At 37.7% G+C, this 70,884-nt stretch overlaps 9 protein-coding genes across 9 annotated transcripts in view; 7 read left to right on the forward strand and 2 right to left on the reverse strand.

The window, feature by feature from the left end:
• The first annotated feature begins 3,666 nt into the window (after nt 1-3,666).
• LOC128733726 (probable cytochrome P450 9f2) lies at nt 3,667-5,788 on the forward strand. The gene is made up of 2 exons (XM_053827493.1): nt 3,667-4,101; nt 4,156-5,788. Exons 1-2 carry the CDS (start codon nt 3,887-3,889, stop codon nt 5,552-5,554), a joined length of 1,614 nt encoding a protein of 537 aa, XP_053683468.1. The 5' UTR covers nt 3,667-3,886; the 3' UTR covers nt 5,555-5,788.
• Nucleotides 5,789-15,484: 9,696 nt separating this feature from the next.
• LOC128733720 (probable cytochrome P450 9f2) lies at nt 15,485-17,684 on the forward strand. Its single transcript, XM_053827488.1, has 3 exons — nt 15,485-15,596; nt 15,675-15,905; nt 15,970-17,684. Exons 2-3 carry the CDS (start codon nt 15,694-15,696, stop codon nt 17,384-17,386), a joined length of 1,629 nt encoding a protein of 542 aa, XP_053683463.1. The 5' UTR covers nt 15,485-15,596; nt 15,675-15,693; the 3' UTR covers nt 17,387-17,684.
• A 2,562-nt stretch (nt 17,685-20,246) lies between these two features.
• Nucleotides 20,247-22,254, reverse strand: LOC128733719 (probable cytochrome P450 9f2). The gene is made up of 2 exons (XM_053827487.1): nt 21,927-22,254; nt 20,247-21,871 (listed from the first exon to the last, which is right to left on the reverse strand). Exons 1-2 carry the CDS (start codon nt 22,136-22,138, stop codon nt 20,455-20,457), a joined length of 1,629 nt encoding a protein of 542 aa, XP_053683462.1. The 5' UTR covers nt 22,139-22,254; the 3' UTR covers nt 20,247-20,454.
• A 213-nt stretch (nt 22,255-22,467) lies between these two features.
• On the forward strand, nt 22,468-24,408 carry LOC128733597 (cytochrome P450 9e2-like). Its single transcript, XM_053827306.1, has 2 exons — nt 22,468-22,773; nt 22,843-24,408. The coding sequence occupies exons 1-2, from the start codon at nt 22,562-22,564 to the stop codon at nt 24,236-24,238; spliced, it is 1,608 nt and encodes a 535-aa protein (XP_053683281.1). The 5' UTR covers nt 22,468-22,561; the 3' UTR covers nt 24,239-24,408.
• A 4,164-nt stretch (nt 24,409-28,572) lies between these two features.
• On the forward strand, nt 28,573-30,811 carry LOC128735389 (probable cytochrome P450 9f2). The gene is made up of 3 exons (XM_053829875.1): nt 28,573-28,666; nt 28,739-29,009; nt 29,065-30,811. The coding sequence occupies exons 1-3, from the start codon at nt 28,573-28,575 to the stop codon at nt 30,479-30,481; spliced, it is 1,782 nt and encodes a 593-aa protein (XP_053685850.1). The 3' UTR covers nt 30,482-30,811.
• Nucleotides 30,812-42,086: 11,275 nt separating this feature from the next.
• LOC128733954 (probable cytochrome P450 9f2) lies at nt 42,087-43,920 on the forward strand. The gene is made up of 2 exons (XM_053827865.1): nt 42,087-42,301; nt 42,370-43,920. The coding sequence occupies exons 1-2, from the start codon at nt 42,087-42,089 to the stop codon at nt 43,784-43,786; spliced, it is 1,632 nt and encodes a 543-aa protein (XP_053683840.1). The 3' UTR covers nt 43,787-43,920.
• An 8,920-nt stretch (nt 43,921-52,840) lies between these two features.
• LOC128735390 (probable cytochrome P450 9f2) lies at nt 52,841-54,578 on the forward strand. The gene is made up of 2 exons (XM_053829876.1): nt 52,841-53,052; nt 53,120-54,578. Exons 1-2 carry the CDS (start codon nt 52,841-52,843, stop codon nt 54,576-54,578), a joined length of 1,671 nt encoding a protein of 556 aa, XP_053685851.1.
• Nucleotides 54,579-58,437: 3,859 nt separating this feature from the next.
• Nucleotides 58,438-60,393, forward strand: LOC128733951 (probable cytochrome P450 9f2). Its single transcript, XM_053827859.1, has 2 exons — nt 58,438-58,649; nt 58,705-60,393. The coding sequence occupies exons 1-2, from the start codon at nt 58,438-58,440 to the stop codon at nt 60,122-60,124; spliced, it is 1,632 nt and encodes a 543-aa protein (XP_053683834.1). The 3' UTR covers nt 60,125-60,393.
• A 10,460-nt stretch (nt 60,394-70,853) lies between these two features.
• LOC128733436 (probable cytochrome P450 9f2) overlaps nt 70,854-70,884 on the reverse strand; it is a 1,727-nt gene continuing 1,696 nt past the window's right edge. The window contains exon 2 of the mRNA XM_053827017.1: nt 70,854-70,884. This exon is cut by the window's right edge and continues 1,419 nt beyond it. The gene's annotated coding sequence lies outside the window, so the exon portion shown is untranslated.

Genomic DNA, 70,884 nt, shown 5'->3' on the forward strand with positions numbered 1-70,884 from the left:
AGAGCTATTGGTGTTAATCGATTGGAAATTTTACTAAGAATCCATTACAATACAGTAAATGATATGTTTCCCTAACAAACTTTTAAATAATTGAAAAATGTTAGGCATTGTCTATCTAAAAAATCACGCTCTGTGATTGGTCGGAATAAGTAGCGCTGATTTGCCGTAGCGATAATGTTGTTTCCATGCCACAAGCAGTACAGTCGTATGCAACCGTACTTAAATTTATTCATTCCTGTTTTTACACTTCCAATTAATCGTTCTCGTTACATTTTTCCTTTATTTTTATAAAAAAAGTGACAAAGTCCCCTCGTCCCAACAGGTCGAAGATTCATTACGATGTTCATACTTATACTAATTTGATATCTGTGCCTGGAAAGTACGCCAGAAAAGTGATGAAATTTGCACGTCCTGACAAAACGTCTTAGAACCGCTATAAATCTAGAGCTATTTGATGTCTGTGTTAGGGAAGTACACCAGAAAAAGTGATAATCCTAGCAAGATTTCTTAGGACCGTGATAAATGCATAAATCTAGTCCAATTAGATGTCCTGAAAGTGAACAGTTTTAAAAAATCAGATGGGTTGTATACAAGACACGACCGCATATATAGGTGACGCAGGACTACGTAGGTCTCTTTGTAGTGATAGTAAGCATGTATTCATGCTTGTAATCATTCGATTCTTCATGTATACATGCTATATGCAACATATATACATACATGCGTTGTATGTAATATTTATCAAAGTAGTAACATTGCATACGTTCAATTCTCAAAAGATTGTGCATTTGAAAACAATTTAACAAAATCACGAACACAAACTATTGCTTTCCTGATACCTTACTGAAATTAAAGATTGTTTTTATTATCCATGGTTTCCCACGTTGAAGGGATTTTACCAATTCAATCCTATTTTATCAACAGCACATCTTTTCACTACACTTCTAATGAAACGGCAAGCATGCGTATTCATACAGAGCCGTATTATAACCGAACACTACAGCTGTAGCACATTTTTCCAACTCAGATATCAAGTTCGCCGAGGTTTAATCGTGTCGCAGTGAAGAATTTGCAATCTGTTGGGACAACGAACTTGTGTCATTTTTTCTGGCACACTTTCCTAACACAGACATCAAATTGGACTAGGTTTAATCGCGTTCGTAAGAAATCTGTTGGCACGAGGGGGCTTTGTTACTCTCTCTGGCGTACTTCCCAAGCAAGGACATCAAAATGGTCTAGGTTGAACCGCGGTGTTAAGAAATCTTGTTGAAATGAGGAAACTTGGTCCCTTGTTTTGGCTTACTTCCCAAGCACAGATATCGAATTGGTATAGGTTTAGATCATCGTAAAGAATCTTCCAACCAATCACGAAACGAGAATTCTGGTAAAACATAGGTTCATTATTTTCAATTTTTCAATAGTTCAACATCAAGAATCCATACTTTTCTTCATTTGGGTCAATTCTTAGAACATTTTCCGATCGATTGGTGTAAGAATGTTGAAAATCGATCGGAAAACCGCTGAGCTATTAGCGCTCAAAACCTTTCATTTTTCGTGACGCTCGCATTTTTCGATTTTTTGGAATGACACCCTATCTCAAAACTTGCCGTAAGACGTAGTCCTACGTCAAAAAATGAGCGACCAACCCTATCCATCGCCCGATTGGATCCCCGATTGTAAAAATTGATTCAAAACTTTTGTCTCATATGAAAAAGGGGTTGACAGAATATTCATGCATGAGACATAATGAAGCAATTTTCGGAGTGATGAAGAATTACCGGCTATCTGTCCCGAAAATAGGTTTTTGGCGTCAGCGCCAATCAGTGCCGTAGCGTGCAGTTGGCCGGACTGTCCCCCGCCAAGGGCGCTAGCTCTAGACGGCGCTAAAACAGGGCCTGAATCTTAGGTAAGGCACTCTTGAGTGTGCGGAAGCTGTACAAATCAGGTATGACATTCTAATTTTAAGAAATAATAAATTTCAAAGGAACATTGATTTAAGAAACAAGAGACCGCCACACTGGTTGGTTAGTTTAAAGTCTGATCAAAAATGTGGTTCAAAATCTGGTTTGTAATCGGCCCAGTTTAATCTAGTCCAAAATTTAATTAAAAATCTAGACCAAAATCTGACAAAAATGTGCACTAGAATCTGGTCCAGGCTCAAAATCTGATCTTGTTCGTGCATGTAATCTGGTCTAAAAGCTGGTCCCACAACTGATCTAAAATCTGATCAAAAATGTAGTATTATTCAAAATCTGGCGCTAACTTGATAAAAATGTGGTACAAATTCTGGCCCAGAATCTAATAGAGGTTCTGCATTTGAATCTGGTCCAATATTGCCAAAATCTAAGCTAGTTCAAATCTGTTACAAAATCTGGAACATAAATGTGGTCCTCAATCTAGTCCCTCTAGTCCCAGAATCTGGTTGGTGGTTTAAAACCTGATCATAAATGTGGGCCAAAATCTGGTTGATATATCGGTCTGTTTCCAGAATAAAGACGTAAATTTGATAAAAAATGTGGTCCAAAATGTTATTCAAAATCGGGTCCAAATATTATAAAAATTAACTTCAGAAAATCAGGCGAAACCTGATCAAAAATCTGATCAAAATGTGGTTAAAAATTTGGTTTAGAATTTCGTCCAAATATGCTACAAAATTTGAAACAAAAATTGATAAAAATGCGGTTCGCACTCTACTTCAGGTCCAAAATATGGTCCAGGCCTGATTCAAAACCTGATCCAAAATCTGGTTGGCGGTATAAAAAGTGTCCAAAAATGTGACCCAAGATCTGATCAAAAATGTGATCCAGAATCTAGTCCAAATCTGTTAGAAAATTTGGAATAAAATCTGATAAAAAATGTGGTTCAGAATCTGGTTGGTGGTTCAAAGTCTTATCAAAACTAATAAACTTGGAAGGAACACGTATTTGAGAAATGAGGGGGAGTGCTACATCGTTTAATATGTTGCTTTAATTGATGATATTTTAACTGACATAATTTTAACTCGTTGTTCGTATGAAAGGCAATTATATTTCAAATCCACCTGTCACAATAAATGCTGCTTTCTACCAACCATTTGCAAGGAAATTGACAAAACTGAACCAGTGCCAGTGATAAATGATAATCCAGATTATTTATTTATTTTTTCCGTTCAACCATAAGTTGTGCGTCTAATGAAAAATATTTTGTGTTTTGATGAGCGAGATCCTTAAACCAAATTAACATTCGTTTCAATTCAATCGCCTCTATACTACCGCAATCCGGGGTGACATTGGACCACGGGAGTGAGATTGTGCCAAAAATCAACAACGTTTTTTATTAGGTGAGATGCAAAAATTAATTGAAAGAATTTCTTTTCACATGAATATGCAAAATAAATCAACAATATATCCCTTGCAGTAAACAACCATCTCGTTAAACGCCATACGCTAATTTTTGTTTATGTGCGTCTACTCAACACCATGAACCTGACCAGACAACACAGCTCGGCTAAAAATCTCGCGACTAACACTTTGCAATGGTAGTGTATGGTTCGCACTCTCGCGTGTAGTAAATTTGGTAGAAATACATATTTTTGAGTGTACGCGCAAAAATGACGTAATCACAAAGCTCCGGTCATTCTGCAATGGGGGGAAATGTTTACGGAAAGGACAGAGAAACAGTCTGCGAGTGATTCTCGGTGTGGTCGGACACTTAACACTAAACGTAATAATCCTATATTTACTATAGCGTCTAGTAGAGGAGAGAAAAAAACAACGCTTGTTTTACTAGATAAGCATATGTAAACATCCACCGTATCTCCCGTAAAAGTAGACTAACTGTAGACACGGGCATCGCGTCGTGTTGTGACACTTGAGTGAAGTAAGGTGAATCAGGCGGAACTGTCAACATGGTTGCAATCGATTTGTTTACAGCGATCGCCATCGGTGCTATCATTTTGCTGTGCTACCATTACATAGCTCGAAACTATCTCTATTTCCTATCAAAACCGGTACCATGTCCAAAACCAACGTTCCTGCCGGGAAATTTTGTCTACGCAATGTTTCGACCAAAGGATATTGTATCCAATCTGGATACTTTGTACAACGCGTTCCCCGATGCTAAGTAATAAAAATCAAATTAGACCGATTCAATTACATTTTCACTTTTTTCACGCAGAATTTCAGGATTCCACAACTTCGTTGGTCCGGTGTACCTTTTACGCGATCCGGAGATGATAGGGAAAATATTTGTACAGGATTTTGAATTTTTTACCGATCGAACTCCGGTGCTACCGATTGATCAAAACAACGATTACAGTTTATTCGTTAATTCGCTGTTCGCGATGCGTGGTCAAAAGTGGCGCGATATGCGTGCCACGCTAAGTCCGGCCTTTACCGGAAGTAAGATGAGACAGATGTTCAAGCTGGTGACTGCGACGGCACAATCGTTGACTGCATTTTTAGCTGCAGAAGCTCGTAAAGGGGTAAAGCTAGAGTACGAAATGAAGGACATGTTTTCCCGATTTGCGAATGATGTCATCGCTACGGTTGCTTTCGGAATCGAAATGGACTCTGTGAAGAATCGTGATAACGAGTTCTATCTGGCTGGTAGAAAGTTGGTCGATATCTTTTCGTTTTCGGTTATAATCAAATTATTTATCGTACATTTGCTACCCTCACTGGCTAACAAGTTGAAAATTGATTTGTTTGATACAAAACTAACGGAATATTTCAAGTCCATCATCGAGGACAACATGAGGCAAAGGAAGGCTCAGGGAATTGTGCGTAACGATATGATTCACATGCTAATGGAAGTTCGTCGTGGTACTTTGAAACACCTACAGGAAGAGATGGACTCAAAGGATGCCGGTTTTGCAACGGTTCAAGAATCCAGTGTAGGAAAATCTTCACACTCTCGGGTCTGGTCGGAGAATGAGCTGATCGCTCAGTGTTTCCTGTTTTTCTTCGCTGGCTTTGAAACAATCTCTACTTGTATGACATTTTTATCCTATGAGATATTGGCAAATCCAGAGGTTCAACAGCGTTTGTTCGAGGGAATTTCTAAAACGGATAAATCGCTTAGCGGGACACCATTGACGTACGAAGCATTGCAGAAAATGACGTACATGGACATGGTGGTTTCGGAGGCACTTCGCAAGTGGCCTGCGAATTTGCACATTGAACGATACTGCAATAAGGATTATCTGTACGACGACGGAGCTGGCATGCGATTCGTTATTGAGAAAGGACGATCCATTCTCGTTCCAGCTGTTTCAATTCAGCGGGATCCAAAGTATTATCCGAACCCGGAACGGTTTGATCCGGAGCGTTTTAGTGAGGAAAACCGGTCCAGTATTAATCCTGCTACGTATCTGCCTTTCGGCGTAGGTCCACGAAACTGCATTGGATCACGATTGGCCTTGATGGAGGTCAAAGTGATGATGTATTACCTTCTGAAGGATTTCAGTTTGCAGCCGACCGAGAAAACACAGATACCGATTCAGCTTTCTAGAAAGGGATTTAGCTTGCAATCGGAAAAGGGCGTTTGGTTGGAGATGCAACCAAGAGGTCATTGAATATTTCTAGTTCCAGCTTGTTTGGGAATAAAATACAAAACGCTATTTTATGTCTTGCTGGCTTGTGTTAATCTAGTCGAGTAAATGTTTAAAGGTCTGTTCATAAGCGAGCTTCATGGGAAAATTGCAATACATGTTTCGAGCACTCTTCAAGTTCAAACCTACGCAATCAATAAAAGCGTAACGGTAAACACTTCAAAATCCAAAGTTTGGATTATAGTTATCGACCTGGTTATCTAGCGTAATAAATACAATATAAAACAGTGTTGGTTATCATATTCTTGTCATATAAAAATGCATCATCACTTCCTGTCTGATTCTGATATCAATACTAACTTCTAAGTATGTAGCGTTTTATTTCCACACTATTCAATTGGATTTTTTTCAGCATTCACACATTTTCAGTCTGCCGGCTTCATTCTAGATTTGAAAAATGATTTTGATGAACACATTTTTTTCATATAAGTCTCACATACTGATCATTTAACAGATAGTTGGCAAACAATAAAAAAAATAATAGGTTGTATCCGAAATAATCGTTTAAACGTTACTGGTTTATTCACGCGGGGAGCTTGCCTAGGATGAGGCTAGCCACGTTGCCAGAGAAGGTGGTCCGGGCCCCTATTTCGACTCCAATTGCTTCATATGCATATTACGCCGCTTAGAACTACAATATATTACAATACATTTAATGTATTGTATTTTTAAACGAAAAAATATCGGACAGTGGGCTCTGCCGAATTAATCACAGCCCACAGCTTGCCTTCAAATTTTCATACATTCTGCATTTAGCAACAAAGAAGCCTCTTTTTAGGGCCAGGGTTTATAAAGGTGGTACTGGCTCGAGGTGCGTAATAAAGTCGTCACCTTCATCCTCTTCTTCCACTGATATAATGAATATTGCCGCCGCCTAGCGGGAATAGTTGCTATAATTTTTTGATGTATATATGTATGAAAGTAACGCTTCTGTTTGTATGTGATCAGGATATAATAATACTTAACTATTGAAAAATTAACCATTGTTTATTTGAACATCTCAGTAGAATACCTGAAAAGATAAGAAAGAAAACAAAAGTTAATGCTATCCTTTAATTTTAACATTTTTGGATTTTGAGATAATTCATCTTGCGATACATCAAATCACATCAGTTTGATAAAATAAGAATAGTGGAAGTACAATGTGGACGTTTCCGAGCGAAATAACCACTTCAACGTCAGTTGCATCAAATCCGGTACCCGAGTTTTAATTTATTTCTCAGTAATTCAACTGACAATTCTGACGCGCATTTATCTGATTTTTGTCTTAGCGAAATAAATTAAAACAATCCATTCTTCTAATTCTTTTGGTAGATTGAGATGAAGCCTTGCCAAACTCGAGTGCATTATAGATCGCTGTCGTAATGTTCCTCCTGGTACACGGAAATCAAGCAGGGATAAACGCCATGGATAATCGGTGTTGTCGGCTGGCAGTTTTACAACAAAAGTAACTTGCTGTACCTTTCGTCTTCGAGCAAGCGTGTCGTGACTAAGAAATTGGCATCTATCCGGAAGATTCGAAGGATCACGCCAGGGTAGATTCCTGAGAGCGAGCCCTTAGAATCTTTTTTGGACTCGCTCAATCCGTAAGTTTCAGGTTAAATCGTTCGGTGCAATATGGGCATTCTCGAGGATTTGCCCAACGAGGGAGCAGTACAATGCCTTCAGGCAGTGCGTCCGTAAAGTCTTTCGCCTTAGATATAATCGAGTAATGGGCATGGAAGGTAAACTTTGGGTCCAATACAATACCCAGATCCGTTACTTGCTCCAATCCGTAGAAGATAATCGGTTCTACGGAACGATGGAAAGTCATCACGCTACATTTTGCGATACTGACAACGAGCTTATTCGTTTGACACCAACTAACAAACACATTCAGCAACATTTACAAGTGGAGACAGTCCTCAATACAGCGTACCACTACGGTAGATCTTCAAATCATCGGCATTTTTAGCCAACCGAAAATTCAACATCGTTCAAGAAGATGATGAAAAAAGTGGTCCCAAATTACTGCCTTGTGGAACGCCAGAGGTGAAGAAACGTATGAACCATTTGAATGCCGCTTTCAAATCCGTATGGATGTCATCAACTGATTTGTTTTTGAGACATATGAGGTTATATGAGGACAAAGATGTTTCATATTCCATTACTGACCCCCAAACCCGGGTATCGAATTTTATGCGACTGATGCTAAAATGGTTATTTGGCTCCAAAATGTCCCCATTGTAGAGTCTCATTTTATCAAAGCGATGGGATTTGATGTGCCGCATGATGAATTATCCTAAATGGTACACTTGAATTTGTAAAATCGGTGCACAAAGAGCAGGACAGCCGTGCGTACTCTACATTCGGAATTGTGCTGTCGTGAAGGTCAATAAAATTAAAATCGTCATTAAAATTCGGTTGGACTGAAAAACACGAACAACTGCTGCAAAGGTTTGTCGTTTGTTCGGTGTTCTGTATTTTCTGAGTCCGTAAAAAAATGGAGTGATGTTGCTTTTGAGTACCAACCAGAACTGAAAGTTACAAAAATGACTATCTCATAAGCTAAAGGTGCAAAATTAGTATAATAATATTTTCACAGTTCTGTTCCTAACGATGAATTTAATGTCCATTATATTAGGAAAAAATATTGCCTTGGCACTACATTCCAATGGAATGTGACTTGCTGCTTTTTTCTTTGAAAGACTTCGCAGGCAACGTCCGTGTATATGACAATCATGGGATTCAAACATACAATGACCGGATTGTTAATCCAGTGTCGTACTGCGAGGGACCAACTGGGAGGCTCTGAGAGAAAATAAATTATTGCTCACGATAATTTAAAAGTACTTTTTCTATAAAAAATGGAAAATCAGAAGGGTTGTTTTACAAACACGACTGGATGGTTCAAGTAGAAGTACGCTTGGAAGGTTTTTGCTAAAGCCTTGATTAAGCACTTTTTTTTCGCGACTTTGATTCAATATAATGTTAAAAAAAACAAGCAAACAAGAGTATGAAAACAATATTGTATTTTTTCTTAAACAATCAAGACTATTATCTATATGTTCCGTTCCATTACACAAATAGGATGGACCAAAAAAAGTCTATAAAATTAAAATCTTGAAAATTAAGCATTAATGGCAATAATAAAGTAGTTTAGTCCTTAACTTGTCAAACTGCATTGCACTCTGTTCTGATAAAGCAATAAAACCGATAATGCTTTTCGCTACTTGACAGCAACCATCATTATTTGATGAAGCTTTTCGCTGTGAAGCATACAGCTTGCTATGGTAAAAAGTTAAATCAGTCAGTCAGCTTTGTTAACTTGAAAACACAAGTTAAAATTTTACTGTCAGATCATCTTGTTCGAGTTGGTTTATAGCGACTATAATAAAATATCCGAAAGCATATATAATAGATTTTCAACAGTTTCCGTAGCTGTGCAGCATATGCGCATTAAATTTTATCGTGCATATTAGTATAATAATCAAAGCGCTGACAGAATTTTGCAATTTTTGTGAACAGCAATAAATCTGTTTGGTCAGGGTGTTATCGTATTAATAGCTCTTTAAAACTAACAGGTTTATTGCGTTTTGGCAAGCAACCGTAATAAGATCAATTTTGATTGGTGCACCATATTGTATTGTTACGCCACACTTATGGTAAGTTTATAAGACACGTGGTGCAAGCAACTAGTTTTATCGTGGTAATATAAGCAACCACAATAAATTTGCTTTAATAACCGTTTAATTATGGTTTCATAGCTAAGTATAAGTGTGTTTTGACTCGTAGAAGTGGCTTTAGAATTGTTACTTGGGTTCTGAATTCTGCAATAAAGCTAAGCAAACTTTTTCCGATCAGCTGTCCATTTATTTATGACATTTATGACCGAGTAAGCCACGAGAATTAAAATCTGCATTCGGCATTGTGTTGCCGTGAAGGGACGTTAGCTCGTCAGAATTTATTCGTTCCGTTTTAATTAGGCCATTGCAAATCATTTTAAAAGTTTTTGTCAACCCCCCCTTGGAAATTGGCTTGAAAAATCGGGGGGCAAAAAAATAATTTGTAGGATATGAGTTAAATTTTTTTATAAAATCAATTGTCTGTGGGCTCTACAGCCTGAAAAACTTGAAAAATGAGTGTACGAGTTGAGTTAAGGCTTCTAGCATGACATAGAAATGGAAATTCAAACAGCGGAATTTTCAAAAATCGGCCAAAAAAATTTTCTTTCGTTTTTGTCGTTATTTCGTAGTCAATGACACTGGAAATTAACAACGTATATATTAAAATGCGCACCTCCCACGGACGGTAACCGTTGACGGCGACGAACTAAAAGTGGTAGAGGAGTTCATGTATTTGGGATCGCTGGTGACCGCGGACAACAACACTAGTAAGGAGATCCAGCGGCGCATCCAAGCGGGAAATCGGGCCTACTTTGCCTTTCGTAAAACGCTACGATCAGGAAGCATACGCCGCCGCACGAAGTTAACAATGTACAAAACCATTATTAGACCGGTAGTTCTTTATGGATTTGAAGCCGTGACGCTGCTTACGGAGGACATACGCGCCCTTGCCGTGTTCGAACGGAAAGTGCTGCGGACGATATTTGGCGGAGTACAAACTGAAAGCGGAGAGTGGCGTAGGCGTATGAATCACGAGCTACAGGCACTGCTTGGGGAGACTCCCATCGTACATCTAGCGAAAGTTAGCGGGCTACGGTGGGCCGGACACGTCGTAAGGATGCCGGACGACAGTGCGACGAAAATAGTCCTCTTCAACAACCCCGCCGGCACCAGGAACAGGGAGGCCCAACGTGCACGATGGCTCGACCAGGTCGAAAGCGATTTGCGACTTCTGAGACGACTAGGAAATTGGCGACGAGTGGCCCAAGACCGAGTTGAATGGAGACGAGTGATTGAAACAGCACGAGCCACCCCGGCTCTATGCTGCTGAAGAAGAAGATATGTTAAAAGTAAGAATAGATATGGTTTTCACGTTTAATCTTAAAATAAAAATGCCTAAAATCCATATTTTTTTGCTCTATTAAAAAATTCTCTTTGTTTTTTTTCGCCCCCCCCCCCTTCAGTGGCCCAACACCGGAACATGCCTAATTTGGTTCCATTTGCTTGATTAGTTCTCTAGTTATGAGGATATTTGTATTTCATTTGTTTAGGAGCCCCCCCCCACTATTGAAAGGGAAGGGGATATAATTCCCCTCCTAAAGAGGGGAGGGGTCTCAATTCTCCATAGAAAAAAATGCCTATAAAACACCCACTAGCTAAATTTAGTTCCATTTGCTTGATTGGTTCTGAAGTTATGAGGAAGTTTGTATTTCCTTTGTATGGGACCCCCCCGCCTCTTTAAAAGGTAAGGGGTCCTAATTCATTATAGAAAAAATTCATGCCTCCAAAACACCCACATGCCAAATATGGTTCCATTTGATTAATTAGTTCTCGAGTTATGACGAAATTTATATTTCATTTGTACAGGAGCCCCTCCTCCTAACGAGGGGAGGGGTCTCAATGCACCATAGAAAAAAATATTGTCTCCTAAAACACCCACATGTCAAATTTTGTTCCATTTGTTTGACTAGTTCTCTTGACTAGAGTTGACTAGAGTTATGCAGAAATTTGTGTTTCATTTGTATGGGAGCCCCCCTCTTAATGGGGGGAGGGATCTCTAACCATCATAAGTACCTTACCTGGCCCCAAAAACCGCTATATGCAAATTTTCACGCCGATCGGTACAGTAGTTTTCGATTCTATAAGGAACATACGGGCAGACAGACAGAAATCCATTTTTATAGGTATAGATTTGTATGGGAGCCCCCCTCGTAGTGGGGTGAGGGATCTCTAACCATCATAAGAACCTTCCCTGGCACCAAAAACCCCTATATGCAAATTTTCACTCCGATCGGTTCAGTAGTTTTCGATTCTATAAGGAACATACGGGCAGACAGACAGACAGAAATCCATTTTATAGCAGCCATCCTAACTTAGAAAGAGGCACCTTTTTGCATGGAATTGCTGAGTATGAGTAAGCACAAGTCTGGCTTTAGTTTTCAAAAGCTCACATAATCAATCCTTTTGCATGCATTATACGACTTTCTGGAAAACTAAAGCCAGAAGTAAGTTATTGTTGAGTTGAGGATGTGTAAGTGAAAGTATGTTGGATAGAAATGTAAATGGAAATGGGAAAGAAAACGGGACGTGAAGAGAGACAAAAGTGGTTGAATAAATCGGAAGAAAAAAGAGAAAACTGAGCACAAAAGAGCGGACTGGATACGAAAAGAAGGAGAACGGAAAAGAGGGGAAAACAATGAAGAAAACGAAAAAGAAAAGGAGGACAAACTAGAGAGAGGAAAAGAAAAAACGGAGCAAAAAAAAAAAGAAAAAGGAGAAAATACAGGAGCAAGAAATTCAGGTCTGAAAAAAACGACCAAAACGAGAGGAAAATCAGGTCTGAAAAAAGCTAGCAACGGGACCGGAAAAGGAATGCAGGCAGAAAATAGAGGGGCAAATAGAGGAGAGACGAGACTGAAAAAGAAAAAAAACATGACAGAAAATATAAGAAAACTGGATAGAAAAAGAGGGAAAACGAGACAAAAAAGGGAAACAGAATATAAAACAAAAGAAACTAAAAGGGAAATGGAGAATAGCGAAACCAAGAGAAAAAAACTGATAGAGGAAACTAGGAAAACGGGGAAAAGAGGTTGTGCGGGATATAAAAGGAGAAAGATCGGATAGAAAAAAAAAATGGATAGAAAAAAAAGAAAAAACAGATAAAACGGGTTTAAAAACAAGACCAAACCGAGAGAGAGAGAAATCCAGAAACCGGACAAAATAAACGTGACAGAAAAGAAGAAAAACGGTGCATCTGAAAGAGTTATCTTCTATATAAAAATGGATTTCTGTCTGTCTGTCTGTCTGCCTGTCGGGATGTTCTTTATAGAATCAACAACTACTGAACCAATCGGCATGAAAATTTGCATGTAGAGGTTTTTGGGGCCAGGAAAGGTTTTAGTGATGGTTGGAGACCCCTCCCCCCTAAGAGGAGGGGCTCCCATACAAATGAAACACAAATTTCTGCATAACTCGAGAACTAATCAAGCAAATAGAACAAAATTTGGCATGTGGGTGTTTTTGGTGACAAAAATTTATTCTGTGGTAAATCGGGACTCCTCCCCTCTTTAGAAGTAGAATTATGACTCCTCTCCCCTTTAAGAGGGGGGGCTTCCATACAAATGAAATACAAATTTCCTCATAACTCGAGAACTAATCAAGCAAATGGAACCGAATTTGGCATGTGGGTGTTTTTGGAGATAACATTTTTTTCTATGATGAATTGGGACCCCTCCCCACTTTAGGAGGGGGGGTGGCTCCTATACAAATGAAATACAAATTTCCTCATAACTCGAGAACTAATCAAGCAAATGGAACAAAATTTGGCAAGTGAGTGTTTTCGAGGGCAAGAATATTTTGTATGGTGAATTAAGACCCCTCCCCACTTTAAGAAGTGGGGGCTTCTACACAAATGAAATACAAATTTCCTCATAATTCGAGAACTAATCAAGCAAATGGAACCATATTTGGCATGTGGGTGTTTTTGGAGGCATCCATTTTTTCTATGATGAATTAGGACCCTTTACCTTTTAGGAGGGGGGGGCTCCCATACAAACGAAATACAAATTACCTCATAACTCGAGAACTAATCAAGCAAATAGAACCAAATTTAGCATGTGGGTGTTTTTGTAGGCAAGAATATTTTCTATGGTGAATTAGGATCCCTCCCCACTTTAGGAGGGGGGCTCCTATACAAATAAAATTCAAATTTCCTTATAATTTGAGAACTAATCAAGCAAATGGAACCAAATTTGGCATGTGGGAGATTTTTGAGTCTTGAATTTATTTTATGATAGTTGGAGACATCTCACCCCTGTGGTAGGGGGATATGGATTCTCATACAAATAAAACAGAAATTTTTGCGAAACTCAAAAACTAATCGAACACGAGAAATTCGAGACTCTTCCATAAAACATTAGTCAATAACAAGACCACAAAAGCTATCTATAGTAACACTAGATCATTCAGGACGAGACGGCCGCGAGTGTTGCCGGTGACTCGCCGTCGGAAGCGCCAGTCACTGGGGGGAGGCAACTCCCCGCAGAAATCACTACTGTCTAGATTTATTTGTTTTCCTAGGTCTACCTGGGTTTCCTGGAACGAGCGACAGCGAGTAAGGAGAGGATCGCGAAATGGTACTTTCCACAAAAAAGTTTTCCGTGAAATGGTACATTCCGCTTAAGGTTTTTCGCAAAATGATATTCGGCGAAATGTTGTACAATCATGGCGAATATTACTATCCGCATTCCGGTTATGCAATGAGGGGACAGGGGAGTTGTTTTCTACTTTATTGTGAGGAAAAATTGTAAATTTGTATATTAAACTACCCATTCCTGGTAACTAATAAGCATTAACATAAGCAGCAAATCAGCGTATCTGGCATTTTATACTGCACGTTGTTGTATATTAGCTTTTTGACTGCATAGGTGTTGTAAATTGGCATCCAAAATTGTATTCAAATTATTCGTGTCGGTAATTAGCTGTAAATTAGCATTGTCAGCACTATAAGAAGGTTATCAGTAAAGTAGGTGTATATTTTGCCAAAATAGCATTTAAGTAGCATTTAAGGCGGCTTAAATGCTTATTGGCCTACATTTGAATAGCATTGGTGATGCTTATTGACAAAGATCATCCGAGATTCATGATTTATGTACAACACAGGTTAATTTGTGGCAATACGAAGTTTGTCGGGTCAGCTAGTATAGCATAAAAACAAAAACAGAAAACGTAAAAAGGGAAGAGAAAAGATGATAGACAGGAATGAAAATTACAAAAAATGTGACGAAGAAATGAAGAAAAACAGAAAACACGGGGCTAAAAAGAGAAACGAAAGAAGTATGTAAGAAAGAAAACTTCGTGTCTAATTTTGTGTTTATCTCCAAATGCAAATCTAATTCAAGTTCATTTTCAAATCTAACTGCAAGTCCCATTTTAAGCCCAATTTCAAGTCAAATTTAATTCCGATTTTGAGTTATTTTTAAACGCTGATTTCATGGCCAATTTCTAGTAACATCATCAGTTTAGTCTAATTTCAAATGTAATTCCAAATCTAGATTAAAATCCAATTTACGTCTAACTGTTACAGAGTAACAGTTTGAATTGAAGCGCAAGTCCAAAATAATCCAAATTCAACTTTAATTTAATACCGTATGTAAAAAAAATTCAACTCTAATTTCTAATCCAGCACTATTTTCAATTTAAACTTTGATTTTGAATCCAACTGCACCTAACAAGTCCGGAGTTTACAACATAATCGGCCGGTATTTTCGTGACAAGTAATAATAGATCCGCCATCCTCGGATTACACGATTTTACGAGCCCACCTTTTGTCTATGTTTGGGCATGCTAGTGTATCGTGGAGAAAATTATTTCAATTTCATTTAAATTTCATCAGCCGGTTTACTACTGTGCTGGATTTCAAGTTCATGGCGATTGAAAATTCCAGATGGCAAATATTAAACTCTGTACAAACTCTCCAACCAATACCAGTTCGCTCAGAGAAGAAACGAAAAACCAACTTGGCTCATATGAGAAGATTCGCAGTGTGTTTTTGTTTTGATTAAACCCAACCACAATATGTACAACTGAAATAAAACACCGACCGGTCGGTCTCCCTAAGGGTGTTAGTGTTCCACCAAGCAAATGCGTAGTTAAATTTGCGTCTGCTTCTTGTTAGCTGCTCCACCACCAGGAAAAATTCACACCCACAGTGCCGGCCATATTGATTGAGGACCAGACCGGGTCGATCGAGCTACAATACACATTCATTCATACGGTGTCCGGCAGGCGGATCAGTCGCAAAGTGCAAAGTTATTTCACGGTGCTGATAACGGAGTGATAGGTATCCTACAGTGACATTAATCTGTTTGGAGTTATAAATGTCGTGTTATCTCTTGGAATAGGTGTGAACGGTGCAAACGCAATTAATCTTGCGCAACTTGAAATCATTTAATTAACTTCAATTATGTTTTATGTTTTAGGTACAAACTCGAGGCGAAAATGCAAATAGATTTGATCACAGTGGCAGCCATCGGCGCCATAATTCTTCTAGTGGTTCACTATATATCGAAGAAATACCAATATTTTCTGTCAAAGCCAATACCTTGTCTCAAACCGACGTTCTTTTTCGGAAATAATGCCCCTCTGCTGTTTCGCAAGCTGGATATGGTGACACATATTAACAGGATGTACCGCACATTTCCCGATTCTAAGTAAGTGTCTAATCAAACAGTGTGAACTTCACTATTGTTCAAAATTTATTGAAAATAATTCTAGATTTGTTGGATTTTACGACTTCATGAAACCAACATACATGTTACGTGACCCCGCGGTGATCAAACAGATCGGTGTGAAAGACTTCGACTATTTCACCGATCACACGGCTATATTTAACACTTCGGAGGACGACGATAGCCTGTTCGGAAATTCACTGTTTGCGCTGCGAGGTCAAAAATGGCGCGATATGAGGGCTACCCTGAGTCCGGCCTTCACCGGAAGTAAAATGCGGCACATGTTCGAACTGGTGGCCCATTGTGCCCAAACCATGAACGAATTCTTCCGAGCGGAAACGGAAGCCGGAAAGCCGCTGGAGTACGAAATGAAGGAGACTTTCTCGAGAATCGGGAACGATGTTATCGCTACGGTTGCATTTGGTATTCAGGTAGATTCGCTGAAGGAGCGCGAAAATGAGTTTTATACGAAGGGAAAACGATTGGTCGACTTTCAATCTGTTAAGGCAGTAACGAAATTCTTGATGATGAGGGCTACACCTGGATTGGCGCGAAAGATGGGAATTGAATTTATTGATTCGGATTTAACAAACTATTTTAAACGAATGATCGTTGACAATATGAAACAGAGAGAAAGTCACGGAATTGTACGTAATGACATGATTCACATACTGATGGAAGTTCGGAAAGGTGCCTTAAAGCATTCGAAAGATGAGCACGATCAGAAGGATGCAGGTTTTGCGACAGCTCAAGAGTCCACTGTTGGAAAGGCAACCCACTCTCGGGAGTGGACGGAGAACGAATTGGTTTCGCAGTGTTTTCTGTTCTTCCTAGCAGGATTTGAAACCGTCTCAACGTGCATGATGTTCACGACGTATGAACTGGCGGTTAATCCTGACATTCAAAATCGTCTTTACGAAGAGATTAAGGCCACCGAGCAATCACTCAACAACGAACCGTTGAATTATGAAGTGCTGCAAAAAATGACGTACATGGATAAGGTCGTTTCGGAATCCCTTCGTAGGTGGCCTCCGGCCGTGGTTTCGGATCGAATATGTGTTAAAGATTATCGGTACGACGACGGCGCTGGAACAGTATTCACAATAGAAAAGGGACACTCCATTTGGATGCCAGCGATAGCTATTCAGAATGATCCGAAATACTACCCGAACCCGGAAAAGTTTGATCCGGAGCGCTTCGATCAGCAAAACCTATCGAAAATCGATACCGGAACGTATATTCCCTTTGGGATTGGTCCCCGTAATTGCATCGGATCCCGTTTAGCGCTAATGGAGGTGAAATTGATGTTGTACTACCTGTTGAAGGATTTTGTGATGGAACCGACCGAAAGGACGGATATTCCGTTGCGAATTAAGAAGAATGCAATTACCCTCCAGGCGGAGAATGGTGTGTGGGTGAAGTTGAGAGCAAGAAATGAAATTAATGGGGAGACCATAAATTAGTTACGGAAAACTGAGTTGTTCAGGCCGAAGATGTCTTGTAACTTTGTTGAGTAAATTGTTGTAAGTTGTGCCTCTTGAATATTTGTTACTGTGATTTGAAAATTTGTATTATGGAAAAAGCTGTCAATTTCCAAAGTGTTAATAACATTTTGCCACATTATACTGCTTCTGTAATCAATGTAGTCGGTAATATAAGTGTTCAAGAATTTAAAGTGTCTTAGAATTTTAGGTAACAATAATATTTGTTAGTTTTTAACCAAAATGGAACTGTAAACCTGGAGACTAGTCTAAAGTTCATGTTATTATAATATTATTGTCGCTTCAAAGTATATGATGAATAAAACATCTAACGCAATGGAGTTCTGGGTCCTGAAAGAAATTGTGGCATTTGACTTTTAGGTTCGCTATCTTTACATACACAAACAGATATATGATTGATTCTCATCATAAACGGATTTGCTGTAAAAGAATTATACCGTGTGACTTAAGGGGGCATAGTGCTTTTTACACCATATTTTTTGCCTTATTTCAAATATTTTTTTCTCGATAACGCGAAAAGCGAATCGATTCGGGTTTATTGCTTGCTAAACATTGCACTTTATACTAATATTTGCAGTTTTGTTTGCATATGTGAACCTCTTCCCCTCTCCTCTACGGCTCCTTGAACATGATCATTCGAAAAAAACATGATTTGCGGTACCATGGATTGGCGCTGGGGGGCTTATCCGAATTGAAAAATTCCAAAACGACATGAAAGAATATTAAATTATCTCGTGTTTGACCCATCCTTTTTTTAAAATTCGAACGCATAACAAAATGGCAGACATTCAAACATAAAAGTAAGGTTTTTAGCCGAAAAAATTGACTTTAAACATTTCTAAAAAATACAAAAATTGTAATATCGAAAAAAGGATGGGTCAAACACTAGATAATTTTGTTAGCTTCGAAACAAAAAAAGAATCATGAGAATTGCTTCAGCCGTTCTTGAGATATTTATGGTACCGATTTTCAAAATCTGGTTTCGAGAAAAGCGACGTTGAAGTTTTTATTCGCTGTGTAATCGCTCCAGACATGCGCGGTACAAATAGCTGTAACTTTGTCAATTTTTGGAATTCATCGAAATGACTTGAAACACATATGGTCAAAATGTTAATCTTTCGATATAATCAATAAAAAAAATTTCGATTTTTTTAAATTGAAAAAGTACTATGCCCCCTTAATTTTCAAACTTTTTCCAATACGTAGCGATAATGGAGTAGCACTAGAATGTCTTTTACGTCCATTCATTTTACGTTATTTCTTTTTAGCGTTGTTAGCTTTGACAACGTGCTTGTACTCCAGGTTAGGAGCCGCTCACAATAGCGTCTGATCCGAGGCGGGTGGCTGAATTAGGAAACACCCTAGTAAGGCTACCTACCTCAACCTACCTTACTACGAAAAGTCAAGGTTCCTGAGGTCTGTCGATCAGAAGCACTTTCTTTTCCCGCAAAGATATCCACAGAGCCACCAGAATGTCACCTGACCAGCGAACACTGAAGCGACTATATTCTCATTGATGGCCGGTTTTTCTTGAGCACCGCTAAAATAAGCTCCCTGCAGGGTGCGGATATCTACTCGAATCATTTTCACAGTTTCACATAGTTTCATAGTTTGTAAAACTTTTAAAAACAAGCAACTTTGCTGAAGAAATAAAATTTCTATCTTTATCGAGCGCTGGACTATAGGGTATATTCTTTAAAACTTGAAAATTGGTTTTTCATTCTTAGTTTTTCTTAGTTGTATTTTACAAGAATACAATGTTCTAGGCAATTATCGAAGCTCTCAAAATACACGTTTTTGCAGAAGACCGCAAATCTCTTGGACCTTTACTTGCTGATTTATCGCATATTCAAGCTTTAAATTTCCATAGCTTCACGAGACCATGGGGTAAACTGGGGCAAGTGGATTTATGAAACCAGTGCTTCATCTTAAAGCTTAAGTCGAGTACTATAAACTTGTATGAGTTCCGCTTGTCCCCAAGCACCCAAACGGGAGTACGGCAAGCATACGTTTTATGTGTTTCGCGTTCGCTAAAGGCTCGATACACGTCAATTTTTTTGTGTTAGTAGATAGACACATGGTTTCTTCGACAAAGTTATATAAAATATAAAGGCAAGCAATTTTGCTAAAGAAATGACATTTATATCTCTATCGAGTGCAGAGCTATAGAGCATTTTCTTCGGAAATTCTTTAAAACTAAGTTTTTCATATTTAGCGTATGTTGGTTGCATTTTATAAGAGTATATGGTTCTAGACCATTATTGAAAGACTCAAAACACATGTTTTTGCAGAAGATTGTAAATCTCTAGGACATGGGGGGAGGGGACTTTCGAGAGAATCTTCCGTAGCCCCAAAAACCCCTACATACAAACTTTCACGCCGATCGGTTCAGTAGTTTTCGATTCTATAAGGAACATACGAACAGACAGACAGACAGAAATCCTTTTTTATAGGTATAGATTTGTATGGGAGCCCCCCTTCTTAGTGGGGGGAAGGGGTCTTTTGTCATCGAGAGAACCTTCCCTGGCCCCAAAAACCCCGATATACAAATTTTCACGCCGATCGGTTCAGTAGTTTTCGATTCTATAAGGAACATACGGGCAGACAGACAGAAATCCATTTTTATAGGCATAGATTTGTATGGGAGCCCCCCCTCTTAGTGGGGGGAGAGATCTCTAACCATCATAAGAACCTTCCCTGGCACAAAAAATCCCTATATGCAAATTTTCACGCCGATCGGTTCAGTAGTTTTCGATTCTATAAGGAACATAGGGACAGACTGACAGACAGAAATCCTTTTTTATAGGTATAGATTTACGCTTTTATCGGTTGATTATTTTGAAGTTTTTTGCAACAATAAATATCTGATGTGATCAGCTGAAAATTTTTCGCAATAATTACAGGATTATTCTTTGATTCGAGCTATGCTCACTTTGCAAATCCACTGCATAGAAGAGTTTTTGGTGAAGGGACAGACACTTTCTTATGAGTTTCCTTTTGAAATCATGATTCATTTGTATCGAAAATATTTACGATTCGCTTCTTGGTTTCACCTCCAGCCAAACTCCATTCTCCGGTATCATAGTAAACAATCCCTTCTTCAACCGGAGCGGAATCTCCGACTTCTCCGTTGGCTCCAAGGAAAAATCTCTCAGCAAATAGTAAACAACCAATTTAACCTCCATCAGTGCCAACCGGGATCCGATGCAGTTACGTGGTCCAATTCCGAACGGAATATAAGCTGCTGGATTAATTTTCGATCGATTCTCTTCGCTAAATCGTTCCGGATCGAACTGATCCGGTCTTTCCCAGTACTTCGAGTCCCTGTGAATGGCGAAACTGGGGATCAAAAGCGATCGTCCTTTCTCGATGGTAAACCGCGTCCCAGCTCCGTCGTCGTAAAGATAATTTTTGCTACAAGAACGTTCCGACAACACGGCTGGTGGCCACAGCCGAAGAGCCTCCGATACGACCATATCCATGTATGGCATCCTCAGCAGTACTTCATAGCTGAGAGGTTCTCCGTTCAGAGATTGTTCAGTTTCTAGGATTTCCCGATGCAGTCGATCTTGAACATCACGATTGGCCAGTAGTTCATATGTAAGGAAGGTCATACACGTTGAAACGGTTTCGAATCCGGCAAGGAAAAACAGTAAACATTGTGCGATCAATTCATTCTCCGTCCAAACTCGTGAATTGGTAGACTTTCCTACGGTAGACTCTTCAACCGTTGCGAATCCGGCGTCTTTGGTTTCTTTTTCATTTGTCTGATGTTCCAATACACCTTTCTGTACTTGTATGAGGATGTCTATCATATCGTTCCGGACAATGCCGTGAACATTGCGTTGTTTCATGTTATCCAGAATCATTTCTTTGAAATACTTCTTTAGTTTAGAACTTAAGAAGTCGATTTTTAACTTCTTCATCAGCCGAGGAGCGAAAGTCATCAACATAAATTTCATTAAAGTAGTGAACGATTGAAAATTTACCATTTCTTTGCCTGCCGTGTAGAACTCGTTGTCTCGTTCCTTCAGCGAGTTCACCTGTATTCCGAACGCAACCGTAGCGATAACATCGTTGCTGAATCGCGAAAAAGTATCCTTCATTTCGCACTCCAACCGTTTTCCAGTCTTAGCCTCCGCAGCGAAGAAACCGTTCATAGACCGGGCACATTCGGCGACCAGCTGGAACATGTGCCGCATTTTACTGCCGGTAAAAGCCGGACTAAGGGTGGCACGCATATCGCGCCACTTTTGACCGCGAAGGGCAAAAAGCGTGTTCAGAAATAGACTTTCCTCTCCGACTTCACCGGTAGCCGTTTCATCAGCCGGCACTAGCGGCGTATGGTCGGTGAAAAAATCAAAATCTTTTACGCCGATTTTTTTAACCACTTCCGGGTCACGCACCAGGTAGGATGGACTGGTGAAGTCGTAAACCCCGATTAGCCTAAAAATGATATGATTATTACACGATTGCTCCAAGAAAGTGGTCCAAAACTTACTTCGAATCCGGGTGTGTGTTGTACATCAGCCGTAAATGTGTCGCTATGTCCCGTTTGCGGAAGAGGGCCGGCCCGCTGCTGCCGAGCAGGAATGTTGGCTTCAGGCATGGTATTGGTTTCGCGAGGAAGTAGTGATATTTTTGTGAAATATAATGATAGATAAGCAGAACTATGGCGCCGATTGCAAGCACCACGAATAAATCCACATCCATCGTAGTTACAAGTGTGAGCAACACTGTCGATTACAATAATCTAGATTGCACCACAAATGGACGCAAGTAATTGACCTTCACGAACGCCTTCCAAATAAACTAAATTCAATCAACAACGTTTATTTTTAGGTCTGTTCGCTTGGAGCGGAGCTTCGTTACTGACACACGTTACTTTCATGAAACGATACAGCTGGAAGTCGCCACTTGTGTTGTGATACGAATTTAATGAACAATCTCACACCAACACGTCTCCTACTTTAGTGATCAATGGTCAGTCAGTTAACCGCACCACGTCGCTACTCATTCGAGCAGTATCCAGGAACGAGAACAGTCCCACATTGTTATCGTTATCAGTCCAGCAGAAAATCTTGCCAGACGACTGATGAGTTGCAAATTCCTCTGATTCGGTTGTCTAGTGCGAAAATGGAGATAGACTTGTTGACGGCAGCGGCCATCTGCAGCATAATTCTATTGATTTATCGTTACGTTTCGAAAAAATATGAATATTTTCTGGTGAAACCGATACCATGCGTGAAACCGACTTTCTTCTTCGGGAGTACCGGAGCGGTGTTTTTCCTAAGGCGGGATAACGTATCGCATATGAATATGCTCTACTACACGTTTCCGGATGCCAAGTGAGTAACAAAAAATCAAAAAGCTATTCCTTTTACTGCTGAATTAAACTAATTCCGAATTTGTCACAGATTAATTGGCCTGTATGACTTCATGCAACCGATCGTGTTGCTTCGCGACCCAGAGGTAATCAAAAAGCTAATAGTTAAGGATTTCGATCATTTTTCCGACCATCCGGCCGTGATGACCAATGCGGACGACGGGGAAAGTTTGTTCGGCAATTCGCTGATTGCACTGCGGGGTCAAAAATGGCGCGATATGAGAGCTACCCTGAGTCCGGCTTTTACCGGCAGTAAGATGAGACACATGTTCGAACTGGTGTCGAGCTGTGCCCGAGCTATGAACGGATTTTTCCTCGCGGAAATGAAAGCCGGAAAGAGGCTGGAGTGTGAAATGAAGGACATTTTCTCGCGTATAGGGAATGATGTCATCGCTACGGTAGCCTTTGGAATCCAGGAAGATTCACTGAAGAATCGGGAAAATGAATTTTACATTAAGGGTAAAGAGATGCTCAACTTTCAATCGGTTATGATACTGGTTAAGATATTGCTATTTAGATGTGCACCACGCTTGGCACAAAAGCTGGGAATTGATTTTGTTGACCCCCAACTTACGAACTACTTTAAAGGAATGATCGTCGATAACATGAAGCAGAGAGAAACCCATGGAATAATACGCAATGACATGATACAGATGCTACTGGAAGTACGAAAAGGTGCGTTGAAACATTCGAACAACGAGCAAGATCAAAAGGATGCTGGTTTTGCTACGGTTGAGGAATCCAGCATTGGACGAGCAGCACATTCCCGCGTGTGGACCGAAAACGAATTGATTGCACAGTGCTTTATATTTTTCCTAGCAGGATTTGACACCGTTTCCACGTGTATGTCATTCCTGACCTACGAACTAGCGGTCAATCCCGACGTTCAGAAGCGTCTTTCCGAAGAAATCAAGGAGACTGAGCAGTCACTCGGCAACGAATCGCTGAGCTATGAAGTGCTGCAAAAGATGGCGTACATGGATATGGTTGTTTCGGAAGCACTTCGTGTGTGGCCCCCGGTTGTCGCTACCGACCGACAATGCGTGAAAGAGTATCAATTCGACGATGGCTTCGGAACAAAATTTGTGATTGAAAAGGATCAAACTATTTGGATTCCCAATTACGCCATTCATCATGATCCGAAGTTTTATCCGAACCCGCAGAAGTTCGATCCGGAACGATTTAACGAAAGCAACCGCGCTAAGATTAATCCCTCTACGTATCTTCCATTCGGTGTTGGTCCACGTAACTGCATCGGATCACGTTTGGCACTGATGGAAGTAAAACTGATGTTGTATTACCTTCTGAAAGACTTTACCCTACAGCCGACGGAGAAAACGCAAATTCCACTACAACTTGCAAAAAATGCGTTCACCCTCCAGGCTGAAAAGGGAATCTGGGTTGAGATCAAAGGTAGACAGTTGTGAAACGTAAATTTAGTTTAGTTCTTCCAAACTGCATGCGCGGGACACAATCACCTCGGAAACGATTCTGATCCAATGAAGCAAGTTTGAACTAATTTGCAGACGGTGTTTTGAACTCTGATGGGAATAATCTAGAATTATGGTGAAATATACTAGTGTTCGAATAAACTAAACTGACCGAATTGGTTTGATTTTGATTAAAACTTTGTCTTGATCCATACAAAATAAGAATTTTCAAGTAGGTTTGAGATTTTCTATCATTATGGAAAATTCTGCACATTTTTTTCAGTATAATAGTGGTTCCAAATTGCTAAGAAAATGTGCTTACATTGTTATATGAAGGTTGTTCTTCGACATAACTTTGGTTGGTCAATGCACAGTGGTCCAGAAACGAAAGTTAAGTGGAAACTTACTTTTGCGGCTAAGCATTTTATAATAGCTCCCTACAATACTCAGCAAAGTTGTTCAACTCTAAAAGACAATTAATGCGAAATCAACGACTAAGTTCCAGTTTGGCTTGTAAACACGTAATCCATAATAACTTTTTATAAAAAAGAGATAGAAGGATAATTTCTTCGACAAAGTTGTTGCTAAAGATTATATAAATAACTTTGCCAAAGACACAGTAGGCGTATTTTTAGGCGTTTCCAACTTACAGGGTGTTTTACAACAAGACCTCTCAAAAATCACTTTTTCGCTGATTTATTCAAATCTTATCTTATCAAAAGACATATTTTTGTAGAACATTGTATGTTGAAAACTCATACGTATAACGAGTTCTAACGTTTTTTTTGTGTTTTTTTAGTCTTTTTTGGAATAGAATATCTCAAAAAGGGGCAAACGAAAAAAATCAAACTTGGCCGTTTCTGAAAGCTTGGAGTTTTATCTCAAGCATATGTGAAAATAAAAAACTGGTTTTTTCTCTAACTCGAGTAATTTCAATTTAATTATTTCATGTTTGACCATTCTCTACTATGCAGTATTTTCCAATATCTTCTTGAAGACGATTAAAGTCAACATGTCAATAGTAAAAAAGAAATTTGTCGTATCTTGACACAATTTCTTCTGATTGTCACGTAAAATAGTCTTCGAAAATGAAATCTAAAAGAAATCTATAACGATTGTGAAACAAGTCTAAAAAGAATCAAAATTAACTAAATAAGAACTCTAAGAATAGTGTTTAAGAAGTTTGGTAGGAATTTAACAAAAAGCTAAAAGAGTTTGCCATGAAGCCTAAAAGAAGTTCGAAAAAAGTCTAACAAAAGTCTATAGCAAGTCTAAAAGAAGTCTACAAGAAATCTAAAACTAGTTTTGAAGAAGTCTGGCAGGAATCAAAATAGGTTCTAGATGAAGTTTAGGAGAAGTTTATAAACATTACAAACAAAATCTAAAAGAAGTGTAAAAGTAGTCTAAAAGAGTTTTACACAAAGTAGAGCAATCCAAAACAAGTCTAAAGTAAGTCTGAGAGAGGCCTAAAAGAAGTCAAAAAGGGGCCTAAATTAGTAGAAAAAATCTAAAAGCACTTTGAAAGAAGCCTAAAAATAATATTTAATAAGTCCAAAATAAGTATTGAAAAAGGTCCAAAGGAAATTCTAAAAAAATGTCTTAAAAAGAGGCGAACCAGCCGCAGGCTGAAAAGCTCTCAAATGTAGAATAAAAAAAATGTCTTAAAGTGTTCTAAAAAAATCAAAAAGAAATCTAGAAGAGGACTAAAAGAATTCTTTTAGACGTTTGCATTATCTACAAGAAGATTAAAAGAAGTCTAAAGTCTAAACAAAGATTAAAAGAAATCCATAATTTGGAAGAATTCTAAAAGAACCTTAACAGAAGTCCAGAAGAAGTTTGAAAATGTTTAGAAAAAGTCTGGCAGAACTGTGAATGAAGTGTAAAAGATATCTAAATGAAGTGTTATGGCTTAATCTTAAGGTTAAAAGAACTCCAAAATTAGCCATGGAGAAGTCTGGATGAAATCTAAAAGAAGGCAAGAAGAGATCTATATGAAATCCAAAGGAAATCTAAAAGAACTCTAAAAATAGTCTTAAAGAAGTCTGGAAGGAATCTAAAAGAGTTCTACAAGAATTGTAAAACAAATCTAAAAAAAGTCTAAAAGAAGTATGAAAGAACCCTAAGAATAGTCTTAAAGAAGTCTGTCGATCTAAAACAGTTCTCAATGAAATCTAAAAAAACTCTAAAAGAAGTCTAAACGAAACCTAAAAGAAATCTAAAACAACTTTTAAACTAGTTTAAGAGCAATCTGGAAGGAATCGAAAAAAGTTTTACATGAAGTTTAACGGAAGTCCATAAGATTTCCAAAAGAGTATAAAATAAAGTCTAAAAGAAATCTAAACAAAAGTCCAAAAGACGTCTGAAAAGTAGGTCTCTTTCAAAAATCGAAATACAGTCCAAAAAGCGGTGTTGAAAAATTCATAGCAGGAAAAAACTGAATGAGATTTCAAGCACCATGAAATTTCAACTGTGATCAGAAGCGCCGTACTCACATATGAATTTCTCTCGTTATTATACGCGATGTCTCTGTTGCTATGCGATGTGAACCAATTTCAACTGTGAGCATTTTGTTTAATTCTTTCACAGCTAGCATACAACGTCATACAATGAACCTGAGAGCGAAAGAGAATTAACCGCCAGAGAAAACATCAGCAGCGATAAAAGCTAGCACACATTCATGAATTAAGATGACAAACATATTGGCGGAGTTCAAAGTTTTCCTTCGCGGGAATCGACATTTTCTTAACTAGAAAATAAAAAGCCTAGTTTAAATGTGTGTTTTAGTTTAACTTTACGATTTATTTAGAGATTCATTCTCTCACGCTCACTCACAGTTACGTATCGCACGAGAGAATGCCTATGCTGTTCAACAACGAATTTAGGGTAGCAGTTGAAGCAAAGCAGAATGTGATCAAGCGGGAAGAAATATGTGTGAGTTTTGTGCTTCTTGCTATGAAAACAGAAAAACTCACGCGTGAGTTTTTTCTGCATAGGATCAAGTTGACATGATTCACAGCTGATTTTGATTTTTGATGAGTTTTGAGATTTTAAGTTTTTAACATCACTGCCAAAAGTAGTCTATAAGAAGTATAAAAAAAGCCTAAAAATAATCTAAAGAAAGGCCAAAAGTTTAAAAGAAACTAAAACAGCCTGAAAGAAGTCTAGAAGAGTTATTAAAGAAGATTGCATTATTTTCGTGTTAATATTTTATATTTATAAAACTTTTTCCGCCTTGTTACGTCATTTTTACATTGGCTTATAATCAACTCTAATGTAGAGAATAAATATAAATACTCTCTAAATAAATTTTAGAAGAATTCTAGAAGAAGTCTAAAAGAGTTTTACATAAAGGCTTAGAGAAAGCTAAAAAAATCCCTAAAAAGTCTGAAAAAGGCCTAAAAGAAATCGAAAAGGGGTCTAAAAATTGTTCAAAAGCAATTATAAAGAAGTCTAAAAAATGCTTAAAAATAATCTAAAAGAGGTTAAGAAAAAGTTCAAAAGACATCTAAACTAAGTTGGAAAGAAGTCTGAAAGAGGCGTAAAAGATATCCGAAGGAGTCTAGAAGGGACTCTGAAAGAAATCTGAAACAAGTCTAACACAACTCTAAACCTAGCCAGAAGGCAGTGTGGAAGGAATCCAAAAAGACGGCTAAAAGAGATCTAAAATAGGTCTGAAAGAAGTTTACATTATTTTTGTGTTATTAATGTAACACTTTGCAAAAAAAATTGTACTCTAAAAAATTTCTAATTAACTTATATATCCTGTTGGCTAGTTGTCAGTTTGGTTTTATTTTGATGCTACGCTTATAGTTTGCTTTATTTTTGTGTAGGTTTTACGTCATTTTGTGTCATTATTACATTGACTTATACTGAAACTGATTTTTTTTGTATTTGCATCTTTTTGTTTTAATTTTTTGCCAAAAGGCACTTTTCCTTCTAACAAAATTTCAGACCCAAACTCTACGGTTTGAAAAAAGCTGGTCTCTAGATATATATATATTTTAGTTTAAAAGAATACTATGAATGCTATGAACAGAAAACTGTAATGTACTAAATCGCAGGGCATCTGCCGCATGTATATGATTTTAAGATTAAAACAAAAGATGGGACACGTGCCCCAGTGTGCCCTAACCTAGGCACGCTAGTGATTGTATGCCGTTGTCGTGATCTTAAAGTGATTGAGCATTTATCAAATTTATCGCACAAATGGGGCGAAGAATTTTTCAAAATTTCCTGTAAGCTTGTGTTTGGGCAATGAAATTAAGAATGTAAACAATATTTTAAAAATCCCAAAAAGGTCAATATTTTCATTCTGAGTTTATGTTTGTAAAATGAATGCTTTCACACATTCGCATGAGCCTATCATTATTTCGTATCACAACACAAGCGGCGAATTCCAGTTGTATCGCTTCATAATGTGTGTCAGTAACAAAGCTCTGCTCCAAGCGAACAGACCTAAAAATAAACGTCGTTGATTGAGTTTAGTTTATTTGGTAGGCGTTCGTCAAGGTCAATTACTCTTGCGTCCGTTAATCCAGTACTTGCTAACCCTTGTAACCGCGATGGATTTATTCGTGGTGCTTGCAATCGGCACCATAGTTCTGCTTATCTATCACTATGTTTCACAAAAATATCACTACTTCCTCGCGAAACCAATACCATGCCTGAAGCCAACATTCCTGCTCGGCAGCAGCGGGCCGGCCCTCTTCCGCAAACGGGACATAGCGACACATTTTCGGCTGATTTACAACACACACCCGGATTCCAAGTAAGTTTTGGACCACTTTCTTGGAGCAATCGTGTAATAATCACAAATTTTTTAGGCTAATCGGGTTTTACGACTTCACCAGTCCATCCTACCTGGTGCGTGACCCGGATGTGATTAAAAAAATCGGCGTAAAAGATTTTGATTTCTTCACCGACCATACGCCGCTGGTTCCGGCTGATGAAACGGCTACCGGTGAAGTCGGAGAGGAAAGTCTATTTCTGAACACGCTTTTTGCCCTTCGCGGTCAAAAGTGGCGCGATATGCGTGCAACCCTTAGTCCGGCTTTTACCGGTAGTAAAATGCGGCACATGTTCCAGCTGGTCGCCGAATGTGCCCGGTCTATGAACGGTTTCTTCGCTGCGGAGGCCAAGACTGGAAAACGGTTAGAGTGCGAAATGAAGGATACTTTTTCGCGATTCAGCAACGATGTTATCGCTACGGTTGCGTTCGGAATACAGGTAAATTCGCTGAAGGAACGAGACAACGAGTTCTACGCGGCCGGCAAAGAAATGGTAAATTTTCAATCGTTCACTATCATTATGAAATTTATGTTGATGGCTTTCGCGCCTCGGTTGATGAAGAAATTGAAAATCGACTTTTTAAGCTCTAAACTAAAGAAGTATTTCAAAGAAATGATTCTGGATAACATGAAACAACGCAATGTCCACGGCATTGTCCGGAACGATATGATAGACATACTCATGCAAGTACAGAAAGGTGTACTGGAACACCAGAAAAATGAAAAAGAAACCAAAGACGCCGGATTCGCTACGGTTGAAGAGTCTGCCGTAGGAAAGTCTACCAATTCACGAGTTTGGACGGAGAATGAATTGATCGCACAATGTTTATTGTTTTTCCTTGCCGGATTCGAAACCGTTTCAACGTGTATGACCTTCCTTACATATGAGCTGTTGGCCAATCGGGATGTTCAAGATCGACTGCATCGGGAGATTCAAGAAACTGAGCATTCACTGAATGGAGTACCTCTCAGTTATGAAGTACTGCTGCGGATGCCATACATGGATATGGTCGTATCGGAAGCTCTTCGACTGTGGCCACCAGCCGTCTTTTCGGAACGTTCTTGTAGCAAAAATTATCTTTACGACGACGGAGCTGGGACGCGGTTTACCATCGAGAAAGGACGTACGCTTTTGATCCCTAGTTTCGCCATTCACAGGGACTCGAAGTACTGGGAAAGGCCGGATCAGTTCGATCCGGAACGATTTAGCGAAGAGAACCGATCGAAAATTAATCCTGCAGCTTATATTCCATTCGGGATTGGACCACGTAACTGCATTGGATCCCGGCTGGCTCTGATGGAGGTAAAACTGATTGTTTACTATTTGCTGAGAGATTTTTCCTTGGAACCAACGGAGAAATCGGAGATTCCGCTGAAACTGAAGAAAGTAATGTTCGCTATGATACCGGAGAGTGGAGTTTGGTTGGAGGTGAAACCAAGAAGAGAACCGTAAACATGTTCGATTTAGATGAATCATGATTTCAAAAAGGAAATTCTTAAGAAAATGTCAGATGTTAACCTTCACCTACTAAATTCACCTTTCCCCATTCAGTGGATCTACAAAGTGATCGTAAATCGAACCAAAGAAAAATCCTGTAATCATTGCGAAAATATTTAAACCGATCACATCAGATCTTTATTGTTGCAAACGTGACTTTAAATAATTTGAAAGTTTTTGATCAACAACTTTTACAATTTTTATCATTTTGATCAATTTTTTGTTAAATTCTGCTGTACCATATTTTTTCAGTTTTTAAAGACTTGGGATAGGGGTTTCATAAAAGTCGTCAAACTACTTGAACTGAGTAAAAAAATAAATAGTTTAAAGCACCATTGATGTATTAATCGAGTTGAAAATGTAAAATATAATAATTCTTTTTGGCAGTATGTATTTACATGTACAGTATAAAGGCAAAAAAATAATATAATTGATTACAATCAATATAATACAGCAACTATCGGCTGGGTGTGAGTTAATATATTTAACGTTCATTAATATCATTTTGTTGTATAAAACCTGATTTAATCCACCTAGTGGTGAAAGGAACCTTTGTTATACGGTCTTACTTGCTATTTGAGATAGAAATCGACACGTTTGGTTTACATGAAATTTTGGAAATTGAATAAGTTTACAAAATTTGAACCAAATAGAAGCACTTATAAATTTTGATAGTTCCTTTTCTCATGAAATTGCTGAGTAAGTTGTTACTAATGAGGGTAAGTGCAAGTAAAAGTAAGTTGTAAGATGAAACATTATTCTTTAACATATACATTGCGTAGTAAAGGTCTAGTTTATAAGTTTTTAAACTATGCATAATTTCTTGTAATGCCATTCTATTTGATTCACAACAATAAAGTTTTCTTGAATAAATTTCATCAATTTTTATTAACCTTCGGTTACTCACGCTGTTGTATTTTGTACAACATGTGTAGGTTTTTGAATGCCATATTGTTATAAAGTTACAAATCGTAGTTTAACTAACGTATATTCTTCAGTAAACTTGTTATGAGCAAAATGTCAGAATTATTCAATGCATTAATACTTTAAATTGTTAGAAAACAAGATTAGCATAAACCGACATCATAGAAACGAAGCAAGTAGCATGTGAGGTGTACCGCAATTGACCCCAACTGGAATTTTCTCTCGTTTCTTCATATGGAAAAATGGTGTCTGTATGCAGCAAAACTACCAGCAAATGTAAAATGTTTAAGATGTATCCGTCTGTTGGTAACCGAGTAATTCGGGGTCAAAATCAGGTTATTTTTTACAATTAAAGTTCTACAGTTCCTAAACAAGCAACCATAGAGGTATACTAAATTCAGCAAAGTTGTGTATTTTTATTATTTGTACAACTTTGTAATACATGAAAAAGTCATACAACAATTACAAGAAGAGTTAGAATAGAAAAACTGATTTTACAAATTCATATAGGGGAGAGTAGTCAACAGTGAGACAACAGGAACAGTGAGACATCGGGAATAGCTTCGCCATAAAACATATAAGATCCATGATATTTTCCTGCAAAGCAAAGTTTATGAATCTATATCACATAATACAGTTTGAGAAAAATTTGTTAATTTTTTAGTATATTTTTCAACAAAAGTCGTTTTTGGGGGGGTCAAAGTAAATTTTATTGCGATCATTTTCAGGTGATTTTAACGGCAAATCGCATAACTAATCCAAATTAAATTTACTACATGGCATCTCATAGGAATGAGAGATAAAAATAAAAAATATTAGACCATCGAATTGTTTGCTAACACCACTATTTCACTATTTCTTATAAAACAATCCTATTGGGAACAGTGAGACAAACAGATGTGGGTAATTTCAAAAAAAAAAATTGTGTTGAATTGTAACTCAATCCATATAAATTGATTGTAAATGAGTTCTGAAGTGTAAGTTGAAGGTCAGATAACCAGGATTGGACCTTTATATGAATATAAATGTAGATGTGAGAAAAATCGGAATTTTCAATAATGCACAACAATAATGTATCCTTTATGCACAAAATAAACAGTACGACCTCTAAACTATTCTTTGTAAACAAAATATATGGTTTAGGTTTAATTCTAATATGTGTCTCAGTATTCAATACTCGTTGTCTCACTCTTCCCATCTACTGGGGAACAGTGAGCCAAAAAGACACCTTCACATTTGCGTTTGTAACTATTTTATCTTTTAATCAAAAGGGCTGAAACTTTTTTTCAGACAACTAGAAGGATTTACCTTTCAAATGGATTGAAGACCTCGTTGGTAACTATCACCAAAAAAATTTTAAAATTTTTGGAAAAAAAGTGTCTCACTGTAGACGTCTCTCCCCTACAATAAATAAGATTTTTTTACCTTCACTGAAGAGATAGAAGGTTACTGTTTTCAGCAAAATTTCTTATAATAGTATGCTCTAAAAGTTTGTAGAACACATTAATGTGTTGTATTGAAACTGAAGGAAAATAATTTTTTTATTTCACTTTTAGGGGGATTAATCAAAATTCAAATTCTACCGGACGATAGAGCTTTCAATTTTAAGAAACTCTTCCAAAGGTTCGATAAACTTAAAACCAAGTTTTCCTAGTCAAAACCCTAGTGCGCACGTTTTCTTTGGTTTTGGGCTATTGTGCGCGCAAGTAACCGTGTTATAAAAGTTGGCGCGAGTGTTCGAAGGTTAATATCTTTTGACCGGTAAAACCAATTCTTATGTAATTTTGCATATATTCGTAGTTTTCACACTACATTTTCACTCTCGTTTGATATTAAAATAATTGAAATTAGGTAAATTATCTTGGTTAAAATCATTATAAATTATTGTTAATTTTGGTGTGGTGTATTCAATTGCTCATAACTTTCAAATTAAACGTCCAATCAGAAAACCATTCAATAGTCATCTATCCGGCTATATTACCTGCCAAATGAAACTAATAGCGCGTAAATCGGTTTGGCCATCTCTGAGAAACAGGCGTTCATTTGTACCTAGTCAAAACAGGTTCTTCAAGGCTAACTTTTAAACTGTTTGTCCGTTTTCAATAAAACTTAGCAAAATGTTTAGTAATAGTAAGAGCCTTCGTTTGGTACTAATATCGTTAAAATTGGTTGCGTGGTTCCGGAGAAAACCGTGTCACGTAGTTTTCACATTTTTGCTAATAACTTTCAAACGAAAAGTCAGACCACGAAACCATTTAATAGTGATACTTACTTACTTAATTGGCCTAACGTCTTATGACAAGGCCTGCGCAGTATAATTTCTCCATCTGTTTCGGTCCATGGCAACTGATCTCCAGTTCCGCGGGCACCCAGTGCTCGCCAGATCTCGCTCCACCTGGTCTTGCCACCTCGCTCGCTGTGCCCCTCTTCGTCTTGTTCCTACGAAATTGATGCGAAAACCATTTTTGCAGGATAGTTGTCCGGCATTCTAGCAACATGTCCTACCCAACGTATCCGTCCAGCTTTAACCACTTTCTGAATACTTGGTTCGCCGTAGAGACGCGCGAGCTCGTGGTTCATTCTTCGCCTCCATACACCGTTCTCTTGCACTCCGCCAAAGATGGTTCTTAGCACCCGCCGTTCGAAAACTCCGAGTGCTCGTAGGTCCTCTTCTAGCAATGTCCACGTTTCGTGCCCGTAGAGGACAACCGGTCTAATTAGCGTTTTGTACAGTGTGCACTTTGTACGGGGGCTCAGATTGTTCGACCGCAAGTGTTTGTGGAGTCCGTAGTAGGCCCGACTTCCGCTGATAATACGTCTTTTAATCTCACGGCTGGTATTGTTGTCCTCTGTTGCCAGCGAGCCAAGGTATACGAACTCGTCGACTACCTCGAACTCATCCCCGTCGATTACCACGGTGCTGCCCAAGCGAGCCCTGTCGCACTCGGTCCCGCCCGCCAGCATATACTTCGTTTTAGACGTATTTATCTGCAATCCAATCTTCTCTGCTTCGCGTTTCAGTCTGGTGTACTGATCTTCCACCGCCTCAAATGTTCTGCCGACAGCATCCACGTCGTCAGCAAAGCAGATAAATTGACTGGATTTATTGAAAATCGTGCCCCGCATTTCGATCGCCGCTCGCCTTATAACACCTTCAAGCGCATTGTTGAATAGCAGGCAGGAAAGACCATCTCCTTGTCGAAGTCCCCTGCGAGATTCGAATGGGTCCGACAATCCACCCGAGATTCTCACACAGCACTGGATCCCATCCATCGTAGCCATGATAAGTCTAGTAAGCTTACCCGGAAAGCCGTTTTCGTCCAAAATTTTCCATAGCTCTTGTCGGTTTACGCTATCATATGCGGCTTTGAAATCGATGAACAGGTGGTGCGTGGGGACTCGGAATTCGCGGCACTTCTGGAGGATCTGCCGCAGGGTGAAGATTTGGTCTGTTGTAGACCGACCCTCCATGAAGCCGGCCTGGTAACTTCCCACAAATCTATTGGCTATTGGCGATAGTCGATGAAAGAGGACTTGGGACAGCACTTTGTAGGCGGCATTCAGGATAGTGATGGCTCGGTAGTTCTCACAATCCAGCTTATCACCTTTCTTGTAGATAGGGCAGATAACCCCGTCTTTCCACTCCTCCGGTAGTCGTTCCGTATCCCAAATCTTGACAATCAATTGATGCAGACAGCCGGCCAACTTATCCGGGCCCATTTTAATAAGTTCCGCTCCAATGCCATCCTTTCCCGCTGCTTTGTTGTTCTTCAGCCGCTGGATGGCTTCTTTAACTTCCCTTATCGATGGGGGTGGCACATCTTCGTCGCTTGCTGCGCCAATGTGGTCACTTCCTCCGCTATCATGGTCTTCCGCCTGCACGCCATTCAGGTGTTCATAGTAGTGCTGCTTCCACCTTTCAATCACCGCACGGTCATCAGTCAAGATACCTCCATCTTTATCTCTGCACATTTCGGCCCGCGGCACGAAGCCTTTGCGAGATCCGTTGAGTTTCTGATAGAACTTCCGTGTGTCGTGAAAGCGGTACAGCTGTTCGAGTTCTTCGCACTCCTTCTCCTCTTGGTGGCGCTTCTTTTCCTTGAAGAGTCGGGTTTGCTGCCTCCGCTTCTGTTTGTATCGCTCCACATTCTGACGGGTGGCTCTACGCAGCATTTGTACCCGCGCTGCGTTCTTCTCATCCAATATCTGCTGGCATTCCTCGTCAAACCATTCGTTACGTCGATTCGGTGCCACACTGCCTAGGACGTTCTCCGCTACGCTGTTAATGGCTGTTTTCACGGCATTCCAACAGTCTTCAAGAGGGGCTTCATCCAGCTCTCCCTCTTCCGGCAGCGCGGTTTCGAGAGATAACGCGTAGTTTTCGGCGACCTCTGGTTGCTTCAGTCGCGCTAGATTATACCGTGGCGGGCGGCGGTATCGTATGTTGAATCTCTGCATATTAGTATTGATAGGGGGAAATGCTTATCAACTTAGGGACTATATTGGCACGCTTCATTGTGCCTGATTTTTTAGTTTACCTGAATAATAAATTTAAGTATGTCACGAGGTTTTCGAGCCACCGCACAGTGGGACGGTTTCAAAAATAGGTGGACATCAGCTTTTGCGGCGAAACTATAAAGTTTTCCACATTAGTGTCTTCGCAAAAGCTTCTTGGTTTGTAATGTATTTTTTGTTAGATAATAAAAAATTACATTAAGGGGGTGGGTCAATAAATAAAGAAATTAACTTTTTTGTTTTAGGTCCGAAATAAACAGTGCCTAAGGAAAAGTGGAAGAGGACATTATTTAAAGAGTATTTGGTGAAGGAAGAAAGTTTATCTCCCTTAAGGGAAAAAAGATATTGAGCTACACAATAACAAACCCCCTTAATATCTGTTTTCCTAATTTTACTTGCTTATTTCCGTTTCTACGTAGCTTTGATGTTCAGTAAAGTTTAAGATATAGTAAAAATACATCTTTTTGCTGAAGAGAGCATAGCTCTAACTTTATGGGATTTTAAGCTGTTATAGTTTTTATATAATTTTATAGTCAATTTTAAGGTGATTTATTTCAAAAGGGCGCAAGTATGCGCAGCCAACCTCAGCGACTTTAAGTGGTGTGATGTAGTGTCTTTCATTTCATGTATATGTCACGGTGGAACATTTGAGCAAACTGCGACTAAAAATATGACGTTTTACGCCTGAAAAATTACATACATACATAGCTGCGCATACTTGCGCCCTTTTGAAATAAATCACCTTAAAATTGATTATAAAATTATATAAAAGCTGTAACAGCTCAAAATCCGATAAGGTTAGAGCTACGCTTTCTTGAGCAAAAAGATGTATTTTTACTATATCTTAAACTTTATTGAACATCAAAGTTATGTAGAAACGGAAATAAGCAACTAAAATTTGGAAAACAGATATTAAGGGGGTTTGTTATTGTGTAGCTCAATATCTTTTTTCTCTTAAGGGACAGAAACTTTCTTCCTTCACCAAATACTCTTTAAATAATGTCCTGTACCATTTTTCCTTAGGCACGGCTTATTTCGGACCTAAACCAAAAAAGTTAATGTAATGTAATTTTTTATTTTCTAACAAAAAATACATTAAAGACCAAGAAACTTTTGCGAAGTCACTAATGTGAAAAACTTAATAGTTTCACCGCAAAAGCTGATGTCCGCCTATTTTTGAAGCCGTCCCACTATGCACCGTAAACCTCGCATGTGCATAATATTTCTCGATATAAATTTTCAAACTATGGTTCATTATGTAGTACCATTACCATTATATTTTATTTATAAATAAGGTGTATTTTTTATCGATTTTCTTAATTACTGACTTTACGAGAAAATTTCCGAATATCTCGGTTAGTCTCATACAACCGATACTGAGAATCGTTTCGTATGATAATTAGCATCGTTTGCTTTCGTGTCTCGCTCATTGTAGTTTTCCGATAGCGGCCATTTTGAATTCATTTGAGCACACTTAGCAATGGTGCGCTTACTAACCGGAATTTTTTACTGAAATCTTATAAACGTGCATTTTAATCGTGAAATTGGTTACCTAGGAAAATCGCGCGTTATTTCTATTATATGATTATCAAATATCACAGCTCCCTACATCCCTAATAAAGAAGTCAGAGTTTTTAAGCAAGTTTTATGATCGAAGGATGCCTAAAGGTATCTCGTGCAGTCAAAGTTTTTGATGAATTACCAAATACACGTTTGTCTCAGGACAGCTATCGTGTTCGTGTATAGCAACAAATGTCTATCGGTATTTAACAGCTAACCGCGCGCGATTGTTTTTGAAGGTCATTTTGTGTTCGCTTGGGCACATTTAGTAATGATGCTTTTACAAATCCGGACTTATATTGATGTGTTATAAGCATAAGCATAAGCATAGGATACCGCCCGTGTGCTGCTACTCCGTTATTGACCAGGACCGATGAAAATTGCAAAATGATGGCTGGAAAGAGCATACTTGGGACAGCATGCTATTCCTCATTGTGCAACCTTATCAGGTCCCTGCATGCTGATCAATACCGACGCCGGCCACGTCCGAATGCGGGTCCTGGTGGGATGGGAAGGAATGTTAGTCCAATACTTGTTGCTACTAAAGACCAGGGAATCCTCTGCATCTTCACAAGTATTTCGGGAAAGGAATTGTTGTTAGTAGATGGGGGGAGTTATATGAGACTAACCTGACTATTCAAAAATTTTCTGGTAATGCCAGTAATTACGAAAATTAAGATACCTTTAAAAAATACCTTTAAATAAATTTAATATAATGCCATTGGTGCTCATATACAACCATAATTTGATAATTTATATCTAAAAATATTATGCACATGCGAGATTTAAAGTGACTCGAAAACCTCGTGACAAATTTGAATTTATTATACCTGAAAACAAAAATCAGGCATAATGAAACAAGCCAATATAGTTCCTAAGTTGATAAGCATTTCCTCCTATCAACGCTAATATGCAAAGATATAGCGCCCTACACGCTTACCGGACTTATATTGATGTGTTATAAACGACAAACGTATCTTTGCTTTGAGTCATGAAATCTGTATTTTTTTTTTGAAACGATGATTCTACAATTGATGAAGGGACGGTAAGGGAAAGTAATGAAGGATTTTTTCCGGGAATGAAGGGGAAGGGTGGAAAGGAAGGGGGGGGGGTAATAGGTAGCTATGCTTAACAAGTTGTCGTTGCGACTATCTTTTGTCCAATGTTCGAAGGTGCATGGGTCGAACCAAGCTATAATCAGAGATTATAACCGGATTTGAACCCACAACACCTGCCAGGGCGTGTGGCTCGCTGGTACCCGTGTACCTTTGAACCATAGAGGCGCTGGACAAAAGAAGTCTGCACAACCCCCCTTATTAACCATAGCGACATGGGTTGGGTTATTTTTAGACACAAATTGTGCCTCTTCCTCCACCTACTGTAGAAACCACCGACCGAGTAGTTTTAATCTAACGTGTTTTTACTTTCAGGACGACGACACTATGCAGGCCCTTACGACTTGCAAGGTACTGCGTGTGACGTTATTCGTCCGAAAACGTGTTAGTCCACGTTTCTCAGCGCGGTTCTTCGGAGAAAGGCTCCGTTCCTATGAAATTGACCAAACTCGTGATTTCAAGGTCATGACTAAAATCACGAGTTTGGTCAATTTCATAGGAACGGAGCCTTTCTCCGAAGAACCGCGCTGAGAAACGTGGACTAACACGCTTTCGGACGAACAACGTCACACGCAGTACATTGCAAGTCGTAAGGGCCTGCATAGTGTCGTCGTCCTGAAAGTAAAAACACGTTAGATTAAAACTTCTCGGTCGATGGAGTGGAAGTGTGTAAACCGCTTCGCTTGAAGCGTTGTTTCACACTATCTGTGTTTCATTCTTATTGGAACGAAGAAGAATTGAAAAAAAAAACAATTTCACGAAATACCTACTGACCTGACACCAGTATTTAAATCTATTAGAAGCCTGAGATAAATATTTGGTTTTTCATTTGTGATGCTGTATGCTGTATGATGCTGTATTAAAGAGTATTGATGTAGTTCGTGGTAGTTGCGTGGTATGATCGGGGAAGCAGAGTGTTTGCTTTTATCACTATGCATTCGATTCTTTGTGAGATGTCGTGCTGTTTTGGACGGGCGGCCTTCGAATTCGTTATCGTTGTTCTCGGATAGTTCTCGTTGTCGACGCATTACGCTCACGTTGATATGACAGTCATTATGACATTTTAAGACAGCATATTGTGTGCCGACATGAATAAGGAACTCATTTATCACTTCCCATCCCACCAGGACCCGCATTCGGACGTGACAGGCGTCGGTATTGAACAGCATGCAGGGACCTGCTAAGGTTGCACAATGAGGAAAGTGTGCTGTCCCAAGTATGCTTTTCCCAACCATAATTTTGCCATTTTCATCGGTTCTGGTCAATTACGGAGCAGCAGCACACGGGCGGCATCCCATTGGATTTAGAAATTGCAAATAAACCATTAAATATTATTCAGCTTGCACCAACTTGTATTTCAATGTAGGAAAATTATCGTAAATATCCCTTAACAAATTCAAAATCGTAACTACAGCTTGATAAAGGGGGACCAAGTTATAAATAATTCAAAAGAATAGTATATAAATAGTTCAAAATAATGGACGCAGTAAGAGTACTCCCAACTAATAAGAGTCCAACGCTCACTGCCGCTAGAGACCGCGGGTACCACTGCGGGTGTCACAGGATCGGACTGGTATGTACCGTTCGGAATTTAACTTGATTTCGCATTATATTTATCTTGGCTATTTCTATTCAACCAATGCAGATCTTGTACAGTTCGGTTTCGAGATGTGGCACCATCGCAATAAATGGCGAAATAGTTATGAATATTACATACTCTCAGCTTAACGATTTAGGGAAGAGTGTAGCAACTGGTATTCGCCGTTCACTTAGTTAGTAGTCGCTTTTAATGCCTATGCGCGAGTGTCCAAGCAATTGACTATCGTGAGACAACAGGACAGCTGGGTTGGAACAGGATTTGATTTTTTTGCCCGTCAAGCCAAGCACTGTTTCCTAGTCGAAAGACTAAATCAAGATACTGGACGGCAAAAGAATCAAACTTTCGGATGATAAAGTAAATATCTCCCGGATGCAATCGTATTGATTTGCTCAGTTCTGGAACAAAATTTACAAACAGGATGAAATGGAACGATGAACGGCAAAACTAGCATATTCTAGCTTATATACATAAACATGTTTCAAGCCTAGCTTCTAAGCTGTAACCATATTCATATTTGCTTATTTATGGGCATTTTGCAAAAATAGTGTACAGATGTCAGCCGAAGGGTCTCAGAATCGCGTAATGAAAAAACTTTGGAATTGGAATTGGAAAATATTTAAAATATATTTTGTCTCGTTCGCCAATTCATAAGTTTTCAGTCAAGAAAAAAGTGTCTTTAGCTTTTTTACAATTTTTGTCATAGAGATTAGAAGAATTTGAATTGTAGTTTAATTGAATTTGCACGCCCCTTCCGTACAATCAGTACGATAATTTTGAAAAATGTCTCTTCTATTCTATTCTATTTTTATTCTATAATTCTGTGCCAGTTGATTCACTGGGTAAATATGCAAAATCATGATGTCTGTCTGTCGTCGATATCAAATCCAAAGAGAACGCAGATAATGGATTATCTATAATCGACCCTTCTAAGTGTTTACACTGTGCCATTAGCTATCCACTCGAAATGTAGCTTTCTCTATTTTTCGGTGTTTCTTGGAAAAACACGCGAACCGTGTGTGATGTTATCTAAATTTCTAAATCCTTCATACATCTTATATTAGGCCGTATGAATAATAGAGTTTACTTTACTTCTTCCATAAGGTATCTACTCTGGAAACGCAAATCGAACTGTTTTATTCATGAGGTTTACTTGAAGGTTAGCTCGCAGTGATTGAATTTCTACGCTATTAACGTTTTGAAAATACTAAACGACGCCAATATCAAGTAAAGAAATGAAAGAATAGTTCGAATGTTTTTTAATCTAAACTTGATTAATGCGTCTGGTACATGGTTTATGCAACATCAATTAGAGTAGAGTCAATTAATTTTTAATTTCCGAAACAAATTTTTATTTTTTAATGACAATAATGTAACTCTTAGTCTACGCTGCTGTTAAGGCTCAACTAGTCGTTTGACGTTTTGGATGTCAGAAGCAGTTTTCAGATTCAAAATCAAACTTGTGTTGATGAAAATGTATTCATCACATTGTTCCTGTCTGTCAGAATACAATGAATACATTTTCAAGAACAGAATTAAAAAGTGCTTTTGAGAACCGACAAGTCAATCACACCTATTTGAACCTTAACCAGATATCCTAATCCGCTCGGTAACATACACACAGCAAGCAACCAAACCTGTTTCCAACGGAGAATTAGGAATCCATTCATGTCTTCCTTCTGTGGAAAGGCAGACAGCTCCACTTGGGTTGGGTTGGTTTGGTACGAACGTTACCAATACCGACAGCGAAAAAAAAGCAGAGCAAACATTTCTAGTAGCAATCTGAGCTGCTTACTTAAGCACCAGATGTTCATGTTAGTCGGTTCTGTGCCTTGGTCGGAGTGACATCATGCTGCCAGTGAGCCTGTTTACGGTGCTGGCCGCCGGCGCCATTGCGCTGCTGCTGTACCAGATTATTGCGAGAAAGTATCGCTACTTTCTGTCGAAACCGGTGCCGTTCGTAAAGCCGACGCTGTTGTTGGGAAGCAGCGGTCCGATACTGTTCCGCCGGAGCGATTCCATGTCCTGGATGAAAGCCATCTACAACACCTTTCCGGATTCGAGGTATAATAAAATGGCATCCAGAAATGTTTTTTTTTATAATTGGAAATTTGCATTTCATTTTACCACAGAGTGATCGGTTTCTATAGTCTGATGAAACCAACCTATCTAATTCGGGATCCGGATTTGATCAAACAAATTGCAATCAAAGATTTCGAATATTTCGCCGATCACAGTCCGGAGCTGACCAGTACCCGGGAGGACGATCGGAGCAGTCCGGAGGATAAAAATCTGATCGCCCAGTCGCTGTTCGGTCTGCGGGGTCAAAAGTGGAAGGATATGCGATCGACTTTGAGTCCAGCCTTCACCGGAAGTAAAATGCGACGAATGTTCGATCTGGTTGCCAACTGCGGAAAATCGATGACCGATTTTTTCCTCTCGGAAGCGGAAAAAGGTCACCGGCTGGAGTACGATATGAAAAACGTCTGTACGCGGTTTGCGAACGATGTGATCGCATCGGTGGCATTCGGCATTCCGGTGGATTCGTTTCGTAATCCGAACAACGAGTTTTATCTCAACGGCAAGGATATGTTTAATTTCAGTTCACCAATGAAAATATTTAAGATTTTTTTGATGTTCTTTGTGCCATACAAACTAAGAAAAAAATTTAACTTGGACTTTTTCGATAACAGAATTACGGATTATTTCATGCAAATTATAATGGACACAATGAAGCAACGAGAGGAGAAAAACATTGTTCAGCACGATATGATCCAAATGTTGATGATGGCTCGAAGGGGCTCACTGAAACACGCCAAAAACGAAGAGGACGTCAAAGATGCCGGTTTCGCCACCGTAGAAGAATCAAGTATCGGAAAAACGGAAAACTCTCGGGTGTGGACAAAGCATGAGTTGGTTGCCCAGTGCTTCTTGTTTTTCGTAGCGGGCTTAGACACCGTATCGACTGTCATGTCATTCCTAGTGTACGAGTTGACCATCAATCCGGACATACAGCAGCGTCTGTACGAAGAAGTGCTTGAAACGGACCAAAATCTTGACGGTAAACCGCTCACGTACGAAATCCTGCAGAAAATGCAGTACATGGATATGGTCGTGTCGGAGGGTCTCCGCTTGTGGCCACCTAATGTGATGTCTGATCGCTACTGCGTTAAAAATTACGAACTTGACTGCGGACCAGGAAAGAAATTCATCATCGAGAAAGGAACAACCGTTTGGTTTCCAACGGCACCGATTCATCACAATCCGCAGTACTACCCGAATCCGATGAAGTTCGACCCGGAACGATTCAGCGTAGAGAACCGGTCGCAAATCAAGCCGGAAATCTATCTTCCGTTCGGAATCGGACCAAGAAACTGCATCGGTTCGAGGTTGGCACTGATGGAAATCAAATCGGGCGTGTATCATCTGCTAAGGAAGTTTAGTCTGGAGCCCACGGAGAAGACGCAAATACCGCTTCGGTTGGCGAAGCACCTGATGGCCGTGCAAGCCGAGAAGGGTGTATGGGTGGAACTGAAACCTAGGCAATAAGGACGAATGTGGGCCGATTCGCAAAAACCCAGTTACAATATGTTTAGTTAACAATCATACGAGCTAGTTTTCTACAATTATTTGAATTTTAATACAAAATGTACGTGTTATCTGATAACTAATAATCAACACTGCTGAGCTAGTTGTTTTTCGTATATTGCAAAAAAGGCATTAGATTTAGAATTATAAATATACAGATTTTACAGATATAGAGATTTTTGCTAATTGGAATAATTTTAAAATATACAATATTATCAACGGCGTTCATATACCCTGGTAGAAGGTTGGACACATTTTGCAAATTATATTGACACCATGTAGCTTTAATTTAGATTTAATTTTATTGCAATTTTGATGAATAAATATGTTTAAATCCTCAAATGCTTATCGCTACTGTTTTCTAAACCGTTCCAATATCGTATTTTCGTGTCTTAAACTATTAGTTCAAATTATATTTCACGGTAGAACTAGTATTTTCTCGACTTTCTTTGAGTTACCTAATTATGACTAGAGCTTATCTGACGTTAGAATCTGCTTTCTATGTCAAAATTTAATCTCAATTTACGGTATATCTACCGGTAGTGGACCCTCTCCCTATAATGGATCCTTGCGTATAATTTTTTGTCTATTTAAGTTCGAATTTTCGATATTCCTCAGATTGTTAATCTGAGCTTAATTACAGCTGATATCCCTAGTTTATGCCTCAGTATCCTCCTTGTTTTATCACTTCAACAAAAAATTGGCCTCTAATAAGGCTAACAGTTTAAACACTATCAAATTTTAGAAAAAGCTAAACTGAAGTTGAGCACAGGTTAACGAAATGAAGCCAAACTGAGTTACAACTGTTGCAAAACAAAGTTTTGTGAAGAATGAAAGAGCCGCAATAAAACTAGATAGTAGACTACCTAATAGAAGGGTGCGGCGGTGGTGTAAAAGGTCTCACATTTGACTGGATATCCATTTTTGGTTTTTATGTCGACAATTTCCAGTTCATCGATTTTATCATTTTTCGGATCATACATTTACATCTTTTCCAAAAAAAAAAAACAAAGTTAGATTAAGATGCTCAAGATCTATTTCAAATTGACAAAAAAAAAATCAACACAAACAAATCTTCGATTATTTTTACAGAAGGTTTTGCATTATTCAGTGTTATTTATGTGCCACTTTGGAGTTGTGTTTCTATATTTGTGAATTATTTTCGTATTTGGTATGATTAATTATAATTGAGTTACTTTTCTACGATTAATTTTAACTCTTTTGTTTTATTTTCTGCCATTTTTGCGTTAATTTAGTGTCATTTTTTTGATAGTTTCGGTAGTTCATGACATATAAATTTTTGAAGTTGGTAAATATTGTAACGATTCACTCTCTAGCTAATCTAATTTAGAAATTTATCCTGAATCCGGAAGGTTAAATCCCGGTCAATTCATAAAAAATTTAAAATTTGCTACTACTACTACTACTACTACTACTACTACTACTACTACTACTACTACTACTACTACTACTACTACTACTACTACTACTACTACTACTACTACTACTACTACTACTACTACTACTACTACTACTACTACTACTACTACTACTACTACTACTACTACTACTACTACTACTACTACTACTACTACTACTACTACTACTACTACTACTACTACTACTACTACTACTACTACTACTACTACTACTACTACTACTACTACTACTACTACTACTACTACTACTACTACTACTACTACTACTACTACTACTACTACTACTACTACTACTACTACTACTACTACTACTACTACTACTACTACTACTACTACTACTACTACTACTACTACTACTACTACTACTACTACTACTACTACTACTACTACTACTACTACTACTACTACTACTACTACTACTACTACTACTACTACTACTACTACTACTACTACTACTACTACTACTACTACTACTACTACTACTACTACTACTACTACTACTACTACTACTACTACTACTACTACTACTACTACTACTACTACTACTACTACTACTACTACTACTACTACTACTACTACTACTACTACTACTACTACTACTACTACTACTACTACTACTACTACTACTACTACTACTACTACTACTACTACTACTACTACTACTACTACTACTACTACTACTACTACTACTACTACTACTACTACTACTACTACTACTACTACTACTACTACTACTACTACTACTACTACTACTACTACTACTACTACTACTACTACTACTACTACTACTACTACTACTACTACTACTACTACTACTGAAGATCAACAACATTGAAATTAAACAAACATGCTTAGTAAACATACAAACAATTCTGCACGACTCGCACAACATGAGCGATCCCACCGCTGTCACCAAATGCGATGGGAGCTGGCACCCCATACGGTCTTAAAACTAGAAAATTAAAGAAGAACGGTTTTACTGCAACTACGCAGAGCGCGGTTTTCCATTCTCTCTACTAAATATTATTGCTCGCGTAATTTGTAGAGAATAAGCTTAGGACGAAAGGACTGGGTATGAAAGGGGGAAGGCAATGGAGATGCGTCCAACATAGCTCTTGCCATCCCAAGTTCCTACCTAGCGCTTCCAAGTGGTCATACCCGGTAATGTTCAATCCTTAAGATTGAGTAGCTAAGCTAGGAGGTGCGATGCTGCGTGGATCCCGGCTGCCTGATATCAAAATTGTGGTTTTGGGCAGACGGCTGATCCACTCGGCCCTGTTAATAGGTAAGATCCACATATATTCTAATTATTTGTTTCGTTCTAGCTCTTCAAACACCTGCTACATAATGGAAAAATTGATTGTAAAATTTTTATAATGTACATGGATATTAGATGTAGCACTGAGGGGAACTCAAATGTTGCAACTATATAGGATTCAAAGGACTGCTGCACAGAGGAGTATTTGGACCAAAAAGCTGGCCAAAATGAGGAAAGTTGAAACTCGTTCAATCCCCTTCCAATTAAACCTCGCTGTCTTCCCAGATACCTATCACACAATGTAATGTTAATTTTGAAACCATTTGTCTTGTTTATATCTTACATAGAGCTCTCAAACTTCGAGTAAAAATGGGCCATATATTTTCGCTCATGTAGGTAAGGATGTAAGCGTGGTATCAGTCAAAAGGCCTGTTTTGTAAGAAGAATAAGAGTATGCTGGATCTGGATTAGGTTTTCCTGTGATAATTTCCGGAGGGTCACCCATCGAAGGGATTCAATAATGGACCGAGAGAGAAGCATGCGCAGGAAAACAAAGGCAAGTGTTTAAGATCTCACCCCTCTCTCTCTCTCTCTCTCTCTCTCTCTCTCTCTCTCTCTCTCTCTCTCTCTCTCTCTCTCTCTCTATCTCTATCTCTTTCTCCACACATCTCTCTTTCTCACCTAATAATACACACCTGTCTTTCTAATCCCCCTGCCTCTCACGTCTCTCTCTATCTTACCTCTCTCTCTCATATATATCTCTCCCTTTATTCACACAATTTCTAAAACAGTTTCCATTCTTCAACTACAGTAAACGCAATATCAGAAAAATTGTGCTACACTACTAGGTAGATACAAACATAATTCCATAAAAAATTACTTCAAAGAACTAATGATACTATTGTTCACTCATTACCGCTTGTTTACTTTAATAAAAATGATTAACAATACTTTTGACCAACTTTTCGGCTCAAATACTCCTATGTGTGCTGGTGAGCTCGTTCTATTTTTACCCATATTAATTTCATTCCATTATATATCTTGTGATAAATTCGTTAAATGCATTATATGATAAATTAATGGGTAGGTCAGAATACAGAGGCATCATATGAGTGGAAGACTCGAGGATGGAGTGAGGAGTCAACCAGAATCACTAGGCGGAAACTCCTGAAGGTCTGAAACAATATTTATGTTGCACTCTTCGAACAAACAAACCATCACGTGGGTTAAAGCTGGTGCAGCGAAATTGATTGTTACATGGAAGGATCCTAATGCTGGAAGGAAATTATTATAGACCCGGAATGCGCACAAGCGTCTCTGCTTGTGGGTCCGTCCAATCCCTTTTGGTCCTTCTGCAACAGCTTTAGTGTGAAATTCATTGGACAATCCAATTTGGATCTACTATGAGTCTACCCACATACACTGGCAGGACCTTGAACTGATGGTGGATGCCCCCCCATGCATACATACATACATACATACAATAAGATTAGGACGAAAGGACTTTTTTAATAACGATCCAAAGAATAAGAATAAAATGACTGAAGACAAAACAGTAAATGAGGAGAAACAATAATAATATCCTCGCAGAAAAAAAAGATGACCGAATAACACGGCAAAAGAATTTTGTCAAAGATACGAGAGGGAGAGTGCAGGAAAACACCCCATTTTCACGGATCAGCAGAGAACTTTTAACTGCTAAAAAGTGCAATCGAAAAGATTTAACAAAGTTAGTGCATAGTGACACTTATCCTTTTCAAGAAATATGGGTTATAAATGAAGAAGGATTATTCAACAAGAAACAAATTTCGAAAGGATGCGAAGTTTATAGAGTATAGAAAACATTGGACACTATGCATGTATTTTATTTTAAAGATCAAATAGTGTGGAGAAGAGCCAGGGAAAAGTCTCTCCATACATAAAAAAAGAAAAATGATATTGAATGATAATAATAATGGCAATAAAAGGAAGAAGTTATGACGTCTAGAATAAAGACAGTTAAATGGCTTTAATATAAAGGGACGAAGAAAAATTCCCAAATGCGAAATACAGCTAGCGATTACTATAAAATGATTTTATACAATACTAACTGGCCCGACAAACTTCGTATTTCCACAAATCAACATGTGTTGTACATAAATCATGAATCTCGGATGATCTTTGTCGCAATTTCGAGTTTTGTAAGTTTCTGAGGAGCAACACTCACGGTCTACGACCGTCTCACCCTAAATCATCTAGTGCTACTATAGATAATTCTCGGTGGTCTTATTAGGCCATTGCAAATTATTTTTAAAGTTTTTGAATTTTTCTTGAAAAATCGGAGAGCAGAAAATAATTTGTGGGATGCAAGCAGTGATGTCCAGTAATCGCTCGATTAATCGAGTAATCGATTAGAGCATGGAATAATCGAATAATTTGTAATCGAATACTGCCGGCATGAGTAATTCATTAATCGAATAGTTCAAAGGCGTTAAAAAATGCGAATAATCCCTATTAATAGTTCATAATCGTCCGATTAATCGAATTATTAAACGAAATATACCAATATTTATAGTCGAATACTACTAGCACGAATACTGAACTAATCGATTAGTGCATGCAACGCTAACCGATTAATCGGTAATCGAATAATTGAAAATTTCGGACATCACTAGATGCAAGTCGATTTTTTTTAATAAAATCAATTGTCTGTGGGCTTTACAGCCCAAAGAACTCGAAAAATGAGTATACGGTGTGTTAACGCGTCTAAGACCAAACAGTATTGGAAATTCAAACAGTAGAATTTGCAAAAATCGCAATTTTTTCTTTCTTTTCGTAGGTTTTTGCATCGTAAACCATAACATATATATGAAAAGCAAGAATAGATCTGGTTTTCACGTTTAAACTTTAGGTAAAAATGCATTTTTTTGCTCGATAAAAAAATTCTCTTTCCCTTTAATTGCCCAACACTGAGAGGACAAAAACTTTATAAAATATTTGTAATTGAATTTGGTTCCATTTGCTTGATTAGTTCTCGAGAAATGATATGAGATTTCATTTGTATGGGAGCCCCCCCTCTTAACCCCTCTAAGGTCTACATCATTTTTAGCACCCGAAAATTTACTAAAATGTCCGTAACTCTTTTATCTTTCAATATTTTTTCACCAAATTTGGGAAATTTCTCGAAAATCATTTCTATTTTCTTAATATCTACAAATCGTGGCCATCGTGGTGCATGGTTCCGGAGTTTTTCCGATGTCCCTTGGGGGACCGCGTCATCCCTTTTTTAGTAAATGTTGCCAAATGTTTGAAAATTGTTCGGAACGTGTTGATTTTCTTTAATAAATCATCGACTGTGGTCATTTTAGTTACATTGCTGCAGTTACAAGTCATGGTGCGTGTCATCCGGATTGGATATAAATTGAATTTAAATTTATGAATGAACATAGGGTATGTTGCTACTTCGTCGTAATTGCCTGTTCCCTATCCTATCCAACACAAATTATTAAAAATATCAGCATTTTTATGACATACAATGCAAAACTAGTTATTCCCTAATAATTTACTTTGTTGTCTATCATACGCGATCAATCCAAGTGAGCTGAGATCTATTTAAATGCTTTTTATCATTAAAGAAGTCCTACCAGCCAATTTTCGTTTTGTCGTGCGACGAAGAAGACAATGTCGACTAATCGTTTTAATTTCCATCATTCATAAATGAAAATAACTCACGCAAGGCATTGTCGTTATTCTACAGCCAGGAAAACTTGCCTGACCTGCAGAAATTTTGTAGAATAACATTTGTCATGCCGTCCTACACAAATGCATGCGTGCGTGTTAGCTTCGTAAACATTGTTGTGATTTTTAATTCGGACGATGAAAAATTTTGAAGGACGGATTTTAGAACGGTACGACGAATTTTAGCAATAAAGTCAGTTGCGTAATTTCAATAATATGCTTTAATAGTCGCTTTTGAGTGATTTCAAAGTTCACGGATCGGAAGGTAAGTATGTTTTAGTCAAATCAGCACAAGAACTTTTGGAGTATTCAATAAATCCATCCAACAAATAATGAAAATTAGAATGGCTTTACTTATTACGACGGGAATTAGAAAAAACCCTACTATGACATATAGAGAGGTTCAATAATCCAGCGCCATGGGGGTTCTGCCTAGGACTGCACCTCAACTAATCTTCTCTAATCTAAGCACCGGATAATCTCCCATGTAACACTGAAGGTTTTATGGCGCTCTTGTGTTGGTTTTTATGACCAAAATTAGTCATAAATGCCATTGTAAAAGTGCTATTGAGCTCAAATTGGGACTAAGAGATCAAGTTGATTCATCGTGATTCTATTTCGGTATCTCTGATCAGAACACCAGAAAAGAAAACCCCTACCGATACAGCAGTGCGTTATATTAAAACTGCTTTTTCGAATAAAGCAATTTGGAAAACTTGTATAATCATAAATTTTTTAAACTATTATTCAAAAAAATTAGCATATTTAGCGGAATATTCAGATATTAAGATAAATAACAAATATTTTGCTTACCTGTATGACGATCAGCGTTTGGTGTATCATCTTTCAAAGAGTCTGTAAAAAATAAGAAAAAAAAATTACTGTAGTAGGCATGTAAATAGCTTAAAATATTTGAATCAAATCACGAACATCAAAAGAATGAAAACAAAGCTTTTTAAACGACGAAAAAGAGCATTATATGGAAGTTGACTAGAAATTTTAATGGAATAAATGTTTAGAAAACTGAACTGATTCAGTTCACTAAAAACAAATTCTAGAAATGCCAATTTCTGCCTGTTCAATATTTTACGACTGCCAATAGCAAAGCAAAGCCTAGGTGCTACATTCCGCTATCGAAACTTGACCTTCTGTTTTTATACGACAAACTTCGCAGCCAGCTGTTAGAGTACAGGACAATTGCAACGACTGCCAATACGGATCTAAAATATTTATGAAGAGCAATACTTTTTGTAACAACCAAACAATTTAACTATTAATCATTTTCATAGAAAAATTCATTTTTATTGGCCTTCCACGGCCTTCATTTTACATGACCTTCCGCAGAAAAGTAATAACATTAACACCCAAAGAACACGATAACTGCAATATTTTGTGGCCTTTGTTCCATACTGACAAAATGCTAAAACCGGCCAAAACAGCACGGAACAATCGTGTTGTTTCAAGAAAGGGTCGTCCACGTTAATTACCTAGATGATGATCCCGGTGCAATGAAAATGTCACTTTTCAAGTTACAGGTATACCAAGTATGCCCCTTCAAGTTAACTGAATAGTTGAATAGTTAACTGGTAAATGGAACCAACTAATATGGCTTCCTGAAACATAAGATATATTCGTGTTAAACAAATATTTCGAACAAAAGAAATCCTATCGGAAATCAACTAAATCCATCAGAGGATGGTCCGTTTTTTCGCACCACTTATCACCGTGTTCGAGCGCATTTTGATAGCAACAATTTTTGGATTGGTAACCGTTTGTTGATAAAAATCTTGATTTCTACTTTCCAGTAGTAACAGGTGTAGTGACACTCATTTTGAACAGTACAAATGATTTTTATTATTACAATAGCCGATTAAATCGATAAATGGAACATGAGATGAGGTTTTTTGGGCAGGCTGTTAGAGATTCGGAATCCTCTGTTTTTGTTATTTTGGACCGTTATGGACCGATTTTTAATTACAAAATAAATGTGCGAGCAAAGCAGTGTCTATTGGCAAGAAATAGTGATAGATTTTTTTTATCAGAAATTGGTGAACGAAGGGTAGGCCCAATATAGAAATTGGCCAAAGCAACAGGCAATTTGGATTCCAATACGTTGTGTAGTTTCTGAGAAAAAGGTACATAAAGTTTGAAAATCGTGGTTTTCCAGGAGCGGCGTTTTATTCCGCCGAAGTTGTTCCACGCCGCACTGGAATGCTTATGTGTATGATCGTTTTTCGGCCACTTCCCATGGTCGGATAATTACAAATTCAGTATCAAAATAAGCGCAGAATCAAAATCTGAAATAAAAAAATAATGATTTTTTCAAAATTTTTAGTTGTTCATGTCCCCTTAACATCTCCAAAAGACCTTCCATTTCAGTTTTATGCATACTTCGAGGAATTGATTCAATAAAAATTTGAACCTTTCTACTCACGTTATCTGTTGCAGTCGTTTGGGCAGATTATGGCAAACGAGTACCGAACAGCGTAACGACTGAATAATGTCTTACACGAAAGAGTAATCAAAAACCAAAAATTAAAATTGAATAAATTTAGAATCGATACGGAATGACCTGCAGTATGCTTACGGCAAGTCAGCAAGATGGAAGTGGAACTCACTTACGTGCTTTCCATCTTAGTGGTAATTGGTTTCGTGTACCGTTGGTTAAGCAAAACCCAAGATTATTTCCGCGACAAACCGATCCCTACGATTCCGATTAAACCCGTCATAGGTAGTACAGGACCCCTACTATTTAAGCACCTGTCATTACCCGAATTTATCAAGCCCCTCTACGATAAATATGCGGGTTCAAAGTGAGTTAAAAAGTACACTTTTAACATAATCGAATATTTGAAATATTCAACCTACTTTCTTCCGCAGAGTTGTTGGTTTGTTCGACACCAACATTCCGATGTACGTGCTTCGTGATCCGGAATTGATTAAGAAAATCGCCGTGAAAGATTTCGATCACTTCATGGATCATCGGCCGCTGTTCGGTGAGAATCACCCGGATGGTTCGGAAATGTTGTTTCCGAAAACGCTATTTGCGTTAAATGACCAGAAGTGGAGGAACATGCGGGCGACGCTGAGCCCGGCCTTTACCGGGTCCAAAATGCGTCTGATGTTTGATTTGGTGCTGGAGTGCTGCGGAAGTATGGTTAAATTCTACCAGAAGGAAATTGGCACACAAACCGGACGGGAATATGAGATGAAGGATGTGTTTTCCAGGTTCACGAACGATGTAATTGCTACCACTGCATTCGGAATCAAAGTGGATTCCTCGCAACACCCCGACAACGAGTTCTACGCTCAGGGAAAGAAAATGACGCAATTTACCCGCCTGTCGGTGGTGCTACGGGTTATTGGCTATAGGCTTATCCCATCGGTGGTTGGTTCGCTTGGATGGGACATAATCGATCAAGAGCAGAGGGAATATTTTTCTTCGCTTATTAGGGAAGCAGTGAAGACACGAGAAACGCAAGGAATCGTTCGACCGGATATGATCAACATCCTCATGCAGGCCAGAAAAGGATTGCTTCAACATCAGAAGGAATCCGAACAAAATGAAGGATTTGCAACGGTTGAAGAATCAGAAGTGGGAAAAGCACGTGTCTCGAAACAAATGACTGAAACGGAAATGATAGCTCAATGTTTGATTTTCCTCTTAGCTGGATTTGACACCGTGTCAACCTGTCTAACCTTCCTGATGTACGAGCTTACTCTGAACCGAGATGTTCAAGATAAACTGTATGAGGAAATCATGGAGACACATCAATCGTTGAACGGAAAATCCTTGAGTTACGATGCACTACAGAAGATGAAGTACATGGATATGGTAGTGTCTGAGGGCCTTCGAATGTGGCCTCCACTAGCGGCAATCGATCGGCTGTGCGTTCGGGATTACGCACTGGATGACGGTGAAGGTTTGCGGTTTACCATCGATAAGGGTGCCGGAATTTGGTTTCCAATACATGGTTTACATCACGATCCAAAGTACTATCCATCGCCGGAAAAGTTCGTACCGGAACGGTTCAGTGACGAGAACAAGTCAAACATCAATCTTGGCGCTTATCTACCGTTCGGAATTGGACCACGGAACTGTATCGGGTCCAGATTTGCTTTGATGGAAGTGAAAGCAATAGTGTATCATATGTTGAAAAGTTTTACTTTCGAAAGAACTCGCAATACTGAGGTGCCACTGACACTTAAAAAAGGATTTGCGGGAACGGTTGCCGAGAAGGGTGTATTCGTTGAATATAGACCGCGGACGCGGGTTCTCAATGCAAGTGGTGTTCTGAATGTCGATTCGGGTGAGAAGATAAAGAAATGGGAGACATAAAAATACAGTACCAACACAAATCAGAAATATCTGATCTGATAAGCGAAATCTAATTTTGAATAATGCAATAAAAATATACTTGATAGTTGCTGAGAGATTATTCAGCGAAAAATGAATGCAATTCGAACAGTTAAATTTTTCGCCCGGTGCAACAGTGCTTTTTCTTAGTCATTTCCTTTGCAATTAATTCTACAACTTAATATAGTTGATCGAAAAAAGCTGATGAGCAGAATATGATAGTATAGAAAATAAAATTTTGTTTTTGAACTAAATAAGGCCATTGCAAATTATTTTAAAAGTTTTCGTCGACAACCCCCCCCCCCTCTCCCTTGGAAATTGGCTTGAAAAATCGGGGGCAAAAAAATAATTATTAGGATATACGTTAATTTTTTTTATAAAATCAATTGTCTGTGGGCTGTATAACCTGAAAAACTCGAAGAATGAGTGTACGAGTGGAGTTCACGCCTCTAGCACGGAATAAAAATGGAAATTCAACAATGGAATTTCCGAAAATCGGCCAAAAAATATTTCTTTCGTTTTTGTCTTTTTTTCGTAGATTTTTGCATGGAAAATAATAACGCATATATTAAAAGCAAGAATAAATTTGGTTTTCACGTTTAAACTTTAAGTAAAAATGCCTAAAATCCATTTTTGTTTTGCTCGATTAAAAAATTTTCTTTGACTATTTTTCGCCCCTCCCTTCCACTATGGGCCAGAAATTAAAATTTCGGGACAAATATATTTGCGGTTAAACGGCGTGTCTCAGCTCAATGTGAATCTCGGCAACTTTTTGAATGAAAAAATGATGCATCTTTTGAAGGGGTCGTCCAATATTTACGTGTTACTTTAAGAAAAATTTAAGTAATAACTTTTTGAGTAAATTTTTTTTCGCCTTTTTGGTTTCAAAATATTAAAGATCAATCAATTTCAAGTATTTTTTCTGAAGATATGAAACTTCTACTTTTTACCCATTTTCAGTAATAGACCTTTGTTTATAAAGGACACCTCAATTCACATTTCTTCTTGTAACATGTTTCTTTCAACAGACAGCTCAATGTGATGTTCTAGACAACATTTTGCACGTAAAAGAGGAATATTTTTGCTGAATTCTGCTTTGCTTTTTTTGCATTATTTAATGAGATATAACTGTTTTTAGGCTAAAAACCGTTTGATGAAAAATGTGTATTTTTTCAAATGTGGTGTCTTCGGAGAAGTAAAATAATAAAATATAGCGCTTCTTCCTACACTATTAGAGTGACCATGAATTCACCTATTAAGGTGATACAAACTTTTGTTTTCTTAAATAATTAAAAAAAAAAGTTTTTTTTCTCCAAAAATTGCAGAAAATACTAAAATAAGCAACTTTGCTGAATAAAGTAACTATCTATCTCTTACCGGTTACGAAATATAATGATGTGTTAAAAAAGAGCACTTAAAAATCAATTACACTCAATAACTTTGCACACGATTATTTTATTGCTTTCAAATGTTCTACAAAGTTATTTAGTATGTTGAAATACATATTTGCTGTTAAGAGTGTTTGACGCTAGGACGCATATTTACTAAGTTATAAAATGTATGTAAAAAAAATCCGCACTATTCCCAGGTATTCCCAGCCATGGTATTCCCAGGTATTCTCTGAAATATACATTTGGGCAGATAACTTTAACAATTCCCTACAAATTGGTATGCAAACTAATTGCAGATACTTGCAGATGGCTAAGATATTCGGATTTTTCATCAGACGGTTCTTAACCTAAAATCAGTTATATCTTATTAACTAATTCATATAAAGCAAAACAGTCTTCAGCAAAAATATTCCTCATTAATGTGCAAAATATTTTCTAGAACAGCACATTGAGCTGCCTGTTGAAATAAACATGTTACAAGAAGAAATATGATTTGAGGGGTCATTTATAAACAAAGGTCTATTGCTGAAAATGGGTAAAAGGTAGAAGTTTCATACCTTCAGAAAAATTACTTAAAATTCGTTTATCTTTAATATTTTGAAACCAAAAAGGTGAATAAAAGTTAACTCAAAAAGTTATTACTTAAATTGTTGTTTAAGTAACGCTTAAATATTGAACGACCCCTTCAGAATATGCATCAATTTTTTATTCAAAAAGTTGCCGAAGACCACATTGAGCTGAGATATGCTGTTTAACCGCAAATATTTTTGTCCCGAAATTTTAATTTCTGGCCCATAGTGCCTTCGTGGCCCAATACCGGAGGGTCAAAAACTTTTTGAAATATTTGTAATGGCCTACATATAAAAAAATAAAATGGAAAAACTGAAAAGCTTTTGATTATTTTGTTAAAAATTTTAATTTCTACTACTAGAAAAATCAGGGGGGTTGTGTACAAGACACGACCGCATATATAGGTGACGCAGGACTACGTAAGTCTCTTTGTAGTGATAGTAGCATGTATTCATGCTTGTAATCATTCGATTCTTCATGTATACATGCTACATGCGTTGTATGTAACATTTATCAAAGTAGTAACATTGCATACGTTCAATTCTCAAAAGATTGTGCATTTGAAAACAATTTAACAAAATCAAGAACACAAACTACTGCTTTCCTGCTACCTTACTGAAATTAAAGATTGTTTTTATTACCCATGGTTCCCCACGTTGAAGGGATTTACCAATTCAATCCTATTTTATCAATAGCACATCTTGTCAATACACTTCTAATGAAACGGTAAGCATGCGTATTCACGGGAAACTATCAGTCATTGACTTTTCGTCGGAAAGCCCAATTTCGGAAGCAGCTTTTCGGCCCAAAAGCGGGATTGTGTTTATAAAAATGTATATACTGCATTCTTCTTGCCAATCTGAACACAGCGAATGTACTTTCATAAACCGAATTTTTGTTTCAAACAAAAAAACTGCTTTTGAAATTGGCAGAATCGATGATGACTAATTTCACCTTCATACAGAGTCGTATTATAACCAAACACTACAGCTGTAGCACATTTTCCCAACACAGATATCAAATTCGCCGAGGTTTAATCGTCTCGCATTAAAGAATTTGCGATCTGTTTGGACGACGAACTTGTGACATTTTTTTTGGCACACTTCCCTAACACACACATCAGATTGGACTAGGTTTAATCGCGTTCGTGAGAAATCTGTTGGCACGAGGGGGCTTTGTTACTCTTTCTGGCGTACTTCCCAAGCAAGGACATCGAAATGGTCTAGGTTTAACCTCGGTGTTAAGAAATCTTGTTGAAATGAGGAAACTTAGTCACTTGTTTTGGCTTACTTCCCAAGCACAGATATCAAATTGGTATAGGTTTAGATCATCACAAAGAATCTTCCAACCAATCACGAAGCGAGAATTCTGGTAAAGCATAGGTTCATTATTTTCAATTTTTCAATAGTTCAACATCAAGAATCCATACTTTTCTTCATTTGGGTCGATTCTTAGAAGATTTTCCGATCGAAGAATTGGTGTAAGAATATTGAAAATCGATCGGAAAACCGCTGAGCTATTAGCGCTCAAAACCTTTCATTTTTCGTGACGCTCGCATTTTTCGATTTTTTGGAATGACACCCTATCTCAAAACTTGCCGCAAGACGTAGTCCTACGTCAAAAATGAAGTCGCACCTCTCAATGCAACAAGTAGTTCGAATAATCTAAGAACCCTAGCATTCAAAAATAAAAAAATTGAACCTTTCTACTCATTTAGTAAACTCGCTTCAGCGTCTTGCAACGTTTTTGCTAGTCATCCATCTTTCTGATGCGAACAAGCGCCAAAAATGATAAGGGAACAAATACTGCTCTATATGATAGGGAACAGTAATCAAAGCTATACCGAATAACTTGCAGTAGTCTGGCCGCCAGCATCCAAGATGGAAGTTGAACTTACGTACGTTTTCTCTCTCCTAGTGGTGATTGGTCTTTTGTATCGCTGGCTGAACAAAAACCAACATTATTTTCGCGATAAACCAATCCCTTCGCTTCCGTTCAAGCCGCTCATAGGAAATACGGGTCCCCTGCTGTTTAAGCGAGTCTCGTTGCCCGAGTTCATTAAACCACTGTACGACAAATGTGCGGGCTCAAAGTAAGTTGAAAGTCATTCACCACAGAACATTTTAAATTCGGTTTTCATTTCGCAGAATTCTTGGTTTCTTCGACACCAACATTCCGATGTACATGCTGCGTGATCCCGAATTGATTAAGCAGATCGGAGTGAAAGATTTCGACCACTTTACCGATCACAGACCGGTATTTGGTAAGAACCATGCCGAAGACTCGGACGCTTTGTTCCCGAAAACCCTATTTTCTTTGACCGACCACAAGTGGAGAAGCATGCGAGCGACAATCAGCCCGGCCTTCACCGGGTCCAAGATGCGTCAGATGTTCGATTTGGTTCTAGAATGCTGTGAAAGTATGGTGCAATTTTATCAGAATGAGATTGGCACTCAGATGGGGCGAGAATATGAGATGAAGGATGTGTTTTCCAGATTCACGAACGATGTGATTGCAACCTCTGCTTTCGGGCTTAGGGTTGATTCCTCGAAAAACCGCGACAACGAGTTCTACGCGCAAGGAAAGAAAATGATGCGGTTTAATCGCCTATCGGTTGCACTACGAATTGTTGCATGTCGGCTTATGCCGACAGTGGTCCGTCCGTTTGGATTGGACATAATCGATCAAGAGCAGCGGAATTATTTTTCATCACTTATAAGGGACGCTGTAAAACAACGAGAAACGCAGGGTATCGTTCGTCCGGACATGATTAATCTGCTGATGCAGGCCAGAAAAGGATTACTTCAACATCAGAAGGAATCCGAACAAAATGAAGGATTTGCAACGGTTGAAGAATCAGAAGTGGGAAAAGCACGTATCTCGAAACAAATGACTGAAATTGAAATGATAGCTCAATGCTTCATCTTTTTCCTAGCTGGGTTCGATACGGTGTCAACCTGTCTAACCTTCCTGATGTATGAACTTACGGTGAATCGAGCTGTTCAAGACAAACTGTACGGGGAAATCATGGAAACACACCAATCGTTGAACGGAAAATCTTTGAGCTATGACGCGGTGCAAAAGATGAAGTACATGGATATGGTAGTGTCCGAGGCACTTCGAATGTGGCCTCCAATAGCCGCAATAGATCGACTGTGCGTTCGGGACTACGAATTGGTAGATGCTGATGGATTGAGGTTTACTATCAAAAATGGTGCTGGAATTTGGCTTCCTATCTATGGTTTGCACCACGATCCGAAGTACTATCCATCGCCGGAGAAGTTCATACCGGAACGGTTCAGCGATGAGAACAAGTCAAACGTCAATCTTGGTGCCTATTTGCCGTTCGGAATTGGACCACGGAACTGTATCGGATCGAGATTTGCTCTGATGGAAGTGAAAGCAATAGTGTACTATATGTTGAAGAATTTTACGTTCGAAAGAACTGCTAACACGGAGGTGCCATTGTCGCTTAAGAAAGGATCCGGAACGATTGCCGACAAGGGTGTGTTCGTTGAATTTAGACCACGGCTTCCTAGTGCTAGTGGTGTTCTGAACGTTGACTAGAATGAGAAGAAAATGAATTGGAGCTTCTGTTTTAGGGGATATACGGAAGTAAAATATTTGCAGAATTCAGAAACAACTTCTAGTGATATTTACTAAAATGTTATTATATACAACGGATTTAAAGATATTCTGTATATGGTTAAGAGATATTTCAGCAGAGAAGTTGGTGATTTCTGAGAAATAAATTAAAGTTCCATTGAAGCGAAGATATTAACAATAGTGGCAAATCGCCATTGTTATCATTTTACTATAATATTACAAAGGGACAAACCGGGTTATCATACAAAAGCTGCCTTCGTACACATTTACGGTACACAGGCGGAACAGGTGTTTTTGGCGATCTTTGAATAAAAAATAGTAGATTACTTACAGTCTTGAGAAAATAGTTATAACATTTTAAAATTGTATGTCGGCAAAATATTTTTATTGGCGAAAGAAAAGACAAACAGGCTGAATTTAGAAACCTGTTGAAAATACCCTCTCGTACCCTACTCACACTCACTTATATATTTTTTTTTGAAAATTTTCCGAAGCGAATATTGCAGTAGAAAATTTTTAAAATATTTCGAGAGTATTTTTGGCACAGCTATTTTTTTTTCTTTAATAAACTGCCCAATCAAATGTATAAGAAATATATTTGTTTAGATTTTTATGGACGGCGGCCAGCAATTCAATACAAAAAAATTCCGTTATTTATGGAATACGTCACAATATTACCAAACCAACACACTACTTGCACTACTGATAATTTGTGATGGTTGAAAATGAAGATATTAAATAATCTTTGCGTGCGTTAACAACAACCGACCAAATAGCTTACGTTTCAACATTAAAAAATTAGTGGAATAATTAAAAGGAATTTAATTAGAAAAAAGTTTTCTTTTTCTTTAATTTAGGTATACCACTAAGATGTTCCAAAAATCGTTTATAACCGTGTCGTTTACATCGACCTTCCAAAAGCTTTCGATAAAGTGCCGCATGTTATATTGGTGGCCAAATTAGCAAAAAATTGCATTTCCCGAATGGCTAACATGGTGGATACTGTCATATCTCACCGAGCGTACCGACTACGTCCGCATGGATGGAACGAGTTTAGTTCCGTTTGAGATTGAATCGGGTGTGCCTCAGGGAATCCATCTAGGTCTATTGCTGTTTATATTATTGAACCATCTGTGCACCACTATACAGTCTCCTAAATAAACTGGTGCACGCTAAACGGGATGCTATCTCTTTCTGTAGAAAAAGACGCAACGTTTTACCTTTGTTATACTATAACAAAGGTTTAAAAATTGGTCGAAAAACACGAAATTGATCCGAGGCCCGGAGGGCCAAGTCACATATACCAATCGATAGGGTTCGACGATTTGAGCAATGTCTGTGTGTGTGTGTGTGTGTGTGTATGTATGTAATGATTTTTTCTATCGCCTGTTTCTCAGAGATGGCTGAACCGAATCGTTCGCTATTACTTTTGTTTGAAAGGTATTATTGTTTAGTAGATCACTATTGAGTTGCTTCGTGACACGACGTTTCGTTTAAAAGTTATAAGCAAAAATGTGAAAAATACGTGACACGGGTTTCTCTAGAACTACATGACCGATTTCAACGATCTTAGTATCAAATGAAAGCCCTTATTAAAGCTAAATTAATCAGAAATTTTTAATTGAAAACAAACAAGTAGTTTAAAAGTTATGCTTAAAAAACCTGTTTTGACAAGGTAATAATTATCGCCTGTTTCTTAGAGATGGCCAAACCAATTTATGCGCTATTAGTCTCATTTGAAAGATAATATATGCTAATAGATCACTATTGAATGGTTTTTTGATTGGACGTTTAATTTGAAAGTTATGAGCAACCGTATACACCACACCAAAATTAACAATAATTTATAATGATTTTAACCAAGATAATTTACCTAATTTCAATTATTTTAATATCAAACGAGAGGTTTTGACACTACGAATATATATGCAAAATTTCATAAGAATTGGTTGTACCGGTCAAAAGATATTAACCCTCGAACACTCGCGCCAACTTTTGCAACACAGTTACTCGCGCGCACTATAACCCCAAACCAAAGAAAACGTGCGCACTAGAGGTTTGACTGGGAAAACTTGGTTTTAGGTTTATCGAACCTTTAGAATAGTTTCTTGAAATTAAAAGCTCTATCGTCTGGTGGAATCTAAATTTTGATTAATCCCCCTAAAAGTGAAATAAAAAAAATTATTTTTTTTTCAGTGTCAATATAACACATTGATGTGCTCTGCAAAGTTATAGAACATACCCAGGTAACCAATAAGCATTTCCAATGCAATTTAAAAGCAAGCCAATAAGCATTTAAGTTGCCTTAAATGCTACTTAAATGCTATTTTGGCAAAATATGCGGCTACTTTACTGCTAGCCCTCTTATAGTGCTGACAATGCTTATTTGCAGCTAGTTACCAACAAGAAGAATTTAAATAGAATTGTGGATGCCAATTTACAACAGTTATGCAGTCAAAAAGCTGATAAACAACAACCTGCAGTATAAAACGCCAGGGATGCTAATAAACGACAGATTTACTGCTTATTTTAATGCTTATTGGTTACCTGGGTATTATTACAAGAAATTTTGCTAGAGACAGTAACCTTCCATCTCTGCAGCTAAGATAGAAAAATCTTATTTATTGTATATGAATTTGTAAACTCAGTTTTTATATTTTTGCTCTTTTTGTAATTGTTGTATGACTTTTTATATTACAAAATTGTACAAATGATAAAAATACACAACTTTGCTGAATATAGTATACCTCTATGTTTGCTTGTTTAGGAACTGTAGAACTTTGATTATAAAAAATACCTTAATTTTGACTACGAATTACTCGACTACCAGCAGACGGATACATTTTAAACATTTTACATTGGCTAGTTTTGCTGCCTACAGACACCATTTTTCCATATGGAGAAACGAGAGAAAATTCCACTTGGGGTCAATTGCGGTACACCTCGCATGCTGATTGTTTCGTTTCTGTGATGGCGGTTTATGGTGATCTATTTTTCCAACAATTTAAATTATTAATGCATTGAATAATTATGACATTTTGCTCAGAATAAGTTTATTGAAGAATATTCGTTAGTTAAACAACGATTTGTAACTTTATAACAATATGGCGTTGAAAAACCTACACGTGTTGTACAAAATACAACAGCGTGAGTAACCGAAGGTTAATAAAAATTGATTAAAATTATTCAAGAAATCTCTATTGATGTGAATCAAATAGAATGGCATTACAGGAAATTATGCATAGTTCAAAAACCTATAAACTAGACCTTTACTAGGCAATGTATATGTTAAAGAATAAGATTTCCTCTTACAACTTACTTTTATTTGCACTTACTCAAATTAATAACAACTTACTTATCCTTACTCAGCAATTACATGAAAAAAGGATCTATCAAAATTTAAAAGTGTTCCTATTTTGTTCAAAATTTGTAAACTTATTCAATTTTTAAAATTTTTATGTAAACCAACGCATAACGCAACGTTAACCAATAGATGAATTATGTTCCGAAAACGTGTCGATTTCTATCTCAAATACCAAGTAAGACCGTATAACAAAGGTTCCTTTCACCACTAGGTGGATTAAATCGGGTTTTATCATTTGATTACAAAATATATAAATACAGTGAAGGATTTAGGCATTCTGCTAGACGGTGAATTGATGCGCGCTTATTCATCTACCGACGCTGACAGCAAGAAGGACGATACTGCAACGGCTTTTTATTTTTGACCTTCGTGGCCCCGAGTTGCTAAGCCATGTTCCAATCAACGGCCTCCAAGGCCTACCCGCCAGCCTCATTTCCTTCGGCTTCCTATGTACCGTACTCAATATGTCCATAACAATCCGTTTAATGTTTGTTGTAGGGAGTTTGACATCCCAAGTACCAATTTGAGTTTTATTCCACTCTAATTGCGGTTTTAATGACCAATTTTAGTCACCAGAACCATCATAAGTGTGTAATATAACCAGCAATGTTACTTGGGATAAAAGTATAGGTAAAATAACTTTTAAACATTTTTTTTCTGTGTTAGCAAGTAACAATTCTGAATCCGCTTGTTTTTATTTTAATTTTGTGAAGGTTTTATTGCGGCATTGATCATTACCTCTGGTTTTATCATGGTAATGTGCAATACCAAAATGATACAAGTCAAAAACTACTTGTAGCTAGCTATAAAACCACAACAAAACTGTTAATAAAGTAAAGTTATTGTGGTTTCTTGTATTATCACGATGAAACTAGTTGGCAGCGTCCCATCTTTTATAAACTTATCATACACGGGTCTAAGCAATACAATATGGCGCTGATTTTATTACGGTTGCTTGTCAAACCACAATAAATCTGTTAGTTTTATAAAACTACTATCTGACCCGACAAACTTCGTATTGCCACAAATTAAACATAAATCCTGAATTTCGGATGACCTTTATCACAATCTCGAGTTTTGCAAGTTTCTGAGGAGTTCATGGGTGTTTTAATATACAAATTTTCTTCACAATAATAGAAAACAACTCCCCCCATTGCTTAGCCAGATAAAATAAAGCGGATAGCATTTAAATATTCGCCATCATTGCAAACCATTTCACCGAATACCATTTTGCGGAACACCAATTCTCGGTTGACCATAACGCGGAATATAGAGTTTCGCAGAATACCATTTCGCGAAAAACCTTACGCGGGATGTACCATTTCACGGAAAATCTTTTCGTAGAAAGTACCATTTCGCAGGGGTGACCCAACTGAAGGATCTATTACTTTCCTCAGGTCAGTAGATCTAGGAAAATAAATAAACCTAGATAGAAGTGATCTCTACGGGGGGCTGCAGAAAATGAAGAAATTTGTATTTCATTTGTATAGGAGCCCCCCTCCTAAAGTGGGGAGGGGTCCTAGTTCACCATAGAAAAAATTCTTGCCTCCAAAAACCTTTACATACCAAATTTGGTTGCATTTGCTTGATTAGTTCTCGAGTTATGAGGCAATTTGTATTTCATTTGTATGGAAGCCCCCCTCTTAAAGAGGAGAGGAGTCATAATTCCCCTTCTAAAGAGGGGAGGGGTTGAAATTCACCATAGAAAAAATTCTTATCTACAAAACCACCCACATGCCAAATTTTGTTCCATTTGCTTGATTAGTTCTCGAGTTATGCAGAAATTTGTGCTTCATTTGAATGGGAGCCCCCCCTCTTAGTGGTGGGAGGGGTCTCTAACCATCACAAAAACCTTCCTTGGCCCCAAAAACCTCTGCGTACAAATTTTCACGCCGATTGGTTCAGTAGTTTTCGATTCGATAAGGAACATTACGACAGACAGACAGACAGACAGAAATCCATTTTTATAGGTATAGATAAAACGGTAACACCCTGACCAATCAGATTTATTGCTGGATACAGGATGATCTGTCAGTAAAACTTGAACTTATCTGCCCACGGATGCATTTTCAAATCAACAAATCCGGCTGACTGATTTAGCTTTTTACCAGAGCAAGCTGTATGCTTTATAGCTTTGTTGCTAAAAGCTTAATTAAATTGTGAAGATGGCTGTCAAGCAACGAAAGGCATCGTTGGTTTTATTGCTGCTTCCAGCAGAACGTGATAAGACTGCTTGAGCTTATAACATGATTCCTTGAAGAGGTTATAGAAACCTTCTGGAGAGTGGACCATTTTGTCGGAAGAAAGTTTTATAGCTGGTGGAGCTCATTGTTTTACTACAATTGTTACTTGGGATATAGCGATAGTCTGAACGAATTAATCGAAGAGTTGTAAATGGATGAATAAAAAAATTAGCGGAAAAATATATAGAATCGCAATCATATTCATAGATCGGTTACCAATTGATCTATGTCCTGCTGCGCTTGGGAAAAAACGGAAAAAGCACCGGGTAACAAAACCGGGATAGAAAAAATAAAACTGACATGGAAAAAAGAAAAACAAAAGGAAAATCGTAACAGACTAAGAGAGAAAATGGGGCACAAAAAAATTGTAAAAAATAAAACGGAAGAAAAAGGAAAAAACGTGGCAAAAATGACAAGGAAAAACGATAAAGTAAACAAGGAAAACAGAAAGGGAAAAGAAAGTCAGGTTCTGGACAGAAAAGAAGAAAACATGTAAGAAAAAAGGTTTAAAAAAACTGGATTGGAAAGGAGGAACAGAAAAGAACAAACTACGCGAACAGGGAAACTGAAAAACGAGAAGAGAAAAAGACGAAAAAGGAGAGGGAAAAATGAAAACGAAAGAAAAACAAGATAGAACGCAAAACAAAAACCGAACGTGTCAGAAAATTAGGAAAAGGAGAACATAATACACTTAAATCTCGTTTTACGTCCACTATTGGGGGGACGTAAAAAATCAGAGGGGTTGTGTACAAGACACGACCGCATATATAGATGACGCAGGACTACGTAAGTCTCTTTGTAGTGATAGTAGCATGTATTCATGCTTGTAATCATTCGATTCTTCATGCATACATTATAGTTACTATATATAAAGTTCGGGGGATAGAAACCCAGGCGAATTGGCAACTTTGATTTTTGAAATTAAATTTGAAATTATGAAGAAATGTGCAGGTTTTTACGAAAATAATCGCTAGTGGGTGTTGAAAATGACTATTTCTATTAAAATAAAGTGTGTTTATTAACATTAGTCCCACAATTCGAATTTTGAAAAACGTTTGGCTCCGCTTTTGGCGTTTATTTGGCTCCCGATTTTTGTATCTGCCGAACCATATATATAGTAACTATAGTATACATGCTATATGCAACATATATACATGCTACATGCGTTGTATGTAACATTTAACAAAGTAGTAACATTGCATACGTTCAATTCTCAAAAGATTGTGCATTTGAAAACAATTTAACAAAATCAAGAACACAAACTATTACTTTCCTGTTACCTTACTGAAATTAGAGATTGTTTTTATTATCCATGGTTTCCCACGTTAAAGGGATTTTACCAATTCAATCCTATTTTATCAACAGCACATCTTTTCACTACACTTCTAATGAAACGGCAAGCATGCGTATTCATACAGAGCCGTATTATAACCGAACACTACAGCTGTAGCACATTTTTCCAACACAGATATCAAAATCGCCGAGGTTTAATCGTCACGCAGTAAAAAATTTGCGATCTATTGGGACAACGAGCTTGTGTCATTTTTTCTGGCACACTTCCCTAACACAGACATCAGATTGGACTAGGTTTAATCGCGTTCGTAAGAAATCTGTTGGCACGAGGGGGCTTTGTCACTCTCTCTGGCGTACTTCCCAAGCACAGATATCAAATTAGTATAGGTTTAGATCATCGTAAAGAATCTTCCAACCAATCACGAAGCGAGACTTCTGGTAAAACATAGGTTCATTATTTTCAATTTTTCAATAGTTCAACATCAAGAATCCATACTTTTCTTCATTTCTTCAATATAGAAAATCGATCGGAAAACCGCTGAGCTATTAGCGCTCAAAACCTTTCAATTTTCGTGACGCTCGCATTTTTCAATTTTTTGGAATGACACTCTATCTCAAAACTTGCCGTAAGACGTAGTCCTACGTCAAAAATCGGTCGTAAAAAAAGTAGACGTTAATTCAAATTTTGGACGTAAAACGAGAGGACGTTAATTCAAATTTTGGACGTAAAACGAGAGGACGTTAATTCAAATTTTGGACGTAAAAAAAGTGACGTAAAACGAAATCACGTAAAATGAATGGACGTAAAAAGAGATTCTAGTAGTGTAAGAAGAAGAGCAGAACAGATGAACGAAAAAATAGATCAGGAGCTAACGAAAACAAAAAACGAGATAGAAAAAGAGGAAAAACGGAAGAAAAAAGACGAAAAAACGGAACACGGAAGAGAAAAACAAGAAGAAAATCAAAACTAAAAAGGCGAAAAATCATACAGGTAAAGAAGAAAGAGGAAACAGCGTAAAGAAAAAAGAAAAACGAAAGGGAAAAGGAGGGCAAACAAGAAAAATAAAGGGAAGAAGAACAGAAAAAAAACGTGACAGAAAATGTGGAATAACGAGACAAGAAAGGGAAAACGGAACACAAGGGAACCTAAAAGGGAAAATAAGAATAGCGTACAAAAAGAAAACCGATAGTGCAATCTAAGGAAAACGAGCACAAGGAGATCAAATAGGATATAAATGGCGAAAGATGGGACAAAATGTGAATGGGATGGGTAGATGGAACAGAGATGAATAGAAAAACAGGCAAAACGGATCTACGATGAAGGTAAAATGGGAGATAAAAAAGAAAACTGGAGAACAAATGGAAAAAAGTCACAAAAAATAATCGTGTCAGACAAGAAGAAAAACAGAGGGCTTAAAAAAGGAAAAAAAGGACAAACGAAGACAGAAAACGAAAGAAAGGGGATAAAAAAGTTATAAAAACGGCGAAAACTGGAAACTAAACAATGAAAAAAGAAAAGAAGAGCAGTTCCACGCCAAATCGTCCAAAAAAAAGCTAACATCTGAAATGAACCTCTTTGATTTGGATGAAACTTTACAAACGTGTTTGATAGGAGAAAATATGCACCTGCCACAGGTTTTGGCACCATTTTGATTCAAGACTCATTTTTAAAAAGGGCGTATTTATTTTCATGTGTATTATGTTTGAAAGACTGTCGATTTTACACAAATTATGTCTAAGCAAAAGTTGTAGAAAATTGATTTCTGAAAATGAAAAAAATATGCACTGAAAAAAATATTTTAGCATTTTTTCAAAAATTTGAAAATAAAACATAAAATCAAGATATCAAAAATATACCATTTTTGAAAATTTTTAATTTTTTTTTGGAAAAAATAGATTTTTTAAAAATTATTCTGAGATGGAGCAACTTTCATGGACGGACTTCGTAGAACAACGACTCTCATGATTTTTTTCCTACTTGGGATTTTTCAAGTAATATATGAATTTGTAATACAGAAAACAATTCTTTATGTCATTTACAACAAAATTGGTCGTTATAATTATTTTTCTTAATGCAGCCGTTTTCGAGATATTCGGAGAAAAATTTATTTTAATTTTTTATGTTAAAACCGTCTTTTTCATATGTTACTCCACTTGCTCTACTGTTACTATAAAATTTCGAACAACTACATTTAATTTCCTACAACTTATCCGTGTACACCTTATTGATTCAACCTTTCGCTTTTGAGTTGTGGGTATTTTGAAAACCGTATTCGAAAAAGCTGGACACACTGATTGGTTAGTAACTTTTTACCGTGTGAATAAACATAACAGAAATTTTGATTAAAAATAGTTACATGAAAATACATGAAAATAAATGCGCCCTTTTTAAAAGTGAGTCTTGAATCAAAATGGCGCCAAAACCTGTGGAAGGTACATATTTCCTCCTATCAAACACGTTTGTATAGTTTATCTAAATCAGAAAGGTTCAAATTTTGTTGTTTACCTATTTCACGTGGAACTGCTCAGAAAGTAGAAGAAAGAAAGAAAATAACAAAAAAAAATGAGTGCAAAACAAAAGGGAAAATCTGGCTAAAAATAAGAAATAATAGAACAGTAAACGAAAAAAACCGAACAATGAAATAGGAAACTTGTAACAGAAAAAAAAGTATTAGGGAAAAAGTAGAGGAAAAGGAAAAATAAGGAAAGTGAAAATAAAAAACAAGAAAAGGGTAGAGAAAAAAGAAAAAAAACAGCACAAAAAGTGGAAAAACAAAACTGCAAAAGAGAAAAAAGGAACAATAAAAAAGCAAAATGTGTAAGACAGTGAGACGAAAAATGTCAATCCTAAAATCAAGTAAAACTTTGTGTTTAATTTTGTGCCCATGTCGAAATTCACTCCTAATTTAATGCTCAGTGCCTAGTTCAATTTCAAGTCTAACTGCATGTCCTACTTCAATCCCAATTTCAGGTCTAATTTAATTCCCATTTTAAATCAAATTTATACTCTGAACTCAAGTCCAATTTTTAGTACAATTTGAATTATAAATTCAAGTCTAATTTTAAATGTAATTCCACGTGTAATCTTAGGTCAAATTTAAATCCAATTAAACGTAAACAATTTCAAACCCAATTTCGTCCCGTGTGCCCCTAACCCCCCTACCTGACAACAAAAGCCAGGAACAGTGAAACCAATAAACTATTTCTTAAGTTGATTAAGTTAAGTAGTCCTTAAGTTGATAAGCATTTCCTCTTATCAACGCAAATATGTAGAGATATAGCGCACTACACGCTTTTAGCTTTAATTTCAAGTAAATTTCATTTTCAAGAAAAATGGAGGATTTAATCAGTTCCAGTTCCAAGTTTAATTTCTAGTTTAATTTTAGCATTGATTTTAAGTTCAATTATACCAAAAAATGCCGGAGTTTTCAATGTAATCGGCTGGTGTTTCTATGATAAGTAATAACAGATTCGCTACCCTAAGGTTGCTCGATTTCCCAGGACAAAACATTCTTGTGAAAAATCATGTTTCACTGAGACATAATGCGTTCCGTAATTGACAGTGATATTGATAAAAACTGTTGGCCGAAAGGTAAAAGATTACACGATAAAAACTAAAGAATTTCAATTGAATGATTTATTTAAAATCTCATTTTATGTTGTGTAATTATAGGTTAAACACAAGGGCGAGTATATATTACGAGTATATCTTATTTTTCTCCTCATTACAAGATAAGAAAAGCCGGCAGCAGAAGTCTTTACACAATTATTTGATAAAGACATTATCTTATCACCATAGGTCTTCTGTCCAAGACAAATCT

This window comes from Sabethes cyaneus, chromosome 2, assembly GCF_943734655.1.
Source record: "Sabethes cyaneus chromosome 2, idSabCyanKW18_F2, whole genome shotgun sequence".
Lineage (NCBI taxonomy): Eukaryota > Metazoa > Arthropoda > Insecta > Diptera > Culicidae > Sabethes > Sabethes cyaneus.

Excerpts from the sequence above, each read along its gene's own strand:
- LOC128733726 (XM_053827493.1), top strand. The coding sequence starts at position 3,887 with ATGGTTGCAATCGATTTGTTTACAGCGATCGCCATCGGTGCTATCATT. Across the intron at positions 4,102-4,155 it reads AACGCGTTCCCCGATGCTAA|AATTTCAGGATTCCACAACT; the intron begins GTAATAAAAATC and ends TTTTTCACGCAG.
- LOC128733720 (XM_053827488.1), top strand. The coding sequence starts at position 15,694 with ATGCAAATAGATTTGATCACAGTGGCAGCCATCGGCGCCATAATTCTT. Across the intron at positions 15,906-15,969 it reads CGCACATTTCCCGATTCTAA|ATTTGTTGGATTTTACGACT; the intron begins GTAAGTGTCTAA and ends AAATAATTCTAG.
- LOC128733719 (XM_053827487.1), bottom strand. The coding sequence starts at position 22,138 with ATGGATGTGGATTTATTCGTGGTGCTTGCAATCGGCGCCATAGTTCTG. Across the intron at positions 21,872-21,926 it reads AACACACACCCGGATTCGAA|GCTAATCGGGGTTTACGACT; the intron begins GTAAGTTTTGGA and ends TATCATTTTTAG.
- LOC128733597 (XM_053827306.1), top strand. The coding sequence starts at position 22,562 with ATGGAGATAGACTTGTTGACGGCAGCGGCCATCTGCAGCATAATTCTA. Across the intron at positions 22,774-22,842 it reads TACACGTTTCCGGATGCCAA|ATTAATTGGCCTGTATGACT; the intron begins GTGAGTAACAAA and ends AATTTGTCACAG.
- LOC128735389 (XM_053829875.1), top strand. The coding sequence starts at position 28,573 with ATGAATGCTTTCACACATTCGCATGAGCCTATCATTATTTCGTATCAC. Across the intron at positions 28,667-28,738 it reads TCGCTTCATAATGTGTGTCA|GCGTTCGTCAAGGTCAATTA; the intron begins GTAACAAAGCTC and ends TTTATTTGGTAG. Across the intron at positions 29,010-29,064 it reads AACACACACCCGGATTCCAA|GCTAATCGGGTTTTACGACT; the intron begins GTAAGTTTTGGA and ends CAAATTTTTTAG.
- LOC128733954 (XM_053827865.1), top strand. The coding sequence starts at position 42,087 with ATGCTGCCAGTGAGCCTGTTTACGGTGCTGGCCGCCGGCGCCATTGCG. Across the intron at positions 42,302-42,369 it reads AACACCTTTCCGGATTCGAG|AGTGATCGGTTTCTATAGTC; the intron begins GTATAATAAAAT and ends ATTTTACCACAG.
- LOC128735390 (XM_053829876.1), top strand. The coding sequence starts at position 52,841 with ATGGAAGTGGAACTCACTTACGTGCTTTCCATCTTAGTGGTAATTGGT. Across the intron at positions 53,053-53,119 it reads GATAAATATGCGGGTTCAAA|AGTTGTTGGTTTGTTCGACA; the intron begins GTGAGTTAAAAA and ends TTTCTTCCGCAG.
- LOC128733951 (XM_053827859.1), top strand. The coding sequence starts at position 58,438 with ATGGAAGTTGAACTTACGTACGTTTTCTCTCTCCTAGTGGTGATTGGT. Across the intron at positions 58,650-58,704 it reads GACAAATGTGCGGGCTCAAA|AATTCTTGGTTTCTTCGACA; the intron begins GTAAGTTGAAAG and ends TTCATTTCGCAG.